This window comes from Cryptomeria japonica, chromosome 11 (assembly GCF_030272615.1).
Source record: "Cryptomeria japonica chromosome 11, Sugi_1.0, whole genome shotgun sequence".
Lineage (NCBI taxonomy): Eukaryota > Viridiplantae > Streptophyta > Pinopsida > Cupressales > Cupressaceae > Cryptomeria > Cryptomeria japonica.
In genome coordinates, this window is record NC_081415.1 from 109,737,069 (window position 1) to 109,809,157 (window position 72,089).

General features: G+C 37.4%; 1 protein-coding gene across 4 annotated transcripts; it reads right to left on the reverse strand.

The window, feature by feature from the left end:
* Window positions 1-3,176: 3,176 nt before the first annotated feature.
* LOC131037634 (F-box protein At2g26850) lies at window positions 3,177-59,479 on the reverse strand. 4 transcript variants are annotated; one of them, XM_057969824.2, is made up of 5 exons: window positions 59,027-59,479; window positions 46,481-46,554; window positions 4,077-4,249; window positions 3,683-3,757; window positions 3,177-3,501 (listed from the first exon to the last, which is right to left on the reverse strand). In XM_057969824.2, exons 1-5 carry the CDS (start codon window positions 59,372-59,374, stop codon window positions 3,305-3,307), a joined length of 867 nt encoding a protein of 288 aa, XP_057825807.1. In that variant the 5' UTR covers window positions 59,375-59,479; the 3' UTR covers window positions 3,177-3,304. The 4 variants fall into 4 exon arrangements, with proteins under 4 accessions (XP_057825807.1, XP_057825806.1, XP_057825805.2 ...); XM_057969823.2 differs by having other exon boundaries at window positions 46,481-46,557; XM_057969822.2 differs by lacking the exon at window positions 59,027-59,479 and adding an exon at window positions 56,381-56,789.
* Between the last annotated feature and the right edge of the window lie 12,610 nt (window positions 59,480-72,089).

The following is a 72,089-nucleotide window of genomic DNA, read 5'->3' on the forward strand; positions in this document are numbered from 1 at the left end:
ATTATGTAGAATTTAATAATACTATTAATATAGATTGCTATAAGATGACAAACATTTTTAATTTCATTACTGTGGCAGACTAGATCTGACATAGATCTGTCTACTTTACAGCCATAGTAGGTAGAAGTGGTGTTAATAATTTATATAGTAGGTAATTACCATATATATATATATATATATATATATATATATTCAAATTAGAATAGGGATAATAGATTTATATATGATAATGATGTTATCAAGATTTATATTGGCTTGACATATATATATATATATATGTCAAGCCAATATAAATCTTGATAACATCATTATCATATATATATATATATATATATTAGAATAGGGATAATAGATTTATATATGATAATGATGTTATCAAGATTTATATTGGCTTGACATATATATATATATATATATATATATATATACTTGATTATATTTTCTTAGATTATTTATATATGCTTGTCTTATCTCGTAATCAATCAAAGGAATGAATGGAGGAAGTATGTTAGGGAATTGTAGTTTATATATATATATATATATATATATATATATATACTTGATTATATTATCTTAGATTATTTATATATGCTTGTCTTATCTCGTAATCAACCAAAGGAATGAATGGAGGAAGTATGTTAGGGAATTGCAGTTTATATATATATACACTTGATTATATTTTCTTAGATTATTTATATATGCTTGTCTTATCTCATAATCAATCAAAGGAATGAATGGAGGAAGTATGTTAGGGAATTGCAGTTTACCTATTCTCCCAAGCTAAGTAGGCCACCCCAAGGGATGGAATTGTCATAGCGGGACGTTCCTACCTCTTGTGGGCCAAGAGGTGAGTTGTCATAGTGGGACGTTGCGTGCTCTTGGGCTTAGTTGGGTTGAGAAATTTATAGGCACCCTCTCAAGGCTTTCCTACCAAACTAAACTATGGTTGGTTGTAGGTAGAAAGACATGTTTATCATTCTTTGCAATATATGTGTTATTAATGCATGTATTTATTCGTCACTTCGTAAGTTTATTCAATGAATAGATTAAGTCACTCTCATAATTTGAAAAAATGATAAACTATATTATGGAATTACTAATTTAGGACAAAATTTAGGTAATCCCTATATCCTGCCATCCTACAAGGTAAAGATGATTCATTGAATCATTCTAGTCAATAAGAAGAAATCTGACAATACGTGTATTCACGCGTATGCTTCGTGTTTGCAATTATCCATGTGTATGCTTTGTGTTTTTCATGTGTATGCTCCGTATTTTTTATTCATATTGGTAGATGACTTAGTTTGAAAAAGTTAAAATTGACATTGCTTAAGGACAAGCAAATTTGGGAGGGGTGGACTGTAATGTCCCCACTTTGAAATAGAATTTAATAATAAAATTAAAACATTAAAAATTAAATTAAAATATAAAATAATATAATTAAATATGATAAATTAAAAATTAATTAAGTTAATGAAAAGTCAAAAGACATGAAAGGAAAAATTGTGACTCCCTCAACAATGAGATATAAAAGGGAGAAGAAAACCTCATTTGAGAGGGGGGTGTAATTTGAAAATGAGAAGTGCAAATCTAATTTAAATAATAAGTGCAAATCTGATTATGAAAGGTTGTGTCCCTTCCAAAGGGTAGAAATAATGAAGAGTTGCACTCTTTCAAAGGTTGCTAATGGTGAAAGGGTATGTCTCTTGCCAAAGGGCATACATGATGAAGAGGTGTGACCTCTCCCTCAAATTGAGAGATATAAAGGGAAGGAATCAAAAGCATATAGTGACATCACCATTGATCAGATCAAATCAAAATTGTTATCAAGTTACAGGCAGTAACATTTGTGTTCTTGGTGGTATGCATGGGGATGTGCTTAATACGTATGTTTAATATATGAAGCTTTGTAATGTTATTATGCAGAATTTAATAATACTATTAATATAGACTGCTATAAGATGACAGACATTTTAATTTCATTATTGTGGCAAACCAAATCTGTCTACTTTATAGCCACAATAGGTAGAAGTGGTGTTAATAATATATTAATATATATATATATATATATATATATATATATATATATATATATATATATATATATATATATATATATATATATATATATATATATATATATTAAAATTAGAATAAGGATAATAGATTTATATATGATAATGATGTTATCAAAATTTATATTGGCTTGATATATATATGTATACTTGATTATATTTTCTTAGATTATTTATATATGCTTGTCTTATCTCGTAATCAATCAAAGGAATGAATGGAAGAAGCATGTTAGGGAATTGCAGTTTACCTTTTCTCCCAAGCTAAGTAGGCCACCCCAAGGGATGGAATTGTCATAGCGGGACATTCCCGCCTCTTGTGGGCCAAGAGGTGAGTTGTCATAGTGGGACGCTACGTGCTCTTGGGCTTAGTTGGGTTGAGCAATTTATAGGCACCCAATCAAGGCTTTCCTACCAAACTAAACTATGATTGGTTATAGGTAGAAAGACGTGTTTATCATTCTTTGTGATATATGTGCTATTAATGCATGTATTTATTCATCACTTCATAAGTTTATTCAATGAATAGATAAAGTCACTCTCATAATTTGAAAAAATGATAAACTATATTATGGAATTACTAATTTAGGAAGAAATTCAGGTAATCCCTAGTTGGGGACATTACATGGCAACCCCACCTATCATATGAAAATTTTATGACATTTTGGTTATTTTAACGCATTTCATTTGACATTTTAAGAAAAATATCAATTGTCAAAAAAATTAAAAATTAACATTATATGCAAAAATATTAAATTTACTAAATTTCAAGATTCATAAATTAGAATTATAGTCTATTTTGAAAAGGTTCTCAATTAATATATATTTATAATAAACATTATAGAAATATATATTACATATTAATATTAATGATGATCAATTAATAATTATTAATAACAAAATTCTAAATCTTAAATGTATTATAACAAGTTTCTAAATTCATATTAAAAAATAAAAACTATTCTAAAAATTTATATTAAAATATTTTTAAAAATAGAAAAAAAAATTATATCTTCTCTTTTCAAAATATTCTAAATCAATTTGTATTTTTATAATAAACATTATAAAATAATATATTATTATAAATTTAAATATTATATTATATTTATTTATAATATTTTTTAATGATTTTTTAATAACATAAAGTATCATATATACAGTTTTATGAAAATTTAGCATGTCAGTCCATACGGTCTAATAAATTTTTAAGTTGTCATGTACGGTCAGAAGTGTCAAAACGACCATTGACCATCAGATTCCAGGCTTGGTTGCAACCAAGCATTGATATCCTCCATATTCGTCAATTTTCGGATGCCTCCATAGAATCCATCAGACGCACTGCCAACTTCAGTAGCCCTATTTCTTCTTATTTGAAATCGTCTCCACGTTGAACCCACTGGATACTGCCTGAATTCAATCCAAAACATTTCTGCATCATAGCCCAATAAGAAGTCAGATAACTGAACACAATAATCCTTTGAATGATTTTACTGGATAGAAATACAATGACTGACAGTAAGTACATGAGCATCTGGAAAGTACATAACCATCATGGTCAGATAAATCATGTAAAAAGGTAGTTTATGATGCCACACAATATAGAAGAATACCATCAAGATGGCAACTGCAGTTCTGATTTTCACTTATACAATTATCTGCATGGCCAACTATTGCATACCACCACTCTGCACATTACATAAATATTCTGGCTCAGAAAAATACATCAAGCATCTACTTCTAACAAGACACTAATGGGAATGTTATAACAAGACAGCAAACCAATTCAGATCAATCTTGTACAGATTATGAGAGCACTGAAAGGGTTTGCTTGTACCAGTTACTTAAATATCAGATGTCATTCTAAAGGTTTTGTTCTAAATTCAAATTTAATTCATGGACATTTGTACTGGTTACTAGTCCATTTCTAATAAATATTACCATCTATTTCCAGACAAAAGAAAACTTTGGTATGATCCTTAAATTGTTTAAGAGTGAGTAAAATACCGTAAGGCCAATTTTGATTCATTCTCCATTGGATTTCTATATGATCTCCAGGCCTCAGTTCGTTTAGAACATCTGGAATATATAACTCACTGGGAGATGTCATAACAGGTGGTTTCCTGATGCGCTCCCATGATATCCCATTCACAATGTTACTTGCAGAACGGGACAAGTACCTGTAGTCCATTAGAAAGAAATCAATGAAATGTCCATCTGAAAGTACAAATGCCAGACCTGCTACGGAAAGTACAATTAGTTTAGAAAAACTACAAATGTTGTGAGTTTAAAGATCCTGTTCATAGAAGTCCAAACACTACAACTATGTTTATAAAGCTTCCATTGTATTAAGAGAACAAAGTGACATGACACTAACTGTTTCCCAACCTTCACCCAAGTAGAAGCTTCAGAAATTCAAAGAAATCTATGCAAGAAAGTGAGATATAAAATGGTTAATGATCTATTTCATGTTCATAAAGGCAATGCTAAGAGCAAAATGCAAACATAATAGGGTCAAGCCATGCAAGATTGTTATATTTCGTGCATTTATCCTTTTGTTAAAAATTATAATTGCCACTCTGTGATATGCACTTGACAATCAGGTACCTATAGCCCCATCACTAGCCACTTAACTGAATTCTATTTTAATTGGTAAGAATACCAATAACATTTAACATAAGGAACCTAGATCTTTATCTGGGGTTTGAAATTGAAAAGACTAATTTCTCAAATAGATGACACTTTGACTGGAATTGGATCAGGCATTTTATTATACTTTCTTCTCTTAATATTAAGATTATTTACAGATTTCCCCCTAATCCAGCCAATGTATCTGAGATGAATCACTGATCTACAGGCTTACTCAACTGAGAATATACTATCAGCCACTAACTTACAGACACAGCACAATTGACTGTATTTAACCCCTACTGTAAATAATCTTAGATCAGAGATTAATGTAAATCCTTTATTGACAGATTTCTTTTGGCATTCATCTATCGGTAGAGTTAAAACACATTACATTTTTATACATAAAATGACTCTTCTGAAAGTAGATATGCTGCATCAGATCACAAATTCCAAAATTCATAATGGATCTCCGCAGTTAACATTCAATTATCAGACAATTCAATACTCAGTATTTTTGTTATCCCTGGTATGCAATCTATACAGATATATCCAATTTACAGATCAAAGGAAACGTATGTACTGACCAATGTACTTCGTACAACTGAACAGAGTACCCCAACTCATTATTCCTTGATGACATTTTGCCCGTATGTCATGCCCGCCTAAAATTAATACAAATCAAATTTGCTGGCAGACCCCCTTTTATATTGGCGGCCAAATCAGAATTTTAATAGCATTTAAATAAATTAAATTGCTGAACGACCCCCTTTTATAATGGCCAATTCATGTTGATAGCCGACCTGTTTTGTTTAAACTAAATTAAACTTTTATTGTTTAAGGCCGACATCTCCTTGCATTGCCACCCAATTTTTAAAAAGGGAATTTAAACAATAAAATATAATTTATTTGATGCTGGCCAATCTCATTGAGAAGGCATTACCGTTAAATGAGGAGGTGCATGTGAGTTGATAAATAGAGGTTTTTGAGGGAAATGTAAGCAATCATAAGAATATTTGTGTGTGGGAAGAGCAGAATTAAGAGACTAATACAGCAGATTTGTATGAAATATTTGAACAGATTTATGAGACTGGGTTGATTTCTTTTTCTGAAAATAACAAGGGACCAATCTCATTAATCAAGCAAGCAGCAGGGTAGAACATCGAACAGGATAAGATCTGATTCAAGACAGTTATACTCAGAAATACAGAAACTAGATACTTGTTGGTAAACAGATCCGTCACTTTGAAATGTTCTACTATGTGCCCCAATGGAGGAGTGACAAAAAGTTCCCAATAGTTGGATAGATCGTTCTTTGGACACGATCTTCCTCTGCTTTTGAGAGGGGCAGCTCCCTCATATGATAGGGGTATTTGTAATTTTCAAATTTAATTAACTTGAAAAGGGAAAGAGGAAAATAACTATAAATGAAATTTAAAGAAATCTACACAACAAGCCTATGATTGCCATTAAGATTTCATTGACTTCTAACACTATCACTATCAACTTTAGACTACACATAAGAAGGTAGTGAAATAAAACATTAAAGTTTGCATAACACCTATATACTCCAAAGATACCAAAGAAGTCTATAATGTTATATGACCATTGTCTTCATGAAACCAGGAAAGTAATTTGCAAGCTTGTTATTTCAATATCACACGATAGTTACATAACATTGAGCAAATGAATACTTAACAACCATGGAAACACTTCCAATCTGCCTTGTATTCAAAATGATGAAGTTATACAATCCAAAATTTTAGTTGTCCCAAACTCACAAAGTCCAAAAAGTCCTCCTACTATCTATCTTTCTAACATTTATAGCCTCTCAAAATAACCACCTCATAACCAACTTTGATTTTGAGTTAAAAACTAACTCGTTTCTGCGTAAATTACAATGAGTTAATAACTAGCATATTTATGCGTGGAAAAAGTCAACCTACTAACCTTGACTCTATGAGAAGAGAATCACAATTTATACAATGAAACCAAAAATAAACTTGAGACTAACTAAGAAAAACATGACAAAGGAGAATATACAAAGATATAAACATGGTGTTAATTCTCGATATCATGGAGGAGCATGCTAGTTGATTATTTGATTTTGCTGAATTGGTGTTTTAGCCTTGAATAACCTATATGCTTTGAGAGCATCTACCATGAACTTGTACCTGGGAATGATCACATTGTCCATTTTTTATTTGGTAGTAGCTTGGCCATCCTGAATGTTAAACAAATCATGATAGTATGAAGGCATGTCACAAGCATCTAATGCAACTAATATAACATTGAGTCTCTTCATTCTATTTGCATCTGAAACCTGTACATCTGCTAATTCGGTATTGACTCTGTTATGAAACTTGCTTAAGAGCACTTGACTGTCCATTTGCTGAAATTGCTCCTTTACTGATATATCACCAATGATATTCATTGTGTCCTCTATTACCTTCATTTTTGTTTGTTCACAAGTTATCAAGAGTTTTCGATATTCACCCAAGCATTGCTTGATATTCTCCAATTTCCAACTTACACTCTTGCACCATGTACTGGATTGATTTTCTTCTTTATGAGAGAAGACTTTTTCAGCAATGAGTACATCCATATCTGTTTTTGCTACCCTTTGAAATTCTTTCGAAGTATCCTGCCAAGATATTTCTTGTTCTTTGGCATTCTTCAATTCTGTTGCAATTTCCTATTCCTATGCATCAAGTTTCATATGAACATCCTTGGCCTTCTCAATGAAGTCTAATGATTCTGACTTCATTTGATTAATCCACTCCTCTAATATCCTACTCTGTTTCTTGCATTTATGTATATCTTCCATTGCCTTCTTTTTATTAATTCCTTCTGTATGTACCAATGCCAAAGTTGAGGCTAACTCCAATTGTGTATCTGAAGAATCCATAATAGATTTGATATAGGATGAAATAACCTATATTTGCTGCTTTAGTTGATCCTTTGTTTCCTTATCTTTATTTGCTTTGTCAACAAGAGTAGCTGCTGAAATTTGAAAATTATGGACAGTTCCCTCGTGTTGTAGGACCTAAATCTAGCTGTGTCATGTTAAAATATGCCTCATTAGCTTTGTTGTGACGTTTTCACACATCACCCCATTGCAAATGGGGACCCCCTTCTTTTTAGGCCCTCTCAGTTTTTTGGCTTGCGTTTTTGTGGTCTTTTCGCAACATTCTTGTCAATCTCTCTGCTTTGCAAGTGTTTGGGAGTCATATTGATTAAATATGCTTCTCTGTCAAGCAAATTCTGTGAGGTCTAGGGCCTGTTTTGTCCTCTTTCTAGGGTTTTGCCTTTTGTCCTAGATTTTAGGGGTTCCTGTTAGGGTTTCGGAAAAACTAAGCGTACGACTAGAATCAGGGCCCTTCAAGGGACCTCCCGGTGAAATTTGAGTCCAAACGGAGCAACTTTCTAGTTTTAGAAAGTCCCTATTTTTTAGGGATTTTTCCAAGTCCCAAAATGTCGCCATTTTGCCAAAAATCAAACTTACTATTTTTAGTAATTTCTATTTTTAGTAAATTTCTATTTTTAGTAAGTCATCCGGCGTCCTGTCTTAGGCTCTAACTCTAACATTTTGGAAAGTTTCTATTTTGGAAAAATCTATTTATGGCAGGATCAGGCTAGCATACAGCGGAAAATCAACATGCACAATCACTTCTAAATCTGGAAAGTTGAAAGCAGACAAGCAGGGGTCTAAAATGACTAAATGTGAGAATCATCTCTGAAGTGGAAGGTCAAAATATTCTAAGTCTGGAAGCCATTCACAAGTGCAATAATCCACTTCTCCATGGACAGAGCAAAAATGCGCTCAAGTCTAGTCTGGGGCGCTGAAACCAAGGAGGCATTCACAAGTGCAATTTTCGGCCTCTCCATGGATGGAGCAAAAATGCGCCCAGGTCTGGTCTGGGGCGCTGAATCCATGAAGACATTCACAAGTGGAAAATTCATGAATCCTTGGCGTGGTAAAATTTCACCCAAGCAGAGAATTTGAAATTTTGCCTAAGGCACGGAATCCAAGGAGTCAAGGAAGGTTAAAAACAAAAATTCCCCTCGAGCGAATTTTCAAATATGCTATTTATAGACATCAAACCCTGGCCAAATATAGAATTGTTTTATAGATTCCGAATCAGGATGAAATTCCCCATCCAGTGAACCTGGCTCCTAAATTTTAGGAGGATCCCTAAAAAATAGGGATGTTGAAAAAGAGGCATGGACAATTCACAAAGTAATGGAAATTCCTTCCTTCAGGATATAATTCCAGGAAAGGTGAAAAATTGACTAAGTGTTGGAAATTCCTTCCTTCATGACAGAGTTCCTGAAAAACGTGAAAATTTGGCTAAGTGTTGGAAATTCCTTCCTTCAAGACAGAATTCCAGGAAAGATGAAAATTTGGCTAAGTATTGGAAATTCCTTCCTTCGGGACAAAATTCCAAGCATGGAAGAAATACACCCAAGGATGAATTGAACATAAAATTTCTAAGGCAAGGAAGGAATCAGGGATGAACTGAACATGAAATTTCCCCTCCAGGAAAAAATTTGAAAAATCCATGCTCAGGCATCAAATCACATCCAAATTTCAAAAGTTTTACAAATTTGGATTCGTAGGAGAATTTTCTCTCTCCTGGACCGTGGAACCCTAATTTGGAAATTTTCCTAAAAAATAGGAAATGTGCAAAATTGATGAAAAACCTTCTCTGAGCAAGGAAAGTTGAAGAGACTTCAAGAAAATTCTTCCTGAATCGAATTTTCCTTCTCCAACAATTCCAGATGTGCAGGAGCGGATATACAACGACGGGGTCCACTTGCATGGCAAGGATCTATTGAACACATGGCAGTAGAGTGGCGCATTCATTACCAGAATATTTGACCAAATGGCAACCTGGTCATTGCATGATGAATTTATGGCAGATTCCTTTTGCATGCAGCCGCCGCATGTGGAAATGATGGACCATTTATGACATAATGGGGTGATTTTTGCATGGATGAATATTCAACGCATGTTGGGCGAATTTGAAGGAGGTGGTGCATTTAATGCGCAGTGGATGCTATTTTGGGTACTTTTGAATTAATTGTACATGGACATGATGGGTTATTAATTGGAGATTCCCACCTTGTTGCATCTTGAGTGGAGAATCTTTTAGGGAAAACCCTAATTAGGGTTTTGCATGTAGCCAGGGCTTGAAGCCTATATAAGGGATGACCCCCCTCATTTGTAGAGGAGGGAGCTTTGTATGAAATTGTTGCGATAAGTTTTTGAGAAAATAATAGTGAAGCATTGTTCTCTGATGGTGTCCACTTGAGTTATTTTTTCAAAACTTGCATGGTTTCACCTTCCTCACTTAGATTAGAAGTAGTAAAGTGCTTTGATTTCAATGGAGAATGTAATGGTGTGTGATGAATTTCCATGGTTCATACTTTTTGTATCTTGCTGATTGTAAGTTGCAGTGTAAAGTTAGCTTGAGCCACTAAACTTGTGCTAAGTTCAGTTGTGGATAGTCGTTTGGATTGCGCCGTTTTGGGTATTCAAATGCACTTTCTCAATTTGAAAATCCTTCAATATCCTCAGAAGATTGCACCGGTTCTTGCGGAGTTGTAGTTGAACTTGGCGAAGCAGAGCTTGGTTTATTTGAAATTTGTCCACCAGAGCACTATTCATGTTATCACTGCCCTTAGGAGTAGATTTAGATCCTTCTGAACCCTTTCCCTTTTCTTTCAATTCATTTTAGTCCGTTTCAAGTAGCAGCATCGCAAAATTGTCATATCCAATGATGGAGTTCCAGCCACAACAAAGAAGTGAAAGAATGATGCAAACGTAAGGCCCCTTGGATTACCAGCAAACACATCAGCCAACTGAGTCACATCCACGCATTGAACGAACCTTGGAGTCGATTGTTTGAACTTCTTGCAATCTTAGCATACAATCGCACTTTGATCAAGAGAGAGTGAAGTGACCGTTAGGCAACTTTATTCTGTGTTCGACGCTGTCATAAAAAACACATCAACAAGCTTCACTTACATCTTTTTCAACAATAGGTTGGGCTACCTCAACACATAAATTTCCTGATGAAGGATTAATTCCCAATCTAGATGCAACTTTTGTTTTCTTGGGTTTGGCTATCCTATGAAGTACATTTGCAACTACGTCAAAACTAGGAGCTATTAGCTCAATAGTTCTCTTCTTATTCTGCAAACTCTGTTGTGACCAGAATGATGAAGATGATGGTAATGATTCTTGATTATTCACAAATGTCGAGGTTAAAGATGTTAGGTTATTTGGGAAGAGTGGAGATTGAACTTCAGTATGGACATCGTTCATTTCAGCTTCCTCATGAATGGCAAAATCATCATGTTGGGACGATGAAATAATGATAGAAGGTGATACAGAAGGAATTTGCTAATTATCAACATTGGGAGGATGTTGAGGTGAAATACTTTCTAACTCAGCTTCAAGCTCTTGGGCAAGATTCATTGTCTTTCCTTTTGTTTTTGATCTCTTTTTCTTAATGACAGAGCTAACTTCACATGCCTTTGCAAGATCCTTCCCTTTTTTTGGATCTTCTCCATCATCACCTCACTTGGATATATTTTGGTGTAGACTCGTCACTGGGTTTGATCTTTGCAAATTAGCTGGAATAGAGGAACTTCCTTGTGCTCCACTTCTATCTTTTGAGGAATTAGCTTTATATGAAGGCCTAGTTGCCGTAGCCTCAATCCTCTTACCTTTAACCCATTCAAGCGTCCTTCGAACCACATAGAATGATCTTTCCTGAATACTTCTTATTTCTGAAATTGACCAATTGATGGGTGGAAGTGGAAGAAGTTGAATCCTCTCAAAGTAAAAACCATCGATCAAATCAGATTCATCATCCTCAATGCCATTCACATTTATTTCAATTCTATAGTCAATTATCTGCTTGATAGAAAACCTCATCCAATCCCTCTTCCGTACCTCAAAATCATCTTCACAATCTTGCCAAAAATCTTCTATATCAGGAAAGTGCTCAAATCCGGCACCAAGTTCCAACTCTCCTATAGCATACCCTTTGCTATCGAAAGGAAACCTCATATCATAAGGATACATGTGAATCTTTGCTATAGACCTCTCGATATTTGAGCATCTGTGTAGCTCTCACAGCTGTAATAACCGAGTCCAATGGGAAAAGAGATAATACTTTTTCTTTTATTCCGGCAAATTTTGTTGACTTGTGCAATCTGCCTGCATACCTCAATGAGGATCAACTTATCTTCAACAAACCTTGGCAACATGAGAGGGCAGCCATCATAACCTCCTATCCAAATGTATGTGAATTTCAGAAACTGTATGAAGTAACTACCATACTTCTGAACCAATGTTGTTGCTTCTGGAGATATTCTGAGTCCAATATTACCCTGTAGTTCTCATACTATCAACATAGTAAAGGCATCATTAACTCGACTAGAGTGATGATAGCTTTCCTCCAACTGCAGCTGCGGATGATAATTGTAAATCTGAGTTGCATCATCATAAATACCTTCAGCATTCAATCCTGGTCGTTTCTTCATCCCAACAATGGCATAGAAGAGGTATGATGTCATAAGAAATTATAGTTTTTCTTCAATTTGAGTAGCTGATCACAAAGATTATTACTAATAATCTCAGCCCAATTAATAAATTGTATGCCTTCACAGATGATATTGATAAACAAAAACATCCACCCCTCCAAGCCATTCGAGTCCTCATTTCCTGTGACCCAGTTCAAGAAAATAACCATATTAGCTATATCCTCCATCAACAGACCTGTGAATTATTTTAGGAAGATGTGTTTTTCCTTTCCTTGGTTTTGCCAACCATTTTCTAGCTATGTTATTCAAACACTGGGCTTCATTATTGATAAAATAATTATCTGCATACTCTCTATCTCCCTTTGTGAATTGGTCTCTAAAAGGCAATCTGAATATTATGGCAATAGAGACTGGATCAAGTTTAGCGACCACATTACCTTCTGCTGTCCTAATTTCTTTTGTATCCGGATTAAATGCTTTCATGCATTCCAAAACTAATTTTGGGCATTGGACTGATGTGGGGTACCCTACTGCGTGTGCCAATCCACTGTCTAGTAACCTCTAAGTTGTCAAAGTCTTGTCTTTCCTTTCCATCGATTTCCAAAAATCAGAAAGACTCGCATTTCCCAATTTAGTATCCCCAATATCTGGAAGCATGCATTTGAGAATGGGTGCGTAATCAGGGCTATGAAATTTATACTTCATTATGACAATAAAACTATCACTCACTTAGCCCTATTTTTAATGTGTGCTTGCAACTACTTTAAATCACCAAAATGACACATGTCATATCATTGCCACAACAGTTGCTCACACTCTATGCTTGATAGATGTTTATAACTTGCACCAAATCTTCTGATGTTGACGCAGATCTGCGAACTTGACAATGCACACCTTACTATTATGCGTTGGTGGGTATCCATTCGCTGCCCCAAAACTCATATTTCAACACAATGAGAAGGATATGAGCAAAGGTTGCGGAACTTAACTTTGCATCTGCCATTTGTTTCAAGACACTTTGTTAAACAGTTCACATGCTTTGTTTATGCATTCACAATTTGGTTTGGACTATACGCACAGGCTGCCATATTAAACATTCCATGAGATGATACCCCCCTTGAAACGTCATTGTCTTTGGTTTCTCCTCTGACAGCTCACGGCTTCTACATTTAACATGTCTTGTGCTTTTGCTAAACTTCACGATTTGCAGTCATATCTGCCAGAGCAATTGCACCTTTGTTATGCTTCCACTGTTTGCAGCTATTCAAACACATGATTCCAAGCAAATCACAGCTTGGGCTAGGATTCGACGGTTTGCATTCATATTTTCCCACGTTATTTTATCAAACAATTTGCAGCTTTTTCTATGCATTTACGGTTTTACCATACTTCCACGGTTTGCAGTCATGTCTTACAAAGTCGTTGCACCTTTACAAAAGCAATTAACAACTTTATCATGCGTGTACGGTTTGCAATCATGTCTTCCAGAGCAGTTGCAACGACAACCTCTGACGAAATCCCTCTATCTTTTATGCTTTGATAAATGTCCATACCCTGATCAAAAGCTCCCATTTAAAGGTTGTAGAATTCGGCCTTACATCTGCCAATTGCACTTGCATTCTGTCAAACAATTATCGTGCACGTATTATATCAAACAGTTCGCGTGCATTGTCTGTGCTTCCACGACGTGTATTGTCTATACTTCCATATTCTGCCTGAGCATTTTGTCAAATGTCACGTGCAATGTTGATTCGCCATGCTTCACGATTTGTAGTCATGTCTTCCAGAGCAGTTGCAGCTACAACATCCGATGATTTTCCTCTATCCCTTTTAAGCTTTGATGAATGTCAATAACCTGTTCATGAGCTCTCATTTTTGTATGGATGGGAAGGATGGCAAAATAACTTGTAGGATCAGATTTGCATCATTAACTATATTGTCTTCGCTTCCAATTTTACATACTGTGTAACGCCATGAGACTGCATTTCATTTGAGCATTTTTTTATATATCTTGTGAAAAAGGTTGAGAATGCTCCAAACGGAGCATTTCTAACCTTTTTATGTAAAGCGGGCCCACACAAAGTTAGGAAATAAGGTTAGAGATGCTCTGGTTTGGAGCATTCTTAACCTTTTCTTTTTGAGGTTATAAATTTGGGTTAAGAATGCTCGAAAACGGAGCATTCTTAACCATTTTCTTTCAAAGACTATGATTTTGACCTCCCAAAACCATTGACTACAAAGGGGAACAAAGGGGAAATGAAAATAATGATGTTTTAGATAATTTCTCCCTCAAATGAGAACAATATTAAAACCAATTTAAAATATTAAATTATTTTTGAAAAATAATTTAAATATTTTCAATTTAATGCCCAAACTTAGGAAAGACGGCCATATCTTTCAAACGGTAAGGAGTTAGGCTCTGAAATTTGAAACACATATTGATGGTAGAGAAATGAGAAAACGTCATCATTTATTCCTCATAACGATACCTAGGATGAGAGATTTTAATCATTTTTGGGTGAGGGACATCAAAATTTGAAAGTTTAAAATATGATAAACTATGAACTAGGTTCAAGCAAAAATTAGTCACATGACACAAAACGATGCTTAGGACATGTCTATCAAATGATTTCCCTCAATTCTTTATAATTTTCAAAACTCATTCATTTTTCATATTCTGACTGACAACAACCTTGGGTCACATGCTCACTCATTACGCATAAACACCTATTGGACCTTCATTCAACATTGAGACCAATTTGAAGTTCAAATTTTAGGTATGCCAAATATGGGGAAACAATACTATAACTGCAATTTGGTTTGAAGTATTGATTCTTATGATAGACAGCCTCTAGGATCATATTAGAAATTACTTGCTTATGAATAATATGTATGCAATCTGAAAATATAATATCATTATGTGATCTTAATATATGAAATATAGGCAGCAATATGCAATTCTTTATGTGTTTGCTGAAATCAATAATGGTAGGGATAATGAGGGAATCCAAGGAGGGGAAACAGCAATGAGGTCCTCTTCTAAACATGCCACCTCATGGTGGTGATCGGTGGTCCCATGAGGCCAAGGGGGCGCAAGGAGTGTTTGTTACATCCCACTTGTGTCCTAGTTGATTTTGTGCAGTATTTATGCCCTAATACATGTTAACCCTAGTGCATTTTGATATACTCGTATGATGTATAATGTGCCTAGTTTTAAGATTTAAATGATGGATTTGTTCAGATGATTATGCATATGTGAACAAAGATAATTATGCTTTCTATGCTGATTTGATGTACTTTGATTTATTAAATTGATGAAATTGCAGTTAACAATATGATATCATGTTTCACTTTTGTCATGATTTATTATTTGTCAGAACTAGAAAAGATTGGATCTAACCGATTTCCGTGGGCCAAGTGTGTGCAGGAGACCGTCGTTCTCCACAAAAGGAGGGAAAGTATCATCAAGTCGAGAAGTGAAAGGAAGGAGAGAACTCAATGCGGTTTAAAAACCCTAACCTAAGCCAGGTAAACCTATGTTGATCTTGTCAGACCATGTTAGCCAGTGTGCTAGGTAACCTGGTAGGTCAGTGCAGAGAATCTAGGGTTTGTCGACTTCTCGAAATAATTATTAATTATTAAAATTTAATTAACTATTTCGTTAATTATTAATCAAGTTGGTTGGACTAATGTTACTTATATTATATAAATATATATATTTATGTAAATGTATATATATGTTACATATATATCCTATACGAGTACCTGGGTATGGTAATACGTATACATGGTCGTATACGTACTACTGCAGTCAAGTATTCGTAGGGAGTATAGGTCGCATATATATAAATATAAATAAATAAGTATATTTAATTAAATTGTAATTTGTATGGCAATATTTATTTTTAATTAAATAAATTATCTTTTGCCAACTTTAAATTAGCATCTCTATAATCAAGTGAGGGTTATGTGAAAGGGAGATATGATGTTGTCCCTCCTAAAGTTGCTATGTGATTGGCTAAAAATATATTATGGCAATAGTGAGGAATATAAGTTTTAATTAGACCATTAATTTATCACTCCACTTTGCATATGATTTTATCGAGCATAAAGGGTTTTAAAAAAAAGAGATAAAGGAAAGCAATGCAATTTTTTTTTTTTTAAAGAAAAAAGAAAACATGTAATATCGCCATCCTATATACTTGAGATATCGGGCAAGTGAAGAAAAGAAGTTTTCATATTTCAAACACTTCATAGAATAGGGGAGAAAAGAAGATATTTTATTTTTGGGGGCAATTTGACGTGAGGAGTCGAAGTTTCTCCTGGAAGCCAAAAGGAAGATCACGTGAAACGTGAAGCATGCCCTGCGTGACTCCTAGGGCGGTTTGGGGAAAATTTGCCTAGTATTAGGGTGATTTGGCATCTAGGGAAATGTTTTTGGCATATTTAAGCAAAAAAAATGGAAAAGAGTGAGTATATTTTTACGTCTGGCTTCTGGAAAATGAGAGGAACGGGGGTTTTGTTGTGTGCTTTCTTTCATTCTCAACTCTGCTATTTGGTATTCTTGAGGGTTCTCAGACGAGATACTTCATATCACAGGTCATGTTATCTCTCAGACCTGCGATTTCCTCTTCTTCTTACCGTTATTTTCTCTTATGAAAAATTAAAAGAAAGAATTGCATTAATGCATTTGTGGTTTGTTAAATGCTGAAAGTCTGGAAATTTTTTATGACAAATCATGTGGGTTTGAAACCCTTCTGCACTCTTATGATTTATATTAGCTGCAGTTTCAGTTTTATCAGGTGATAACCAGCATGAAGAAATGTAATGTATTATGTTAGGGGTTTAGTCGTAATCTGAAATTGAAAAGTGCATACATGCTTTTCTCCTGTTATTACTTTGTTATTATTTCAGTAATAATTCTGTTTTTGGAAATTAAGGAGAGGGTTAACCCTATGCTATCAAATGTAATATGTAATGTATCTTCAGCTTTTGTGAGGAAACATAATTGGTACTGTTGAATCTAGGAAGGGTTTGGGCAGTTTAAAAATGGGAGAGAGACATACGTACCACAGCTGCATTACTTTATAGTTAACCAGATTTCCTGGCTGTCATTTTGTAAATTAGGAAGTAATTATTCTTCCAATCTGCTTTTATTTCATATATAGAGTAAGGGAGCTTACGTAGCTGTGACTGCATTTGTTTATATTTGTTCCTATTAATGTGAGGAGTTGTACTAGATTTTTATACATATATATTTGTATATACAGTAAGTATATATATAAATATGTGTGTATAAGAACCTAGACAACGTTTTCTTCAAGTCTGATGTAAAATGTGAAGGTATAAAAGAACCTATACTTCCGATGTTAGACAAGGGTTTGAATAGTTCGCAAATTCTAAGGAAATATAGACATTATCTTCTGCTGTAACTATGCTGTTAGCTTCTTGAACAACAAAACCCTGCTTCCCTCATAAAAGATTTTGGGCAAACTATAGATATCTAAGTTTGCTTATGCAGAACTACTGGCTCATTTTTATATCAGTGTTGGGTTAATGTATCGGCCTCTTGTAGGAACAGTCCATTCTATTTCCGTTATGGAAAGAAAGGGACTGATTCACTTGTATCTTTGTTTTTTTTACAAACTAAGCGAATAAGAATGTATGTAGTGTTATATACATATTTACATACATATACAACATGTATAAGTACTTGCATATACTAGGTTGTGTGTGTATGTAACCATGGAGGTATAATACTACATACTGGTATATGTATGATATATAGCCTGAATTCTTAAACTGCAAATTAACTGAAGGCAATTATAACCGCAAGGTCCCTCAATTTAGAATTGGAAACTTGCATAGTCTCATGTTTAGAAGACTGCTGAAACCTTAATCGAGTTTCCTCAATTTTACTTAAACCCGAACAACCGATCAGCAATATCAAATACACTATCTAATTGAGATTACTGGGCCTTAGTTCCCCTTTTGAGTTCAATTGAACTCCTAAAACCTAGACTTATTGCCGAGAAGCGTGAGATCATTGACAGTGCATAAATTCATGCTTACAGTGTAAAACCTTGGCCAAGGTGGTGTTGCGTAATGCATGCACTCGTCTGATCTTTAGCACCAGATACACCCCTAGTCAGAGCATCATACTAGTAGGGAGTTATCCTTAGTGTATGACCGACTAAGAGTGTAGGTCCTAACACCAAGTCTCAAATGGCATTGAGTTCTCTTTTTCCTTTACCTCCATGAGAAGGGTCGGGCCAGTCCAGAAGCATATGGCACGGGGGACTAGATAGTCCGTGGTTGGGCGGAAAAGCGCCCTAATAATACTTTCCCTCCTCACCAGTATCATGACAAAGTTGGAAGTTCAGAATTTAGCATCAGTGGAAAAGTAATCTCTAAACCCTACCTCTCTTTAATTTCATGCAAGTTATTTATTTCTTAAATCTTACATGTATGCTTAATTTTTAGTTCAATGTACTTAACATTTCAATTATCGTTATTCGTGTTCCTGCTTTGAATATAAAAAAAAAAAAAAAAAAAAAAATCCTTCTTGCCATGTTTATGTTAATGGCTATATTGCAACAATTAGATTATTGATTTGATATCTCTTTTTTAAAATTTTCAGTATGTTACAATGTTGCCATTGGGCTTAGGAGGAAACGACTTTCTGGACACCCTATTGTAGTTGCCTCAAACCCCTACCATGGTTGACCATGGGATTAAGGAATCCAAATCATAGGGAGGAAGATAATGGGAGGATGGAGAGGGTAATGGCTACGGGATTCCTCACTAGGTATGCCCCTTCATATGGATGGCAAAGGGCCACATGAGGCCAAGAGGGATGGTATATCCGCTCTTGGGCCTAGGGTAGAGGAACATTCAAGCACCCTAACATGCCTCCTTATCCTAGCTCTCCTATGGGTGAATTCCATCAACAAATTAGGTATATCATATGATTAAGTTAATGTTTCTCTATTCCATTCCTTGTTTTACTTGGAGTCATGATTTTAGGGCAAAAGCTAGGGCGTTTATAAAAAGGGACATTACATGGTATGTCAATGACAATTCAAACACCCTACTCCTCCAACGATTGATGTAGCTATGTCCCTCTTAACCTTGATCTCAGACAAGGATTGTGGCCTGTTGTGCATATCTTCCTCTATGACTGCGAATGATTTGGATTGGGTGAGTCCCAATTGCTATTTGAACAATATTAGTTTTGCTTGCCGAATGCTATGACGATCGATATGCATCCAGATTTGGGACTAAGTTTGCCTCTATTAATGTGTATTGCTAGCAATGATATCTCTTAGAATTGCTCCTAGAATGATCTCATAGGCCTGATCTAGACCATGGACACTCTCTCTATCAAATGGGTTTAGTTTCTCACCAATCTTCCCAGTGTATAGCCAATGATGAAATTGTAATGTCCTCTTCCTAACTAGTTCAGTATGGTGCACCATTAGCCTATTCAATGGGTTCCCGTAGGCTAATGAGTTAGGGTTAGGGAACATTTGGAAATATTTATTAAACAGGTTGGCAATATCAGATGTTTATTTGAGCTCTGGTGGTTATGATGTGTGAACTACTCTTTTCTAGAGTGATTTTGGTTGAGTTCTCCAATACTTACTATTTTTAGTAAGTCAGTTTTGGGCACCGACTGAGCCAATTAGCAGTGTTACTATTTTTAGATGTGTGAGTGAAAGTAGTGAATATCAATATCTCGATATTTGATATAGTCTAGTGATTTTATAAGATCATTTTATAGAGTTAAATTAAAGATGTAACTTTATTATTATTTAAATATTTTTGATAAAAGACCTCAGATACCGGTTCTTGGGGAAAAAGGTTGGGTCCGGGTCCTGGTTCTTGCCCGGGCTTGGTCCGAGCCTGGTTCTCCCTAGGTTCCACCTGGGCAAGACTCGAGTGGAACCCAGGGAGAACCCAAGTGGACCCGAGATAACCAAGGCCCATGGGTTCCCTCAAACGGGTCCCATGGGTCATACAAGTCAAAAAAGTATAACCAAACATGAAAATTATAGGTCAAAAAAGTCAAAAATGTATAAACAAACTTAAATCAGTTCGAAACTTGAATATTATCTTTTTTGCAAATTATGAATGTGATATTACATTTACAATATATGAATATCAGATTATTTATTGGCATTGGCAATTATGGATTTATGATTTATGATTTATCTGTTATCATTGTATGGGAAAGTTACATTGTATGTTTCATATTTGTAAGTTTGAAGTTTGAACTGTGAACATATATATTTATAATTTTGATGTTTAAACATATATATAATACATGACATGTATATATATATATATATATACGGACGAACCCGTACCTGTACCCAAGAAAAAAAATTTTGCCGAATCCACGAATTCGTACCCGAATCTGAACCTGAATCCGAACCCGAACCGGTTACTTAGTAAAAGACTATATGGAAGACAATATTAAAGTTAAGTGATTATAATAAATGGACCCTTTTAAGACTTGGATGCCACATTGGGGAAATAAAGTTAGTTTTAAATTTATTAAAAAGGCAAAGGCAAGAGAATGTAGCTTTTTGGGGAGGCTATTTAAGCATGCTTTTGGGAGTGCAGATTACATGTTGGAATTGATAATTTAATAAACTTCTTTCCTAGAGGAACTTGTTCTTCTTGAAGGTTTGTGAGGATGAAATGCCTTATAGGCAACATCTTCCACATTGGAGCTTTATTGGTGTTTCATATCTATCTTATTCTTTAGTTTTAGAGCTTCAGATTGACAGAGTTCATTCATTGCGTCTAATTAAGGAGGATTTATGAGATTATTGCACATTTGTTTGACCGTTTGTTGATTGTACCTTTTTAGTTGGTTGTACAACACTTCTTGGCTGGCCGTACTTTCCAGGATATCGCATGAGGGCTTGCAGAAGGGTTTGCTTAGTGTTTGGGGGTTGTTTGCTGGAGTTGAGAGACATTTTGGGCCTAGACCTTTAGTTCTAGCCATTCCATGGCCTTGGGAGGAGTTATTGAGGAGTGGCATGATAAACCTAGAGGATCCAGTTAGTACTGAGAGGGGGGTGAATCAATATTAACAAAAACTGAAACTTTCAACACCAAAATAGACTTATCTCAGATCTGAAAATATTCAAAACTTAAACCAAATCTTCATAACAGATTTCCTTATCAAATCTAGATAATCATTTCCTCTTATGCAAGCTTATTGATCAGATTAGTCATCAATACAATATCAGATCAACAAACACAATTACCAACTTATTAACTGATCATAATGCTTCATCAATCATATAATCATCAATACCGGTAATCACTTTAAGATCTCTGATAAACAAACATAAACTATCTTTACCGGTTAACAGAAATAAAACATGAACATCACAAGAAAAGCATACCACACATGAACACCATATTTTTCACGTGGAAACCCAAATAGGGAATAACCATGGTGGGAATTGGTACCCACAAATATTTTGCACTCTTTCGGAATGCGCCATGTTAGGAGCCAAGCCCAGTTAGAAGTTTAAAATGATGCCTTGTTAGGAGCAAACCCTATTGGGAGTCACCTAGTTAAGGGATTTACCTCATCCCTACTAGAAGCTTTGATCTGTTAGGATCAACCTCGCAAGAGGATTTAGAACTCAGATATTGAGTCAACCTGTTAGGGGATTTTACAATGTGAAGCTTGTTAGGACCTACCCGGTCAAGGGATTTTAGCTGTTGTAATTGTTAGAGAACAACAGTGAATGATCTGTGTATAACACTATACTGCTTGCTTGATCAGATCCAATTAAGTTCTAAGTCTGCATCTCTCTGGCAGATCTTCTCACAAACAGGTTCGGCTTCTCACACTTCTCAAAATCACCGACACTCTTAAACATTAACCTTGCCGACATAAATACTTTTTACAACTAGGTCGGCATCAAAACCCTAAGACTTACTACATAGATCATCACAGATCTTTACAACTCATTACAGATCATCATAGGGATCATTACAATCAATTACAAATCAATATCAGCTGTTGAATGATAATAAATCGTCACAACAAGTCGATCTGGTACAAAGTCAAACCCTTAGCACATTCTGCTAAGCACTTCGCACATTCCCAAGAAATTCGTTCTCCAAACGTGCCAAAACATCTTTCAAACTCATCACGCGGTTTGTGTTGCGTTATCATCAGCACGTGAACTTGATGTAGATCACCGCCAAACCAAAAATCATTACTGGTTAAGAGAATTCTTTACCGGTCCTTAAACCCTTCTTCAATCCTGGCAGAACTTCATCAGAAATTCAAAACATGCCTTCCAATAAACAGCATAGGATGCGGTTTCAGTTACATCCTCAAATCCATCATACAAGCTTATGTATCAAACCACAAGTCACCAAACATCGCCAATCACCCGATTCTATGAAGACTTATCTGCTTTACCGGTTAAGGTCCTAATTCACAGTCTTGTCGGTAAACTCTGTCAAACTCTTACTCTGGTAGACTAAATCACTTAGCCAACAAGTCAATCACCAAAAAAATCAACTGTAAACATCAATAAACATCAGTTGAACCTGGTTGACATCAATGAGAATATAAATAACTGATCATGTCATCTTCCTCTATCAGTACAGTCATCCACCATCATCTCATCTTCATTAGTTATGCCAAACATGCCAACAATCTCCCCCTTTGGCATTGATGGAAACACTAAATATCAACATACTCAACTCATGTTGTTCTGCTCTGTTCTGGACCTTCTCTACAACTCTTCACTTCTTTGTTGCATCTCATCTGCCGGTTACACTATATCTACTCCAACTAATCATATGTCTTCTCTTAATCATATTTATTCTCCCTATCATATTTCTTCTTCCCCTTTGACAACAATGCCAAAGGTGCATCAGCATCACAAATCATCAAGTCTGCTACAGTTGTTGTCTTCAACATGTCTGCATACACATCTAAGTTGCTCCCCCTGCGGAGTAGCCTGCATCTCATCAATCCAAAGTGAAAAATAGTCATGAAGCCCACTGGATTGATGCATACTGCATTCTACTTATGTCTGAGTAGGGGTCTGATCCCTAATTTACCTCTGAGATACTCAAAGGTTGTCTTCGGCAATGGTTTTGTGAAAATATCTGCTAATTGCTCTTTGCTTGTCACATACTCCATGCGGACTTGTTTTTCCTGTACTATTTCCCTTAGAAAATGATATTTCAATTCTATGTGCTTTGTTGTTGCATGTAACACGAGATTTTTCGAAATATTGATTGCACTAGTATTATCACAGTAAATAGTTACCGGTTCAGACATATCAAATCTGAAACCTTCAAGCACATGTCTCATCCAGATTGCCTGTGTGCAATTCATTGATGCTGCAACATACTCTGCTTCTGCTGTTGACTGAGAAACACAAGTTTGCTTCTTACTTGTCCAAGCAACCAATCTACCTCCAAGAAGAAAAGCTCCATCGGTAGTGCTTTTCCGGTCATCTACATTGCCTGCCCAATCTGCATCAGTAAACACATCCAAAGAGAAATTTCCTTTATAAGGATACCACAAACCATAAACTATTGTGCCTTTCAGGGACCGAAATATCCTTTTCACCACTACCAAGTGAGTCTCCTTGGGATCCTTTTGAAATCTAGCAACCAATCCAACAGCATGTGCAATATCCGGTCTTCTATGAACGGCATAATGCAATTTACCAATCATAGACCTGTATTCTTTCTCATTCATAGAAGGTGATTCATCTTGCTTAGACAACTTGCAACCAGTCACTATCGGAGTACCAACCGGTTTACAATCTTCCATGCCAGATGATTTCAACACCTCTCTGACAGATAAAAATTCCACCATCCAACTGCTGAACCTGCAACCCAATAAAAAAATTAATCTCTCCAATAAGAGACATCTCAAATTCCTTTTTCATCTCCTCAGCAAAATCCATGCATAAGTCATCATTACCACCAAAGATAATGTCATCCACAAATACTTCAGCTATCAATACTTTCTCTCCATCAGTCTTTAGATATATGTTATTGTCCTCACTGATACGCTGGAATCCTATCTTGATCAGGTGTGCATGCAACCTTTCAAACCATGCTCTCGGTGCTTGCTTCAATCCATACAGTACCTTATGTAGTTTGCAAACCATATCTTTGTCTTCAGACAAAACAAATCCATCCGGTTGCTCAATGTATACTTCTTCTTCAAGGATGCCATTGAGAAAAGCTGATTTAACATCCATCTAATAGACTTTAAATCCTTTAAATGCAGCATAAGCAAGTAGCATTCTTACTCCTTCCAATCTCGCCACAGGTGCAAAGGTTTCACCATAATCTTCTCCTTCTTCTTGTGCATAGCCTTTGCAAACCAATCTTGCTTTATTTCTCACAACCTTTCCTTCTTCATTTAGCTTGTTTCTAAAATCCCATTTGGTTCCAATCACATTCTAGTCTTCCGGTCTGGGAACAAGTGACCATGTCTTGTTCTTATCTATCTGATCTAACTCCTCATTCATTGCACTAATCTAGTCATCATCCTTTAATGCCTTTCTTACTATTTTCAGCTCAATAGTAGAAATCAGACAAGAATTTTCTCTGATTTTCCTCCTTGTTTGTACTCCAGCATGTTTATCTCCAATTATTTGTTCTTCTCAATGATTTAACCTAACATACCTTGGAATAACTGGTTTTGGTGTTGTGCTTCCTGCTTCATGTCCTTCATCTTCTTCATCGCTCTCTGCATTTACCGGTTGAGCACCTATTTCTGCAACATTTTGCTCATCAGTCTTCTACACTTCCGATTCTATGAACACAAGTCTTTCTTCATCTTTCTCAAGCTTGGATTTGTTGGACTCACCAGATTTCTCATGGAGTTCATCTATCTTCACATTAGCACTCTCAATGATCTTCTTAGTTCTCTTATTATAACATTTAAATGCCTTACTCTTTGTAGAGTAACCAAGAAAAATGTCGTACTCTTTGTAGAGTAACCAAGAAAAATGTCTTCATCACACTTAGCATCAAATTTTTCAGTGTAATCATCTCTCTTAATATAACATTTACTCCCAAAGATTTTGAAATAGCTTACACTAGGAGTCTTTCCATGCTATAATTCATAAGGTGTTTTGTTATTACCTTTTTTGACAAGTACCTGGTTCAAAGTATAGGCAACAATATTGACTGCTTCTCTCCAAAACATCTTCGACACTTCACCTTGAATCAACATGGTTTTAGCAACTTCAACAACTACTCTATTCATTCTCTCTGCTATCCTATTTTGTTGTGGAGTTCTAGGAGCTGACATCTGCCTCTTAATTCTCTGTTCATCACAAAACTTCACAAACTCATCAGAAGTAAATTCACCTCCTCGATCAAATCTCAAACATTTTAGATTCTTCCCGCTATCTTTCTCAACAAGGGCTTTGAATGCTTTAAACTTACTAAAAGCCTCAGACTTTTATCTTAGAAAAGTTACCCACATCATTTTGGAGTAATCATCAGTAAAGATCATAAAGTACTTATCACCAAAATAGCTCTTAGTCCTCATAGGACCACAAAGATCAGTATGAACCAAATCAAGAATATTCTCTAAAGAAAAAGACTCTCTTGAAGGATACAGAAGTCATCTTACCCATCTAGCAATCCTTGCATAACACATTGTCCAGTTTCACAAGATGTGGCAAACCTCTAACAATACTTGACTTACTAACTTTAATCAAATTGTCAAAATTGACATGACAAAATCTCTTGTGCCACAACCAGTTGTCTTCAATCTTCGCCACCAAACAATCATTTACATTAGTATTCTGATGAAATAAATTACCTCTAGTTTGCTTCCCGGGAGCAATCAATTCTCCATTATTTCCAAGAATCCTGCACACTCCACTTTTGAATTCAAGTAGATATCCCTTATCATTAAGTTGTCCAACACTCAAGAGGTTATGTTTTAGTCCTTCAACCCAAAAGACATCATCTGCATTACTCTTCCCATTTAATGTTTACCTTTAACCATGAAGAGAGAGTTATTACCAAATCTTACAACACCTCCATCAAACTCTTCAAGGGATAGGAACTTACTTTTGTCACTGGTCATGTGGTGTGAGCAACCACTATCTATTATCCATTCATCGCTATTATCCATATGAGACACCAAAGCCTTCTCATCAGTCAGATCCTCCTTCACAGCAACAAATACTATCTCCTCATTGTCATCTTCTTCCGATTCATCATCGGTCACACCTTCATCCACTGCAACATAACAATGTTTCTTGCTTTTGCCTTTGAATCTCCTAAACTTATCTTTCTTATCAGCATTAGGGCAGTTAGCAGCTATGTGTCCAATCTTACTACAAGAGAAACACTTCAAGGGTAATTTACCTTTATATTTACCTGTTCCTCTAGGGAATCTTCTAGCTAGTAATGCCTCAACTTCCATCAGACGATCTTTATCATCACCATCACCTCTGTTACCGCCATGACTAGACCTGCAGTCATCATCATGACAAACATCTTTTCCTTTCCTTGCTAATGTACCAGTTATTGAAGCCTTAAAGGCAGATTCAGAAGGTTTGGAAACACTATTATCAAAACTGTTAAGTTCAAATGCAATTAACTTTCCAATTAAAGAATCAACAATAACTTTATCTTTTGAAATGGATCTCAGTTCTTGAATAGCAGACACTCTGATAGAATACAGCGGTAAAAGAGTTCTAAGCATTTTGCTAACAATAGTATCATCTTCAATCTTACCTCTAGCACTCTTTATCCCACCATCAACTTCCTTAATCCTTTGTCCATATTGAGTTATGTTCTCACTATCAACCATTTTCGTATCATCAAATTTTCCTCTCAGACTCTCTTCCTTTGCCCTTTGTACATGTTCATCTCCTCCATAGATTAATTTTAATTTCTCTCATACTTCATTTGCAATTTCTAATCCAAGAACATCAATATATTCAGAGTCAAACAGAGTACTTACAATTGCTTCAAGAGCCTAAATGTTTTCCTGTTGTTCTTTGAGTTCATCCGGTGTCAAGGGACTGGTAGTAGGAGGAACATACATGGTTATCACATGATTCCAGTACTATGAACCCATTCCTTTAATGTAGATCTTCATCCAATCACTCCATATCCAGTAGTTGTCCTTAGTAAACTTGGGACCCTCCTTTTTCATCATCTTTCACACAATCTTTCCCTCAAGCTGTTAGGCTTTCAGCACACAGAGGACCAATGCTCTGATACCAATTGATAAACCTAGAGGATCCAGTTAATACTAGGAGGGGGTGAATCAGTATTAACAAAAACTGAAACTTTCAACACCAAAACAAACTTATCTCAGATCTGAAAACATTCAATACTTAAACCAAATCTTCATAACAGATTTCCTTATCAGATCTAGATAATCATTTCCTCTTATGCAAGCTTATTGATCAGATCAGTCATCAATACAATATCAGATCAACAAACACAGTTACCAACTTATTAATTGATCAGAATGCTTCATCAATCATATAATCATCAATACCAGTAATCACTTTAAAATCTCTGATAAACAAACTTATCTGCTTTACCAGTTAAGGTCCTAATTCATAGTCTTGCCGGTAAACTCTATCAAACTGTCAAACTCTTACTCCTGTAGACCAAATTACTTAGCCAACAAGTCAATCACCAAAAAAACCAACTGTAAACATCCATAAACATCAGTTGAACCTGGTTGACATCAATGACAATATAAATAACTGATCATGTCATCTTCCTCTACCGGTACAGTCATCCACCATCATCTCATCTTCATCACTTATGCCAAACATGCCAACATGGCATCCAAAACACAAGTGTTGGTTTGCAAATTTTGATACCAATTCAGACTTCTCCTTTGCTACATTTTATGGGTATGTCTGAAATACATTTGTAATGTCATTTCATGAACTAGGTTGTGTTGTCACAAAAGTTTGCACCTTGTTGAGCTATCAACCCAACAACTTTGTAAAACATGGAAACAACCCCGAATTGTGGGACTTTGTGCAAGGGGGTTGAATCTTTGGAGAAGGCCGACTTCCTTCTCAATCTAGTTGTAGGTGTTGAACCAACTCAACACTCCAAATTCTACTTCTAAACCTATTCTAACAGCTTGTAGGAGAAAGAGGAAGAAGGAAATGCAAAAAATGAAAGGAGGTGATGCACCAAGATAAGAGATGTCTCTATCCCCGCCCCCAAAATAACACCAAGAATAAACCAAAAAACCTTGGAGATGCAAAAACTTCAATTGCATGGATGACACCAAATGCATGTATGGAGGTTAGTTTTTGTTGAATTTCAAAAGGGAAGAAGGTTTCCACAAGTCACACTTAGAAACAAGTTAACACAACATATATGTGAAAGGAAGCCACAAAACACACACTTATCATGAAGGTAAGAAAACATACACAACATGCATAAGTCAAAGAGAGGCAAGAATGATGATTTTCAATTCATTCTCAGGCCAATGGCCAAATTTACAGTTGCAGGATGCAAGAAAATATACAAATCTTCAAGAGAAGTGAAAGAGCAATATGTAGCTCAAGCTAGTAGGGAGAGAACCCCTTACAATGAGGCATAACAACCTATTTATAGCAAACTGATCATAGAGAAGAAACCAATGGTCAAAGAGGGGAAACCCTGACTTTGGCGTGTACAAGAGAATGTCGGTTTGGGAAGATGGGAAGTGGCCGAACTGACAAGAGTGTGTGTCCAAGAAAACAGGCCATAACCTGACAAGACAATCCCAAGAAGAAAAGTACTTCTAGAAGGTGGATTGCCTAACAATCCACAATTAGAGCATGTAGACCTGACATAAAGCCCATCAAGCAACTATAAATAGGCATGGGCTTGGACTCCACTAGATGTCAACCTACAAAATATATTAAATGAGCCCTTGTAGCTCCATGAATGTAAGTAGACCAATTGCATGAGTTGCTGAAGCATTATGATCCTTGAGTGTCGATCACACTATCTAGAAGTGTTGTTGGTCATCAGAGATTTGACGTTGAGCCTTCAAGAAAACAATGCTAAGGATGAGGAGTCGGGAAACTTGGAGACCGAAGGAATGACAAGGAGGTGAGAGAAGGATATCGGGTTTCGTGGTTCGAGACAAACTAACTCTTACCAAAAAGGTAAGGATTAGACTAGTTCCCCAAATCCCAAAATCCGACAAAGGACGGGTTAGACTGGTTGCTCGAATCCCAAAATCCAACAAAGGAAGGGTTTTCCTTTTTGGGAGTTCGGGGAAACAGTCTAATGATTACCACAAATTAAGGGTTAGACCAATTTCCAAAATCTCAAAATCCGACAAGGAAGGGAAATCCAGATTTCGGGGCTCAGGCAAACGGTCTAACGCTTGCCAAAAGAGTAAGGGCTAGACTTGTTCCCCAAATCTCAAAATCCGACAAGGGAAATCCAGATTTCGGGGTTCAGGGAAACGGTCTAATGCTTACAAAATGAGTAAGGGTTAGACTGGTTACCCAAATCCCAAAATCCGACAAGGAAGGGAATTTTGGATTTCAAGGTTTAGGAAAACAGTCTAATGCTTACCAAAAGAGTAAGGGTTAGACTTGTTCCCCGAATCCCAAAATCCGACAAAGGAAGGGTTTACGTATTTTGGGGAAACAGTCTAACGCTTACCAAAGAGTGAGGGTTAGACCAGTTCCCCAAATCCAGAATTCCAACAAGTAAGGGAATTTTGGATTTCAGAGTTTGGGGAAACGGTTTGACGCTTACCAAAAGAGTAAGGGTTAGACTAGTTCCCCAAATCCCGAAATCTGATGTCCTTTAAGGGAAGGAGAGTTGGTCGGTGGACCCCGAGGTACTGAAAGCAAGATGCAATGATGAAGGGAGAAGGCCAGAAGTCTGCCTCATGATGAAAGAACACTTGACCATTTTCTTGATTCCATGACTTGGCACTTGATCAGCTGGGGCAGAACCGGTCCATAGAACATATCTCTAATCGGTTCTCACTTATGGACCAAGGGTGTCAAAAAATGACAACAGGTTGTTCATATTTTTGAAAAAAAATTGTGTCTATAGTTCTGAAATTAAAACTGAATTATTTCAGCCTTGTGGGTTTCCTAAATATTGTCAATTTTTGAGTTATTTAATTGCTGCAAGTATTTCTATTATCTGCACTCTTCTTTATTATACAAACAATTGCAATATAAAAACAAAACACAAAAAGAAACAACGCAGAACAGGGCTGCAAATTACAGGAATATCCTATAAACAACAAATAATGTAGCGAATCCTTCTCATCGGTGACACACCAAGGTAGGTGGTCCTAAACAAGTAATAATGGCAAATTGCTTGAAATGATTTCAATGCCAAAATTCAATTATGAATCATAGATTTGAAAGTATATTTCTTTAAAAAAAATTAGAGAATGAATAAAATTTAAATATCAGTGATCTTTGAATGAAATCATTTCATGAAATTGTAGGTTTTCGTCTTTCAATTTCAGATCTACCGGGTTTTTGTCTTTAGGTGAATTGAATAGAAGATTCATACTCCAACAGAGTAAAAATCCAATAATAGAATAATTGCTTAAACTCTCCTTCTCCCTGTTTGGTGTCTCTTAAATTTGAGAATGAATCAAATTTGGATATTGGTGATCTTTGAATGAAATCACTTCAAGGAATTGTGGGTTTTCGTCTATAAATTTCAGACCTAGAGGGTTTCACCTTCAGATTAACTGAACCGAAGATTCATACTCCAACAAAGAGTAAAAATCAGATAATAGAATAAGTGTTCAATCTCTCCTTCTCCCTCTTTGACCTCTCTTAAATAGAACTTTCCTTCAAATGATGTACCTCTTCAGACGCCCCTTTACTAATACTATTAAACTTTAATTATAACTTCATTTTATAGTATTATATAACCCTTCTAAAACAATGCGAGACACGCAATGGATTTCAAAGAATTGATTAATTATCAGAATGAGCAAGACGTTCATAAATAATACAAGGATATTTACAAGAATAGCAAGTTTCTAATAAGAAACTGCTGAGAAGATCGAAGACGATCTGACTAAAATAGAATATACACTATTGAGCATTAATACTAAAATTAACATTATTTTAATATTCTATTACCCTCCCTTAATGCTCAATCTATTAACTACACCTATAGACCCCCTGAATTTTACAAATTTATCAGGACCAAGGGGCTTGGTGAAGATGTTTGCTGGCTGCTCCGAGGTAGGAACATACAGCAACTGGATGGATCCGTCTTCAACCAGCTGTCGAATATAGTGACAACGCGTTTCCACATGCTTGGTTCTTTCATGGAAGACTGGATTCTTGGCGAGTTTGAGCACTCCCTGATTATCACAGAACAAGGGAGTAGGACCTGCCTGGGAGACATGCATATCCGCAAGCATTCGTCGAAGCTAAACCACCTCACAAGATGCCTTAACTGCTCCCCGATACTCTGCTTCTGTCAAGGAGAGAGCCACTGCCTGCTGCTTCTTACTAGTCCATGTGACAGCACCAGATCCCAAACTAAACACATACCCTGCTGTAGACTTACGATCATCAACCAAACCTGCCCAGTCAGAATCTGTGTAACCACTAAGTATAGGATCAGAACTCCGAGTGTACAGAAGTCCATAATCAGGAGTGCCACTCACATAACGCAGCACACGCTTCGCTGCTATCCAATGATCAGCCTTGGGAGCTGTCATGAAGCGTGAAATGTAGCTCACTGCAAAACTGATGTCAGGTCTAGTGGCAGTAAGATAGATGAGGCTGCCCACTAGTTGCCTGAACAGAGATTCATCCACAACTGGTGAGGATGACTGAGATGAAAGTTTGAACTCGGGTTCCATAGGAGTAGAGGCAGGTTTGCAATCCTGCATTCTGAATCTGTCCACAAGACTTCTGGCATACTTGGACTGAGAGAGAAAGATACTGTTCTCAGTCTGCCAGACTTCAACTCCTAAGCAGTAATGTAGAAGTCCCAAATCTGTCATATCAAAGGTGCGGCACAAATCCTGTTTGGTCCCAGTGATCAAATGTGCTGAACTGCCAATAATGATTAAGTCATCCACATAGACAACCACAAACAGAATATCATTACTAGAATGCTTGATATACAAGTTTGCATCAAATGGACTCCGCTGAAAGCCATGATCTGTCAGGTACTTATCAATTTTCATGTACCAAGCCCGAGGAGATTGTTTCAGACCATAGAGTGCTTTGACTAGTCTACAGACCTTCTGTTCTTGACCAGCAACCTTGAATCTTGGGGGTTGCGTCATGTAGACTTTTTCATGTAAGTCACCATTCAAAAAAGCACTCTTGACGTCCATCTGATGGACTTTCCAACTGAACTGGGTTGCCAAGGCAAGAACGAGCCGTATGGTACTCATTTTGGCTGTAGGAGCAAAAGTCTCCTCGTAGTCAATGCCTTCTTTCTGTGAGAACCCACGAGCAACAAGACGAGCCTTATACTTGTCTAGGGTTCCATCAGCTTTGTATTTTACTTTGTACACCCATTTGTAGCTAATGGGCTTCTTCCCTGAAGGAAGATCAGAAAAGGCCCAAGTGTGATTCTTCTGAAGACTCTGGAACTCAGCTTCCATAGCCTGTTCCCACTCAAGTATACCTTTAGCCTCTGAGTATGTCTGAGGCTCAAAAACACTGTGTATGTTAGCCATGAGAGCAAAATTGACTGTATGCTGCTGTTTGCTCTTATTACGGGAGGTTCTACCCTCAATGAGCTCAGTATCCCTGAGATCACCAATGGTCTTGGCCCACCATTTAGGCCGGAGAGTAGAAGTGCGAACATCTGGAGGAGCTGGAAGAGGCTCAGGATCAAGAACAAGAGCAGCAAGAGGAGGATTATTCTCCGGAGGGAACTCAGGTAGTGCATCATCGAAAATAGATTCTGCATCATCCCTCCCATCAGGCGAACCTAATGGAATAAGAACACTGTGAGGCTGATCCTCAGAACTCTGCTCAGAAGAAGGGGACTGAAAGAATCCTCTGTCTTCATCAAATACAACATCACGACTGAAGATAAGACGTTCAGTGTCTATATCTATCAGTCTGTAGGCCTTATGGTGATCACTGTATCCTATCATCATGAGTTTCTGACTTTTGGAATCCAACTTGGAGCGCTTAGCATCTGGAATCCAAACATAGGCAACAGAACCAAAAACCTTCAGGTGGCTGATCTGAGGCTTCCGACCAGACCAAACCTCTTCTGGAGTCTTCCCCTTAATAGCCTGAGTAGGAGAACGGTTAAGGTAGACAACAGTAAACACTGCTTCAGCCCAATACTTATTCGGAACACTCCTGTGTTGTAACATAGAGCGAGCCATCTCAACAACCGTACGATTGCGACGCTCGACAACACTATTTTGCTGAGGAGTGTAGGGTGTAGTCAACTGGCGTTTGATGCCATGGGTATCACAGAAGTTGGAGAATGCAGAAGAACAAAATTCCCCCCGTTATCTGTCCTAAGAGTAATGATACTATGTCCAGACTCGTTTTCAACAAAGGACTTAAACTTCTGAAAGATACTAAATACATCTAATTTATGTTTAAGAAAGTACACCCACATCTTTCTACTAAAATCATCTACAATAAGCAAAAAGTATTTGCAACCAGTAACAGAAGATGTATTCATAGGACCACAAATATCAGCATGAAGTAATTGAAGTACCTTAGATGCGCGCCAAGACTTTCCATGTGTGAATGAAGTCCGATGCTGTTTGCCAGCTTGACAGGCGCCACATACTCCAAGATGCTGAGTCTGAATATCAGGTAACCCTGAAACAAGTCCCTCCCTAGATAGCTGAGAGAGATACTGAATGTTGAGATGTCCATATCTCTGATGCCACAAAGTGCTGAGAGGAGAGACACGAGCTGCCAGAGCCACTTCAGGAGAATCACCAGTGTCAAGAAGCCTATATAGGCCATGATCCTCTAGACCAACAGCAACAGTAAGACGAGTCTCCCAATCAATGATGGAACACTTGTGAGCACTGAACACCACATCTAGTTGAGGAGAATTCCTCATAATCTGGCTGACAGAGAGCAGATTAAGTTCCATTCCAGGAACATAGTACACATTTAGAAAAAGGAGAGTCCTGCCACCAAACTGTATCTGAACAGTGCCTCTGCCAACAACTATATAATCCTCACCTCCGCCAAATACAACGGAATCACTGAAAGGTGTGAAGTCTGTAAACCAGTCACGCCGATGAGAAAAGTGACGTGATGCACCAGAGTCGATGTACCAAGCAGAAGACCTGGCATGATCTGAAGACCTCTTAGCCATAAAGGCATAAAAGGCAGACTCCTTCTGCTCGGAATGTTCAGCAACATGCGCCTTCTGGTGTGACCCTCCCTGCTTCTTTTGTTCAGAAGCGAGCCTCTGACGGCAATCTTTCTTCATATGGCTGTACTTGTGACAATAATTGCACTGCACATTCTTCTTCTTAGCTCCATCCTGCGTCTGAGAAGAGCCTTTCTGCTGAGAAGACTGAGAGGACTGAAATTTGCCTTTATCCTTGTGAAAGGATTGGGCTGTGAAGGCATTTTCCGAGGAGGCTGGTGTAGTACCACTACCAAACTGTTGTTTCCAGCGATCCTGCTGTAGAAGTTTGGTGCACAATTCTGAAAACTTCAGATCAGAATTAGTGGAAGTAATATTGAGGGTCTCAATGAAGTGTTCATACGATTTCGGAAGACTTTTCAGAGTGATTACTACCATGTCTTCTTCCTCCATAGTCCGACCAATAGCTTCGAGCTGATCTCGAATGTCCTTAATCCTCGTGAGGTGTTCCTGTAAAGACATACATTCGTCCATCATAATGGAGAACATCTGATTCTTTAGAAAGAATGCTCGGCTCTTGTCGGATGTCTCATGCAATTCCTTCAAATGCTTCCAGATGTCAGAAGCTATCTTGCCAGAAGGAATCTGCGGTAACTGATCATCAGTCACTGAGAGTTTGAGAAGCATAACTGCCTCCCGATTGCGTTCATCAAACTTATCTTGATCTGCACCAGGTGTACCAGGACTGAGCTCTTTTCCCAAAACAAGCTGATCAAGACGCCTATATTCAAAAATGGTCAACATACGTTGTTTCCAGATGTTGTAATTGTGACCATTAAAACATTGATTGCCTTCTAACATGAAATTGGTGAGAGAAGCCATTTGCACGTTTCCCAAGAAAAAGTTTCCGGTTGACCCAGAAAAATCCAAAGACAACCCAGAAATGCATGCGAAAAACCCAGAAGGAATCTGCTGTCAAAATCTGGATCCGCGGGCTCGAAAATCGAGGCACCCAGAAAAACGGACAACTACTCAAATTAGGTTTCGAAAAACCCAGCAAGATTCTGTAAGAAAAATTTATTTTCGATGAAAAAATCATAAGGTAAACACCTTCATTGAAATAGAAGGTCGTGGGTTTTGCAGATTATGCAGAAAAACAACCGTCGCCGAAGGTGCAGGTCGCAGGTTGCAGGTCACGCATTTGCAGAGGGGGCGAGTTGCAGGTCGCGACGCCGGAGGTGGCGACGCCGAAGTCTGCAGACGCGCGCAATGCCGAAGTCTGTTGTAGGTCGCGACGCCGGAGTTTGTTTGAATTCTGTGACGCCGCACACAGGTTGCAGAAGCGCGACGACCCTGCAGGTCACGGAAAAAATAGGTCGCGAAAGAGAAACGCGACGACCCTGCAGCTCGCGCGGGAGTTATAGTGGGAGCACAAACGCACAGAAAAACCAGGCGATAGCCCCCACACAAAAACGTGAATTATAGGCCCTCACACGAAAATGTGTATTACAGGTCCTCACACGAAAATGTGAATTACAGGAAAAATTCGCTCCAGATCACTACCGCTCTGATACCATAAAACAATGCGAGACACGCAATGGATTTCAAAGAATTGATTAATTATCAGAATGAGCAAGACGCTCATAAATAATACAAGGATATTTACAAGAATAGCAAGTTTCTAATAAGAAACTGCTGAGAAGATCGAAGACGATCTGACTAAAATAGAATATACACTATTGAGCATTAATACTAAAATTAACATTATTTTAATATTCTATTACCTTCCTTATGTTGGAAATCGCTTTTTCCTTGTATTGAATGGAATCAAGTTTTGTTATTCTCTTAAAAAGAAATTAAAATACTTCAGCTGTGAAAGTCAGTCATGGGTAAGTGTTGACGTGTATTTTGTACACAATCATACACAGAATAAAATACCGACAGGCATCTTATCCTCTCTTGAGAAAATAGTCTCTAACTGCTGAAGATCTGCAAAAAGGATCAGTTAGATGGACTCCAAGGTTCTTTTAGTGGGGTCTCCACGTGTGGACAAGCTTTTTAGTGGTATGATGTGATTTGCTGTTTCCTTCAAGGCGTCTTACGGATTCAAAGGCTCGAAGATTTTACTAAACTAAAAAGGAACTTTCAAAAAATGGAAAAAGGACAGGGTTTAAGGAAGTCTAATCTAGCCTAACCCTATGAACGACTTAGCATGAATGAGATTTGGCAAGACTCAACCAACTTCAATTTTGCCATAAGATAACAACTCAATTGAAATTAGTGCGATCTTCTAAGGTAATAATGGTATTCAATGCATCAAAGACCAAGGACACTACTACGAAGGTACATATCCTAGATACGAAAATGCTTGAAGGTTAAGGACTCAAAATGTTTTCCAGTCGACCACGCAAGGCGTTCCTACAATCAGCAAGAAGCTAGTGGTTTGGATAGCGAATCCTACCAAATATCGAATCTCACACTTAGTCTTTCAAATTAACAAACTGCTTTGATTGAGCGTGATTCAAGTACATCCAACAACCATGAAGATAACTTAAGAAATTTGCAACAAAACACCATAACTTCAATATTTTATTGATTTCCAAGTCATCATATACAACAATTGCTTGAATTTCTCTCTTCAAGACTCAATCTTGCTACAAAATAAAATTTGCTTCTAACTCTAATCTCTCTATTACATCAACTATTATCTCTCACACTTATTCACTATTAACTATTATTACCCCAAATGAAATGAAAAATGGGGGTATAAATAGCATCCCCAATTACAATGAAAGGTCCAGATTGAAAGCAAATCAATGGACAAGATCATGACACCTAAACCCTAATTAGGGTTTGTTACAAATGACCTCCTTTTTACTGAACAATATTAAATACATAGCCAAATATTAAATTTGGCACAAAAATCTAGGAGGTATCAACCAATGAGAAATAAGATGTCATGTCATCTGTAACAACCTTTCATCTAGAATCTTATTCCCTTTCCAATTCTCTTTCTTAGCATATGCAATGAATTTTGTCATGATTCCTTCGATTTCTGTGCTTGGAATCTCGGGAAGATTCTTGATACTCTCTTCTAAGTGGATAACCTGATCAAATGCATCTAGAAGAGCTGTGTCCCAAGTAGGTTCAAGTTCCTTTGTTCTATCAATCAAGAGCATGGTGGCATACATCTGATCATATTGCTCATCTGTAACATCTACGTCCTTGCGAAAGATGATCTTGATTCTATCCTCAAATTCTTGTAGATCCACATCTGTCTCGACCTCGATCCTTCTGCCAAGAATGGTACGAAGTACCTCAAATACTCTGTCCTGGATCGGATTGATCACCTCCTCAACTTGACCACATCTAACACTGATGTCCTCGAAGAGAACACTCTTTATATGGAGTAAGGTTGACCACTGAAACAAACTGTGAGAATCACCTTCTAAGATCCTCTCTTGTGCTAAAATTCTTCTGGATGTGTGTCTTATTACCTTCAAGACAGGGATGACAACGTCCTTGGTATGGGCAAATGCAGCTACTGTTGCCATCAATCTGTGAATAATCTCAAGAACTTGGATAGCCTGATGGGTGATCTTCGACATCCTTGTAACAAACTCAATGGCCACCGTGTGAGATCTATCCATCCAACTACATGTACGCTGGACCAGGTTCCTGAATCTTTCTGCTTCATTGATTGATTGAAGGGGCAATGCCTGTAATGGTGATCTAACTGGATCCTGACGTCCCAAAGGTTCATTGATGTGACTGAAATATGTCCTCCATGCACCGACCTCTTTCTCAAGCTTTCTATTCTTTTCTACTTCTTCTCTAAACTTGTCCTTCAATGCCTCAAATGTGTCGGTGGCATCGTCTAAAGTCTGCTCTGCTGTGGATGGTCCTAACTCAATAGTCTGTATATGGTAGTCTTCTGCTAGGATCTCACCCTCATATTTGTCTGCTGCCGGTGTAGCTATCTGTAGTTTTCGAGATCCAGTCTCATCTCGAATCATCTTGGACATCTTTGTAGCCTTCTTCTTCTCTGTTGTCATATGTGAACGTCCCACGAGGCTCTCTAAATCAATTGCACTGTCCTCGTCCTCAATTACGATCACCTTAGTCAATCTTTCCTTCAACCAATCTGGGATATTTGATCTTGTCTCTTGAACTTGAATTTCTTTATGTACTATTTCTTCTTGTCTGGGAGGAGATGTTACTTCATTATCATCTTCTAAATCATAGTCTTGGAGGGATCCATCTGACGAAACATGCTGCACCTGTCCTTCCTCCTGTCTATCATTCTGTACCATCGATTCCATGGATTCTTCCACTCGAACTGTTCTATCTTCTGGTCTGGAAGAAGTACCTGGTGTTTGATCTTTGTTGGCACCTTGCTTTTTCTTGGAAGACTCTTTCTTTTCTGATCTTTCCTTTCTCTTCGAACCTCTTGAATGGAGATTGCCCTCACTGGCACATCGAAGGTTACCTTCACCTGAATTCCTAGGATTAGGATTGCCTTCACTAACACTGGCTCCACCTTCGGCTGGCTTTTCTTCCAAAGTAAAAGACATGGCTATGCCCTGTTCTCTCAACTTCTGATGCTGAACGTCTACCCATCTGCGAGTACAAGACAAGACTGGTGCCATCAAATCATCTAAATCCACGGCCTCGGGCTCATTCCAATTCAAACTTATTGTTTTGCTTTCTCTATCATATGAAGATTGGATGTGCCTGCCGTTGTCCTGAGCTTGGTCGGCTACTCTGTAAATCTTACATTTCCTGATGAAATCCAAAGGCAATCTAGAATGTATCTTTCGTTTCACTTCGAGATCATCTAGGAGATTCATCATAAAATCTTCAATTTGGTACTCATGTATAAATCTTCTACCGACCGTCTCCTCTAAATGTCCATGTGGATCAAAACTATTCCTCCAAGCAAAAGATGAAAAAGGATACAAGGCTAACTCCTTCTCTGCGTCATCCATGGCTAAGACATTAGGACATACCTCAACTGAATTACCCAAAATAATAGGTACCTGAACTCCATTCTGATGTCTGTGTCTGAATGCCTTCACATATGCTGCCAACTGCCTTGTTACTTCAAGTAACACAATTCTATCTGTCGGGTACCTCGGCAACATGTATGGAGGTAAAGGATATCCATACACTCTAATGTAAGTGAACTTGGGAAACTGAATGAACCAAGCACCGTACCTCTTGATGAATTCCTGGGCATCCTGAGATAATCTGTTGTGAATCCCTCCTTGCAACGTCCTTGTGATGTTCATCGTGAAAGTATCATTGATTAACTTGTAGTTCTTCCCTGGTGGATGATGCAAGTAGGTATAGGATTCACAAACTCTGACCTCGCCAGGTCCTCTTCCAATCACTCCTCTGTGAGGTAGTCCTGCGTACTCAACGCTCCTGATTAAGGCATAGATGACGTATGAACTCATGTGGAAGGACTTAGTAGCCCTGAGTCTTCTCAACTGTACGTCCAAGCAATGGCTAATTATCCTAGCCCAATGTATTGTACCCTTTCCTTGAACAATCACCTGGATGAAGTAAAACATCCATTTCTCAAAATAGAAGGCATGAGGTGCTCCTGTAACTCTGTTGAGCATGGTAATCAAATCTCTGTACTCCTCCTGGAAATCAATCCTGTGTGGTGTGTTCGGTACTTTGCTCAGACGGGGACGACTCTTAAGTAGCCAGTTCTTGTTGATTATGCTTAGGCAAGCATCTGGATCATCATCGTACACTGATCTGGCTCCTTCAATGCTCTTGTATATCATGTCCCTGTGCTCTGGAAGATGGAAGGCTTCACTTATGGCTTCCTCTGAAAGGTACGCCAAAGTGTTTCCCTCATTGGACACAATTGTCCTGGACTGCGGATTGTAATGACGGGCACACTCGATCATCAATTCGTGGCACTGAATAGCTGGAGGAAAACCGGCCGCCTTAATGATGCCACTCTCTATTATTCTCCGGGCGACAGGTGATGGCTTGCCGATGTAAGGGACCTCCCGGAACTTCTTTGTGCTAAAGTTCCCCAAGTTGGTATCTCCAATGTTGCTCCACTTCGACACGATCTTGGTCTCCACCTCTTCGGTCTTCTGATCTTCTTTCATGAGAGCTGAGCGACTAGTGGATGCTCCCGCCTTTGGGGTTGCCATACCTACACAACATTTCATTATAAGAAATAGATTTTGCAATAAATAACGTAAATAAGAGAGATAAATTTTAGGAAACCTCATGATAAGTCTCTAGAGTCATCATTTCCTAAAATACAACGATTGAGCCAAGAGAAATCCAAGAATCAAAACCTCAAAATTTGAAATATGACGATGAAGGAATAAAGCAATAACAATTAAATCGCCATACCTCGATAGAGAGCTAACTCTAGAATGCAAAAAACAAAATTTGCCTAGGCAAAATTTGAGGTATAAAGTAATCTTCAATATGATCTCCTCAAAATTGACTTCGCCACCTCCGGAGAGAACGTGATCTTCAATTATCGCCTTGGACGTGGTCTCAAATGGATCTTCAAATTCGCCTTGGTGTGGTCTTCAAATTTGCACCATCCTTGGTCTTCAACGTAATTCGCACTCTATACTTGATGATATTAGCGCCACCCTTGGTTTGAAATCGCACCACCTTTTGATAACTAAGCGCGCCACCCTTGGATGAATGAAACTCGCACTATATTCGCCTCTTTCAATTCGCATGAAGGAAGGTAAAATAATGATGTAGAAAATGATAATTCCACTCCCCTTATATAGCGCGTTCATCCTTCCCCCCTTAGGCCGACTTGATAAAAATAAAACCATTTTTTAAATGATTTGCAATGAAATGACAAGGCCGACTTGCCTAATTGAGCGCTCAAATCGATTTTTTTATTAATTAATTAATTAATTATTAATGCCTTGCGTTTTTTAATTTGCAAATTTCGATTCTAACAAAGGCAAAATAATTAATAAATGTTTAACGCCATATTAAATGCTAAATAAATAAGATTTTCAAATTTTAAATCGATTTAGCATTTAAGGAAATTTGAATTGTTTAATTTGGCGCCAAAAATATGAAAATAAAGGGACGTACCTCATCGCCCTGGTCCCTTGGAGAGGGACAGGAGCGATCCATGATTTTGGTCTTGATTCTTGCGTTTTCAACGTCCAACTCCTTCATTTCCACGTTCCAAATCGATCATCTGGTGGTCCTTCGAATTTGAATTTCTTTCTTGTGCGAGCAAGTGCATCTTATGACCATTATCGCCCTGGTCCCTTGGAGAGGGACAGGAGCGATCCTAAGGTTTTTGCTTGAAATTCTCCATTTTGATACGATCCTTTCCTTGTATCATCTTCCAAATGCCATTTAAAACCTTGTGCGTCCTTGTCTTAACGTGATTTTCAAAGAATATCATGTGTTTTGCCTAACATCGCCCTTGTCCCTTGGAGAGGGACAGGAGCGATCTCCATGTCTTCACGTTCATCTTGTATCTTTTGACCTTCGAATTTCCATTGTAAGGCGAATAACGTCTATGCTCATTCCTTTCGCGCTTATTCCATTTATCTTCATTATGTGTTTGGACGTATTAAAGGGACCATCGCCCTTGTCCCTTGGAGAGGGACAGGAGCGATCCACGTTTTCTCCTTGACCTTGGCAACTTTACACTTTGATCTCCTTTGCGATGTCCTTCAAACGTCGTCCTTCGCACTTCCTAACCTCGCTTCGCTTTGATCTTTGAAGGAACGTGAGTGTTTTTGATAGTATCGCCTTGGTCCTTGTCCAAAGGACAGGAGCGATATGGGGCTTTTACATTATTTGGCGATGTTTGGACGTTCAAACCCTTGCGAATTATCTTCAAACGATGTCTTGGAGCATATGTTATCTTAGGGCGTCTTGACTTAGCTTGATCTTGAAGCAAAACAAGGAATCCAAAGCAAATCGCCCTGGTCCCTTGGAGAGGGACAGGAGCGATATGGTTCCTAGGTCCATTTTGGTGATTATTTAACGTTTGAAATCTTCATGCATCACCTTTCTACCTTTCCGTGGACCCTCTAAGACCTTGCGAAATCTTGTCCTTACGTAAATCTTGCTCAAAATGATCAATACATCTAACATCGCCCTGGTCCCTTCCTGAGGGACAGGAGCGATCTATGTTATATGGTGTCAATTTCTTCATTTTAACGTCCCTTGAGTGTTTGCGCATGATGAAGATGCCTTGAAATGTCCCTCGCCACCTTGTCTTGACTTGTGTCGACCTTGAACTTGCGTGGGGAGTATTATCATCATTGTATCACCCTGGTCCCTTGGAGAGGGACAGGAGCGATCCTTCCCTTGTGGCCACTATCTCACTTTGCCAGGTTCCAAGTTTATATTCAACGGACTCGTCCTTCTTCACTCTATTCGTCCATGCCTTGACATCATTTGTAACTTTGCAAGAAAAGCAATTATATCAAAAATCGCTCTGGTCCCTTCCTGAGGGACAGGAGCGAACTAGGCATTTAACACTGTTATGGACGTCCCAAAAATCTTCAATTTATATTCAACGCATTCATCTCATGTTCTCCTTTGTTTTTGAACGTAAACTTGCCTTGACCCTTGTCTGGATTTTGCAAAATGAAGGAAATCGCTCTGGTCCCTGGGAGAGGGACGAGAGCTACAAGGTACTTCGCCCTGGTCCCTTGGAGAGGGACAGGAGCGATTTGGTCAATATAGGTCATTCTCCTTCGTTTTTGCATCTCAAATTATATTCATTTGGCAAAGTATCTTCCTTCGGACCCTTTCAAATTGTTAAGTTTTCAAAATCTTGCAAGGACAAGACGAAATTTAAATTGTAGCTCCGGTCCTTCACTGAGGGACAGGAGCGATTTTCCTCCTGGAGGCATTTCTGTGCTCATAAAAATCTTCAATTTATATTCAATAGAAAGATCTCGTCGTTCTCCATCACTTCAAACGTAAAATTTGTCTGGACTCTGCAAGGATGATGAGATATTTGAAAATGAGCTCCCGTCCTTCACTGAGGGACAGGAGCGATTTTGCTCCTACAAGCCAAAATAACAAGATTTTTCACATTTTAACACTTCATGAGGCGAAAATAAATCAATTCCAATGCCCAGGATCAAAATTCAAAAAAGTCAAAATTTGGTCAAAATATTCAATCGAACAGAAATTCATATTGGCGGTCAACACTTAGACAAATTTAAGCTCTGCATGAACATTCCAATTGAAAATTAGACCATTTTGGCTAAATCATTGCATTCAAAATTTGCATTCTAGAAAAGAAGCTCAAAAGCTCTCAAAAAACGACTGGATTTTGGCTTGAAAAGGCAAAATTTAAAACCCTAAGGCTTGGCCCTAAATCCAGACGACCAACTAACTAACAAAACCCTAAAAACGAAAGCGAAAACGAGCGAAAAACAAGCAAAAAGAGGGGGTCCCCATTTGCGATGGGGCGATGTGTGAAATGGTCACAACAGTAAGTCCCCATGCAGCTGCTTAGCTTATTTTGGCTGACACTCACTGCTCAACTTCTTAAGGAATTATTTGTGGAGCTAGTGGCTCAATGAATATTTAATATTTTTGCTTATTTTTAAACAAGAATCTTAAATTTATATTAATAGTGTTAATAACAATTTGTGTAGTTAAAATTTAGAAGAAAAAATTGGAGACAAGTGTTCAAAAAGAAGGAAAGAAATTTGTGGAGCCATGTGGCATTTTTGGCAATATGTAGTTGCTGCTTATCTACAGACCCTTGTTTTTTCCAAGCTCGTTTTCAATTCCTAGACAGTAGCTACTCCATCAAAATAGGGAAGAACTCCAGATTATCCTTTTTCCCATAATTAAATATTTGCATGAGAAATTTGCAGAGCCATGTCGCATTTTTGGCAATATGTAGTTGCTGCTTATTTCCAGCCCCTCCTTTTTTCCAAGCTCCTTTTCAATTCCTAGACAGTAGCTACTCCATCAAAATAGGGAAGAACTCCAGATTATCCTCTTCCCATAATTAAATATTTGCATGAGAACACTTGAGCTACTCAAATTTAAGTAAAAAACACACTTAAGCAGCAGCATAAGGGCATATGGTTATTCCAAAAGTTCAAACTGTGACTCCCAAAATAACCCCAATTAGATCCCTGCAAAAGCACCACCCCCACTTAAATAACAAGCAACAATTGCCTTTTAGGTTGCTCTAGCTCCAGTCTATCAAAACCCTCACAATCGCCTGCAAAGCTTTTGTTCTCTATGCTGTTACAGCTGGGGCTTTGAAGGGAAAGAAATTTTATATCATAAACATAGTCAACTCAGCAACTTTAAAAAAAGGGTAAAATTAAAAAAAACACTTGCAATTTAACATCATTGACACTGAATAGATAACTGACAAAAACTCGAGATGTCTTCATGCAAAATTTCGTACATGTGACATCATCTCCAGCCACAACTTCAACTTACAAAAGACTGATGAACCAGGTATTTCTACTGTCTGGTGTCAACCGTTTCCACCAATTTGGAAAGGCTGGAAATTATGAATGCATACAAAGAGGAAGACACACTTTGTACAAGAAATGGGCCTGCTTTACCTGGTCAATTAATTCCTCTATTGGATGAGTCTAAATTAATGTCCCGGTTTTCACCGGAAATGGCACTTTGCAAACCCATACAACAATAGAGATAAGCATCACAAACCACAAAGAACATGTTATTTGCATTGCATCAATATGCATAAGTTTGAATTATAATTTCATGGAACACAATTGTTGTAGGATATACACAAAATGACTTTTCTTAAGATCACATTGGATATTTAACCAAATGAAATTAATAGGTATAAAGCCAAACTATGCAATTCTTGAGAGTGCAAATAATTAATACACATAGAGATGGCAAGTTTATGTACTGTATCACCTTTCTCACCAAGCAACATATAATTTTTCAGAGCCCCGTAACTTTGTAGTAGTATTGCTATTTGCTAAGGAAAAAAATAAATAAGTATTGTGGGCTACAACTACCTTATTCCTGGTACTAATTTGTTTACTTCTTAATACAATAAATTTTCAACATCAAAATAGTAAAATACAAAATAAAAATTTGAATTTTTTAATCATTTATAATTTATGAATATAATAGACTCTGTTCAGTAGAATGATTCGTATTGTTTAATGCATTATCTGTGTGCCAAAAATAATATTATTAATATAATCAAGTTTAGATCAGGGATTTAGATTTTTTTTTAAATATTTCAATATTATATCATTAACAAAAGTTAAGATTGCCAATAACAGAGATGAACTATTTGTCAGTCTGAAGTTAGACTTGACAAGTAGGAACCTATCCTCACCATCATAAGCCACTTCACTGAACCCAATTTCAATTAGTAAGAAAATTAATAATATTTAATATAAGGAATCTAGACCTGTCTGGAGCTTCAAATTGAAAAGACTAATTTCTTGAATGGATAGACACTTTGACTTTGACTAAAATTGGATTAGAATTAGATCAGAGACAAATGAAAGGAAAAAAACTGATATTCTTGAAACACCATATCAATATCATAAATTGGATCAAAAGACAGTCAGGAGGAATTTGGAGCATTTGAGGTACAGATATGGGGCGCAGGCAGATATGCCATTCTAAATTGTGCTTGGGAGTACATGCATAATGGTAAATCTACACACACATATATATATACACAACCCCACACACATAATCGTGTGCATATGTGTGTGTGTGTGCATTCAACAGACAATGGGGATACATAAACAGGGATGGGATCTGTCACTGTATCTGAGTTTCCTGTTGATATTGGAACAGAAGAAACATTACCTAGAATAAAATCGAGACAATTTTAAAGCCACATATAAGAGCAAGAAGCTTGCATCTTTTACCTGGCACGGAAGGTGTCAGAATTCCGGTCATATTCCAGAATTGCATCGTAGCATGCCTCAAAACCAGCATGGCCCTGCTGGAAAACAAGAAAAAGTCATTAGTGCAAAGCAAGGTCACCTTTAAAGCATCTAGAAAATCAATAATCTGAAATGAGATAATCTGAAATGAGTTATCGATTTCATAAAAAGCTAAATATATCTGTAAAATCTGAAACACAGATTACCATGGCACACATGATTGTAAATCTGAAATGCATTTGATCAACAAAGGTTAAGAAAACATGTAAAAAAGAATCACAAAAAGAAAAGCATACAGTAAGTAATAGATATGAATGACTTAGATAAACAGTATGAAATTAAGAAATTAAAACACTTGATAACTTTAGAAAACAGAAAAACTAATGTACAAAATCAAATTGCTGCAAGAAGTCCATCTGACTGTGATCTAGAAATCGGATGAAGCACTAATCAGGAATCATCTAGATTCAAAATCCTGTGAATGATGGTTATGGCAGAGGAATTTGCATCCATGTGGAAGGCTAGCTTCTCACTGGGGAGCAGAAGGCAATTATTACAGGGATTGCATGTTCTAAGCATATCAGATAGTATCTCTCACCAAAGCACATTTCAATATGCTTTAGACAACCTTCAGACAGAGCAAAATGGAGCCTGTGAATGGTTTGATACAAGATTAAAGCATAATGAAACAGGTCCATGAGCTATTTCTATGAAGACAAATCATGAAAAATAGAAGATAAATCTGATCTTCAGGTAAGTTGTTCATTGGTGAGTTCAATAGGTTTTCCTACAGTCCAACAAGATTCCAATCAAAGTGGGATCTGCTTGCCACACTAACATGTGCCTCAATGGGAGGAGCGGGATGGAGCGGAATGGATCGGAGCGAAAAGGAGCGGGAATCCCAAATTTCAAACTGGGAAATGGCGGAATTTCTGGGAACGGTGGATTTCCTGGAAACTGTTGTTCCCCTGGGATCGAATCTGGCACGCAGGCAAAAGGTCAGACTTCTCAAGGGTCAGAAGAGGACAAGGAAACAGCAAAACCAGGAGAAGAAAAAGATTCGATCCTCGGGGACCCACACGACAGAGGAAAATGGAAAAAATGGTCCTCGCTCTTTGGAGTGAAGCCACTGGTTAAATCTGGGCTGCCGGAAGTTACGAACATCTCAGACCCCGTCTCTGGTCTGGTTGCTATTTCCGTTCCGAACAAAGTGGTCGATATGACTGTAGCTAGCCTATCGATGACCTTAGTGGGACGATTCTCTGGCTTTAGGCCCAACATTGATGATGTTAGGAATTTCATAAGGAGAAAATGGATGGTAAAAGGACAAGTGGAAGTGGCGGCGCTGCCTAGAGGGTTTTTTACCTTCGCCTTCAACTCTGAAGAAGACATGAACAAAGCTCTCTGCGAAGGCCCCTGGATGTTTGGCAAGTCTTCCCTGGCTCTCCAGAAATGGGCCCCGAATCTCATCCTGGATGAATCCTTCTTCGTTTCTGCGTCAGTATGGACACGCCTCCCGGGTCTCCCGCTCGAATACTAGAACGAGGAAGTTTTCAAGGGCATTGCGAAATCCTTTGGAGAACTCTTATCGATTGACCCGATGACGGCGGCTAAATCAAGGTTAGTCTTTGCTCGCATTTGCGTAAATGTTAACCAAATGACAGATATGCCTCAATCCATAGATATCATCTCCAAACTAGGAAAATGGTCCCAAGCTATTGAATATGAATCTCTACCATTTGCCTGTTTCCACTGCAAAAAATCGGGGCATTGGGCAAAATCTTGTCTGCTCAAGAAAGGCAAGGAACCTAAGACAGATAGTATCTCTAAGAACAAAAAGATCTGGCAAACGACAAACAAAAAAGTAAATTCATCAATATCCGAGAGTAATCAAAAAAAGGATGCAACGGAACATATGAATGAAGTCAAGAGGACTGGGAGTAGCAGCAATGATAAACAGGATTGTGTTTGCTCCAACGACCTACCAGAGAGATCCAAAGAAGCAGAGCTAGGAACTGAGTTGATCAACAAAGAAAGCCCAGTAGCCCAGGAGAATGAAACTGTAAACCAGGAGAAGGATGAATCTATTCCGGACCTGAAGGACGGATCAGCTAGCCAGGAGAAGGAAGAACCATTTCCAGCCTCTTCACTCCCTAAATCAGCTGACTCAAACTTTAATGACTTTAATGAAGCCCAAGAACCTTCCGATTCTGAGCCCTTATTGCTCTTAACTAATGGAAGCCCAAAGCCTCTCCAATGTAAAACCCCTTCCCAAAGTGTGATTATGTTGGATGAAACCTTCCGGATTCCCGGGTCGAGAGAAGGAAAATTGAACAAGGAGGATCTCAAGGAAGGAATCTCAACTAGAAGCAAGATTAAGAAAAAGGCAGATGTTGGAAGCCAAAATAAAAAGCAGGGAAGGCCATCCCTAAAACATCAAAGGGAACAGGAAAGCTGGAAGAACCGTGCTGATGGAACACAGTGTTCCATCGAGTCAGCCCTATCCCCAGTTAAAATATGAAGATTATATCCTGGAATATCAGAGGGCTAAACGCCCCCCATAAGCAGGATGTGTTACGAAACGTCATCAGAGATCATAAACCAGATGTGGTCCTTGTTCAGGAAACCAAGATGTCTAAAGAAAAAGTTGAAAGGATCAGAATTTTCAAAGAAAACGGAGTTATAGGAACTAACTCGGAGGGTGCCTCTGGAGGAACTGCGATCTTTTGGAACAAAAATACCATAATAGGAAAGGAAATCATTTCTGCCTTTAATAGGAACTCAATTTTGCTCGAGCATACTAAGGACAACTTTGTTTGGGTGTTATCTAATGTCTACGCTCCTAACTCTAAATCCGGGAGAGCTAAATTCTGGAAAAGCCTTGCGGCTGACAGACTCCAGTTTGCTGATCAAAGCTGGATTATCATGGGAGACTTCAATACCCTGCTCAGAGACGAAGATAAGATGGGAAGAATCCCCTTACATCTCGATGGAAAACAAGACCTTATGGATTTCATTAATGACCAAGCTCTCATTGATGTTGATCTCCAGGGCATCAATTACACCTAGACCAATAGAAGAACCGGAGCTGATTTGATTCAAGTCAGGCTTGACAGATCCTTAATTTCTCCTGACTGGCTTTCTAAGTATAGCTGTTCCCTTGGTTCTGTTATCAAAATCGGTTCAAATCAGTTCCCTATCTCTTTTTCTGCCAACTCTTTTTCGGCTAAGAGAAATTTCCCTTTCAGATTTGAAAAAGCTTGGCTCTCCCACCCTTCTCTGGAAGCTTGCATTACTGAATGGTGGAACTCTGATGTGGAGGGTAAGGCTCTTTTCAGAATTGCTAAAAAGCTCAACATCATAAAAGCCAAAATTAAAATCTGGAACAAGGAGATCTTTGAGGACATATTCAAGAACAAAACTCAAGTTAAAGTCGATCTAAAGCTTGTTCAGGATAGAATCCAAGAGATGGGGTTGTCCGAAGAACTTAGGACGGCTGAAAATGATCCGTTATCTAAATACCACTCCATCATTTCTAACGAAGAGACTTTCTGGAGACAAAGATCTAGAGCTCTATTCCTGAAGGAAGGCGATAAAAACACTCCCTTCTTTCACTTAACCGCCCTTAAGCACAGGGCAGCCAATAGAATATCCAGACTTACTTGCAATAAAGGTGTCCTAACAGAGGATTGCGAAATCAGAAAGGAAGCTCTCGAACATTTTAGCACCTTGCTGGGTGAAGTGGACAACCTAGACCACAGTAAGCAAAACACTCTTTTACAAGCCATTCCTTCTATCCTTTCGGAAGCTAACAATCGCCTCTTATCCCGTATTCCTTCTAATCCTAAAATCAGAAAGGCGGTGTTTTCCTTTCAGGGTGATAAATCCCCTGGCCCAGACGGTTTTCCCATGTTTTTCTTCCAAAAATTCTGGCACATTGTGGAGGCGGACATATGCAATGGTGTTAAGGAATTCTTTGGCTCCAGAAGACTTCTTAAGGAACTGAATGCCACTTTCATTGTTCTTATCCCGAAGATACCCGGAGCTGATTCTCTCAACAAGTTTAGACCTATCAGCTTATGCAACTCTGTCTACAAGACCCTTTCCAAGGTTTTGACTTCCAGGTTGCTTGATGTGCTCCCAAGGATTATCTCTATCCAACAGAATGGCTTTGTCCCCGGAAGACAGATTTTGGACTCCATTATCTCTGTTCACGAAAATATCCACTCCCTGAAAGTGGCGAGTAAACAGGGATTCTTCCTTAAGTTAGACATGGCAAAAGCTTTTGATAGAATAAACTGGCAGTTTCTCCTCAGGATTATGGAATCGTTTGATTTTGGTGACAAAGTTATCCAGCTCTGTTCTCAACTCATGGGAACTTCCTCCTCTGCTGTTATTGTCAAAGGTTCCCCGTCTAATTTCTTCAAAAGCTCCAGAGGTCTCAGACAGGGAGACCCCATCTCCCCCATCCTGTTTACTATTCTTGCCGAATGCCTGGGCAGATTCATCCTTAAAAATGTGGAAGAAGGCAATCTTAAGGGTTTGAAACCCTCTTCTTCCAACGTTGTTTGCTCTCATGAACAATTTGTTGATGACTCTATTACCATGGGGGAAGCCACCATCTTGGAAGCCAAAAACATGAAAATAATTCTGAATACCTATGAATCGGCCTCTGGTCAAAAAATCAATTGGGATAAAAGCTCTTTGTTTTTCATTAACACCCCGGCCCAAAGGCAAATTAGGATTGGCAGGATTCTTGGTTATAACATTTCTGAGTTTCCTTCTACCTATTTGGGGCTTCCTCTCTGTCTCAAGCCTGAGGATTCCTTCTGGAATAAGTTAATTGACAGACTCAACCTGAAACTTGCTGGCTGGAAAGGGGTTGTTCTCAGTCAAGCTAGTAAAGTCACTCTGCTCAAAGCCACTCTCCAAAATCTTCCTGTGTATGCTCTTAGCTTGTTCAAAATCCCCTCTAAGTTTGTAGAAGCTATTGAAAGAATCCAAAAAAAGTTCCTTTGGTCGAGAGTGGAAGCTAAAAACAGAATCCCCCTTATAGCCTGGAATGACATTTGTACCCCTAAGGCCTTAGGTGGGCTAGGCTTAAGGAGTATTAGCTCCATGAATAAAGCTTTATTAGCCAAACAAATCTAGAGACTCAAAGGGGAGGAAAGAGAATGGAACTCTATTTGGAAAAACAAATACCTCTATATGCAACCTTCTAAGGAAGAATTCTTTGACAATTCTTTCTCTATTGATAGATCTGCCATTTGGAATGCAGTGCAATCTGCTAAAGGCTGGGCAACTGCTGGCAGAACCTGGAACCTTGGGGATGGGAGGAAAATTAGATTTTGGGAAGATAGATGGATCCTGGATAAACCTCTGGAGGATATCCTTATAATCAAATATTGGAAAGACAGCTTCAAATGCAGGTATGGTGAAATGGTTAGAGATTACTCGAATAACAGGGACTGGATTGACTTTAGCCAGCAGAGCCCGGATCTCAAGTTCCTTCAGATTGCTCTTTCTACTAAAATCCCTAGAGACAACAAAGATCACATTCTAATATGGGGGAAAACTATGGATGGGAAATACTCTGTTTCCTCTGCTGTAGCTATTCATAATGTCCCGGAGGAAGCCACCCCAATCTGGGCTAAAGTCTGGAATAAGAATTTAGTTCCCAAAATCAACATCTTCTTTTGGATTTTCATCCAAAATAAATTATTAACCTTGGATAATCTTCATAAAAGAGGCATCATTTTTCCTAACATGTGTTCTCTTTGTTGCAGGGAAGAAGAGACAGCTTGCCATATTCTCAATCAATGCTCTTTAGCCATAACATATGGAAAATCGTCCTGACCAGGTGGAACCTGAGCTGGTTCTTCCCGAATTCTCTCAGTAACACTTGGCTTCAATGGCATTGTCCTAACTCTAATCCTAAAATTGTGGAGATTTGGAGACTTACTCTACCAATTGTCATCTGGAATATCTGGAAAGAGCGAAACAACAAGATTTTCAGAGATAAAAGGGCTACTCCTGAAGTGGTTGCTGACAAAATCTATAGGAGTATTTTTGAATGCCTATATGGCACTGATCAGGGAATTGCTACTAAAGAGGATTTCAAAGACAGATGGAACCTTTCCACCACCACTATTAGTAAGGAGAAAGGCAGAGAAGGTCTTGTCTAGTGTTTCCCCCCACAGGGATGGATTAAGGCCAACTTCGATGGGGCTTCTAAAGGAAATCCGGGTAAAGCTGGATATGGGGGCATAATCAGGAATTTTGCTGGAAGTTGCCTTAAGGCGGTGGCTGGTCCTCTGGGAAATCAAACTAGCCATTTTGCTGAAGCCTCCGCTGCCCTGCATACTTTAATTATAGCCAAAAATCTCAATTATGATAAAATTTGGCTTGAGGGGGATTCTCTTAACATTATTAAGTGCTTAAAGGGGGAATCGAAGCCTTCTTGGTCCATTGAAAATATCATCATGAAAGCTAGAAAGATTATCGCCAGTTTCAAAGAAATTATTATACGACATGCCTATAGAGAGCAAAACAATGTTGCTGACTGTTTAGCGAATGCAGGGGTTAATTCTGACGTTCAAATGATTTGGCACGAGGATGATCTCAATTTAAACATTAAAGAGATCCTCAGAAAGGACCGTTATACGGGGAGAGAAGGACAAGTAAATCATGACAAGTAAAAAGCACCACTCGCGCCTCGCTGGAAAGGCCATCATTGCCTGGCACCGCGGCAGATCTCCCACTATTTCCAAAAAATTGCCGCACGCTTTGTGGGTTACTCAGGGCGATAATTTGAGTTGCAAAGGGAAAGAAATTCTAAATTTGCAGAGAAACAGAGTCGACATCCTGCATCCGAAAATGGGAGGAGATCTAAGACGCGAAGAACCTGACAACACGTCGACCTGGAAAGAAATGCCTAAAGTCTGGGCAAAGCTGGAGAAGGGCAATCTCACCAGCTTCATGGAAAAGCTTGAGGACTACGACAAAGGTAGGGTCAACCTCGTTGTTTCCAAGATTTCTGAAAACTGGTCTAATGGCTCTTTTAAACTTTACGGAGTTAAATTTAAGTTGGATGCTGGGCTTATTTCTACTGTAACTGGTATGCCCCACTCCAGACTCAACTTCTTTCGAGACCTCAAGGTCTCCAACAATGTTGTTACCCTGTTCCCGCGTAAAGAGAAAGAGTGGGCCAAAATCGGCAAGGCTACTGGGGGCTACTATGATGCTGCAAACATCAAGAAGTTGTGGGGCTGGGTCCTGAATGCCATCATGGAGTATATTACGGTTGAAGGCCGCTACTCCAGGGCCCACACTTACCACTTCATGCTCTTGAACCATTTCAGACATGACAAAAAAGTGTCTTTGCCCTACTACCTTTTTCGATCCCTCTCCAGGTCCCTGAACAAGCACATGACGAACCCTTCCAGCCCGATTCTCCACTGCAGGCTCCTGCTGCTCATCTATGAGCATTGCAAAACCCTCGCTCTGCAAGAAAATAAGCGGATTTCCGCCTCCCCTGGTAAAAGGAGGATGGAAGAGGGAGACACTAGCAAGGAGAAGGCGTCATCCAGCAAGAAAAGGAAAAGCTCCCCCGAGCTGGAAACTGAGGACATTGTCAAGGAAAGCAGTGGTATGGAGACAGACGACTCTAACAGAGAAGACAGTTGGAAGGAAGAGGAACTGGGCGACGAGGAAGAAAGTGGAGATTTCGTGCCTGGTCAAGATAGCCCTATTCCAAGTGATCACCCTGGTAAGGACATTAGCCATCTGATGGAAGAGACAGCACCCAAGGATAATGAGGAAACCGAAATTAATTCTGAGAAGGAAACAAACAAATGCTCCGAGAAGAACCTGGCTAAAGAAGGGGATAGCAAGGCTAAGGATAGTGCTGGCGAGGGGCTTATCCTGGATAATCTCAAGAAGCTCTCAGAGGCCAGAATGAATTTCGACAGACGGACTTACGAAACCCTAAAAAACCTGGAGAAGCATGGGATAAATTCCGATAAAAAGAGGGAGGATGAAAACAGAGAGCATGCTAACTGAAAGCAGGAAATGGAGAATAAGGTAAAATCGCTAGAAGAGGGAAAAGAAGCGATGAAAAATCTGATGGGAATTATCCCAAGTATCCTCTCCGCTGTCACCAAAAACCTGGAAGACATTGCCAAGGTCTTTGACCATACTCCTAAACCGGTTGTGGACCTTGACCTGGAGGAGGAGACCATCCAGACTGGTAGTGTTGGTGATGCTACCCCAACGGGCGGAACTGCTAAGAGAACCAGGGCCAGTATCAAGAAAGTTGTGGCTGCTGCGGCCAAGGACCCTCCCAACCTCAAAGACAACATCAAAGAGCTGCAAGAAATTAGCAGCACCCTGGCTAAAGCCCTAGATAAAATCTGATCCCTGGACGACCTGCTGGCTTTTAGGGGCTTTTGTAGGCTTTTCTCGGTTTTCTGCTGGTTTTTTCCTTTTGTTCTATTTCTCTCTGTTTCTCGTGGCTTTGCTGTTTTAATCTTGTTTGTATAGGGTTTCGGGGTCCCTTCAAAACCTGCTTTTTCATTAATCAAAAACATGTGCCTCAATGGCAGGTGAATATATGAGATGAGGCCAGGTGCAAGTCCTAGGCAAGTGTGGCAATAGAAAGACCTTTATAACTGCCATCTAAGTTGATGTTAGGATCAGTACAAATAACAATTCTTTAGTGCATCTAAGCCAGTCTCATTCCTTTTCAAAATCTAGAAGAATGTATTATGTAATATATATCTTTAACAAATATGCAGTCGCATGAAATTTCCTTTTATTCCAAAGGGCCTACTGTACACCAAGACGAAACTCTAGCAAGTTGTACAGCAGCCAAGGGTCTTGTTTAAAGAACCCAAGCAGATCTAATTTACTCAATTAATGAGTCAAAGCATGCATTGAATGGGATCAAGCAGCAAGCTTTTTAAATGATGAAGAGCATCTTCATTAGACACTTCTCCCATGCTCCATTAGTTTGAATCTGCTCAGTATTTTTAGGATTTTGTTTTACTTAAAAGAGAAGTTTGTTCAACCATTCTGTTTTCGGTGGGAAATGTGAGAACTGCAAGCAACTATTTTCTATTTTTTATTTGAAGATCCCCCCTATGAGCTTGAACCAGCAGGTTCAGAATTTCTTAGAGAAGGGGGGGGATGATGAAGAACATCTTCATTAAAGGCTTCTTCCATGCTCCATTGGTTTTATTTTTTGCTCAGTAATTTTAAGATTTTGTTTTACTAAAAATAGCAGTTTGTTCAACTACTCTGTTAATGGTGGGAAACAAAGGAAAAGCATGTAATTATTTTCTATTTTTGGTTCCAAAAGTTTGTTTAGGCTTAAGACTCTGTGTTGTTGTAGGTGATAGGGGAATTGATGTCATTTGGTGGTTGGTTAGAGATAGCTTTTAGGTAAAAATGAAGATCCATGTTCGAGGCAGATGCTAAATGGAAGAAGGAAAAAGCTGTAAGTTTTTTCTAACCATGTTAATGATGTTTTATCACTGTGTTTAAGTTGTCTTACCCGACTACTCAGAAAGTAAAAAAAGGTCTTTCTGCAACTTCGTTGGACATTTTGAATGTGAATGTCCCTCTTTGTTTTTCATTCTAGTTTGAAACTGTTTATTTTGTCAGGCTAAAATGTAGAAACAGGGTATTATCTAGATTTCTAACCTACAGGTTCAGAGGAACTAATCTGGAGTGTTGAAACCGTCTGCGTCATTAAAAAACATATATTCCAAATCGGACAATTTAGAGAAATAAATGGTGAGTAAGACTAAAGTAAGTTTCACAAATCTATAAATTGAGATTTTCTGAAAACAATTACAGTATATTCAGGAACATTACTCTCACCTGGCGGAAAACCTGTCCAGGAAACCAGAACTCACCACATTCCAATTGCCAATACAAATTTACAAAGACTTCATTGGGTCTAATCACTGGCACAGCTTTAATCAACTTGCTTTCCAAAATCCATGAATCTCTCTGAAAAAGCAGGCGTCTCCAAAGATCAAATGCATTCATACCAGCAATTTTCCCCCAACGTTCTTTATACAGAGGCTCCCATATTTCATCTCTTCGGCACCTTTTTCTGAGATCTTTGGATGTTTGTGCTAATTGGCATAGATGATATGGAGAAAGCCGCCTTAGAATGCTTTCAAGCACAAACTCAGGGAGGTCAAGCAATGGGCAAGCTGAATTCGCTGAGTTATCCTTTGCACTCTTTGCCTGCTTTGATTTATTTCTCAGCAACATTTTTTCCACTAACCTGATCCAAATTTTCCACAAATGCATTCAGAATATCTTATAGAGGCACATATATAGAAAATTAAAGCCAATAAGGCCACCAATTAAAAAAAGAAACAGAGACAATCTCCCTCTTTTTCATCAACGCATATTAATAAGACAAAATACTCACAGTGCTACAAATTTTGGCAGCATCGACAAATCTAATCATGCAAACAGTCATCTCACATCTGTACTAATACAAAGTAGCCTATAAAAAATTTCACACCCTCATAAAAGCTTCATACTTAAATATCTCTGAAATTTACAGTTTTTCCTTAGCTTTCTCCCATTTCTTTTAAATTTTTAATCTATGTGCGGGTTTTGTGAAGTAAATGAACTGTTTAGACTGTTTCTTTCTTCAATTGTTGAGATATGATTTAATATTAAACAACTTGGACTAACAGGAGATCAGGCTTCCTTCATTCTTAGATTGAGGGATATCGTACCCATTGAAGGAGGGTGTAAAGTCTGTTGTACTCCAATTCCTTGCTAAAGAAGCATCATTGATAGGAGATCGTGTTGTTGAAGGGATCATAGTACTAAAGGGGGAAATATATCCCACTTCATCATGAGTGAAATTATAAGGATCAATATCAGCCTTTATTGTGTGAAGTTCATTGTTATATATGAATTTGATTGTGTGATAAAGGGTAGGAGGGATTGCTTTCATATATTATCTTAAGTTCTTTGCAATCTGAAGGGGTACGATATCCCTCAATCTAAGAATGAAGGAAGCATGATCTCCTATTAGTCCAAGTGAAGAGACCATTATTGGGGATCACATCCAATAAGTTGTTTTCTATGGTAAAACTTAGAAAAACCTGCATAGATCGTGGGGGTGGGCAAATTCCTCCCTGTTTCTCCTTATGAGATAAGATTGCATTAAAGTCTCCTCCAATGATGAAATTTCGTGCTTCTTCTTGTTGGAGTAACAGAGTCAGTTTGTCCCATAGGTCTTTCTTTTCCTGAGTGGGGATGGGGCCATAAACATTGAATACCGTAAAGGTCATGTCATAGCATGCTGCTTTCAACATTTTCCTTTAGCTCTTGAACATGTAAAGGACACAACTTCAGAAACGTGTAAACTTTAAAAGCAATTTAATGCATATTTATTGATATCATTTGGAGAGATAATTTCCAGTTAGTGCATTTTTTTGGCTTAGAATTCCTGATATATTTGATCAAACACTTCAAAAAATCCTCTTCAGACCACATCTGTTAGGTATGATTACACAAAAAAATTTACAAATAATGCCAAATTAATTGAAATTTTGACCATTCTTGGCAATTTCAAAAACTACTTGAAAGACCATCATACACTTTGGGTAGAACACCTAATATATTATTAATGGATTATTATTTTCAATCGTCAAAGCAAATAATAAAATTCCTTTGAATACTTCCGCTCTAATAAATTTTACTGAAACTTTTAGAATTTCGTGTACAAGGTTTCTAATAAATTATTGACCTTCAGTATATATTCAGCTAAAAGGTTTGACAAAGCGTAAATAAAAATAAATCACAATTTTTTTCTAAACTCATTCCAAACACGCAGATATTTTGACTAAGAATTCTATCCGACTAATTGCCATGAAGTTTCAGAAGACTTTTCTTCATTATTAGTGAGAATCCTTGCATGTGTGCTTAAAATATCGAAAAATTGTGTTCATGAAAGGGCCTAAAATATATGGCAGTCGGTTTTATTTCCAATTTCTTCCAAAGACAAAATAACCTTTCAGGCGATTAAACGTTTCTAAAGACAAAATTCGAGACATTTCAGGCAATTAACTGTCGCACGCATTGTAAAGGAAAAACAAATTATGTTTATAAAAACTAAAATCTAAAACACCAAATACTTCAAAAAAAATTCCGAACGACCTAAGAAAAAATATAGTTTTTGTTAAAAATTTAAATGGTTCAGCCTTGAACCTGCTAAATTAATCTCCGAATGTTCGGAAAGAAAGGAGTTAGCCTTTAGACAGAACCAGTAAGATTAACTCATACACACTCTCAAAAATAGATGGGAAGAATAAATTGAATCAGGAGAAGATCCTAAGATACATTTACATACACATGCAAACCTCGATGGGGAAAATTCATTGATTATCAACAGCCTAAGAAGCTTGTTGGATTGCATTACAATATCCAAGCTCATTACATTATAAAATTTCCTAGAAGGTTTCACCAAAAAAATCACAAATTTAGACTTACAAGGGCAAAAGACTGTGCAGAAGGCTCTAGATGGACTGATGCCAGAACACAACCGTCATGCCGAACATCCTTTGCCGCCTGATGAACCTCGTCCATCCATAATACATAATTGTCTTTGATATGAGCCGTCGCTAGTGTACAAACCATATCGATATCCCTGATAAAAAATTGGAGCCGGAAGACAAAATGTGTGGCAATATCTATATTCACATTGTGAAAACCCTCTCCTACCGTAAAATCATCGCCCATCATAGTGGCAAAAGTTTTTAAAATATCCCTAGCATTGAATGTGAAAATCTTACCCATCCATGAATTAGTGTTGTGGTCCGAGAAGGGCATCTCGCGCATGGCAGAATACACAACTTAACTCGAACCATCGTTAACATGGAAAAACTAGAAGGTAGAAAAAGAAGCTTGGTTGTGTCAATCTAATGACACGATTCTCGACTTGACTTACTCCTCCATCAGTACAAAGCAGTGATATGGTCACTATTCTGACTCTAAAACCTTCTAAAACCTTCAATTCATACTGTGGGTTGTTGATAATTTAAAAAATCATAGCCCTTTTTTTTTTCAAAATCAATGGTATATAATGATCAATAACTTGCGTGTTATTGACTCCGATTCTGTATTGCAGTTTTGGAGTCAGAATAGCTACAACCATTTACTAAATCCAGGTCTCGTGTGCTTTATGTCAAATCTTGTTTGTATGTTGATATGGACATACATTGCAAAGTGGATCACACTTTTGCAACTTGAAGTTCTAAAATTGGTTCACAAAAGATTTAAAGAAAGAAAATGTTTTGTCTATTTAAAGAAATTATAGTTGCAATTAGGAGAATGTTTATTGAGATCAACTAATCTAATGACAATGATAGAGTGATAAATTGCAATGTTACAGTTTAGGAACTATCCCTTCATTGATCTTTCATTTGAAAATGTATTGAGAAATTAAGAGTCATATTACTCCTAATGATTATAGATCGACACTCCCTATTGCTTACATTAATTACACTAGAGCTCGTGATAGTGCTTCTATAGATTCTATGATTGTAGATGTTATTAGTTTAATAGTGTTGTCAACAAAAAGGGATAAGAAGGGCTCTAGATATGGTCTTATGGATAGATCTATGGATGGAAGTAATTTTGATTGGAGTCATTTGGCTTTAAGCCGCTATGTTTGTTGTTTCTTTACTTCTTCCTCAACTACATGCTTTTGCATGAAATTTTTTTCAAATAACTCAACCTCCTCCCTTGCACTCAATTGTATCATTTTCTTCAACAACTTTGTGTCCTTCCAAGGACTAATCATTGCCCCAACTTCACAACAACTTACTTTAACATTTTTCTTTATCTTTCTACTTGCAAATGAACCTTATTCTCATCTTTACAAAATTCATTTTATTTTTATAAATATACGTCTTTTATTGATGTTGTAACTTCTTATTCATCTTTTCCCATTTTCTTCTCTTATTTCCACTATCTTATTGCTCTCCTCATTCTCCAGCATACCCTTCAATTAATTTTTCATAGCCATCAACATTCATACTCTTCTCTCAAGAACAAAAATTCCTAAAGCCCTTCCTAAGGAAAACCTCATACTCTTCTTCTTTCCCATCTTCAATTACACTTTCAACTCACACAATCTACAACTATCCTCTACCCCACAAAGATTTTGGAAGAAGTATCTCTCAAAACCCCCTCTACCCACTTTTTCATAATGGGGGAAATATACACCTTCTATCCAACTTTGATTTGTGTCGAAGGACGACCAACAATTTGCATACCACAAACTTAGGTCACAGTGCAAACTACCTCACATTCAATTATTTGTCTACACACTCGAGAACTCCTGATCTAATATGGTGTAATGCAAGGGTACTTGCCTGAACTCAACACACCATTGGGAATCAAAAAAATAAATACACAAGAAATTCAACAAAGGATACTCTCCCCCTTATATGCTAAATCAAATCAATTTCTCAATTTCCATGCGTAGGCTAACAAGTTGAATATCATTTTCATTTAACAAACCAATTCAAATATGTTAGTATAGAAGAGTATTTGGGTTCAAAGACCACTCATATAGTAGAAAAGGATATTAAAAAAGTCAGTCAAATCATCAAACAATAACACTCAACTTCCTTTAAAAACTTATTACTTAATAATTGCATTAACTACACAAAATAGATGCGACAACATTGTTTCAAATTTATTAACCAAAAGAAAATTAATTTTAGAGTACAATAAAACAAAGGTTTCAATACCTCATCTATAACAACATAGAATTTCATACATCACTCTTACAATCACATAAATATGGATTAGGAAAACATTCATTTAAGTATGCAACAACATTATAATGTAGGGTCATAAATCTTCAATTTTTTTCCCTGTATAACCTAATTTAATTCACCATGGGCCATAATCTACTTGCAAATATTTCTATTTAAATGCCTTCATGATTGATTGATCCTCACTTGAGTTTTTTTTGTAAATTTGATGTGTATTCTACTTGCAACTTCCTAACTTGCCTTAAAATTAGCTTTTTTCAACAAAATGGCCAAACATATAAAAAAATTGGCACATTAAAGGATGAATAAACTTCCTTTGGCATCAATCATGATTATATGGCACATCCTTCTACATTTCTAATACCCAAGTCATGAAAAACATTAAAATATATATTTATAATGCATTTCCAATACACATGTTGGTGCATAGAGGGTTTTGGAAGCTTCCAAAGAATTAAAACAACTAAACTAGCCTCAATACAAATTAAATAATATTTTTATAGGCCACTACATGTGCTTCATTACCAAAGTCAATAACTCTTGGTTGAAATGTCATAACAATAAATTATGCACAAGTTATGCTTTGAATGCTCTTACATAAACCCCATGCAAGATTCCTCATATTAATCTAAAATGTTCCACTAATTCCAATTTCATCATTTTAGTGGAAAAATAAAATAACAAAAATTAAATTATTCACCCAAATGATAACTTCAACAACAACCCTTGATTCCTTGTTTTAATTGAAAAATTTATTCATTGGGCTGCAAACACCAAATATAAACAAAACTAACAAAAACATTAAAATATTATTAGGTGATGGAAGATTTCCCCTACACCCCAAGATGCTCCTACATCATCTTTCCTTGAAGTGGGTTCCACCACTAACTTATATCTATAATTTTGACAAATAGTGCAACCTTATCAATCTACCATACTAACAATTTTGAAACATTGTGCACATAATTGATCTTGGAGATGATCAACAATTTAACTACATCAAAACTCCATTTTGTATTTCTCAACCCTTATTAAAATGGAAGATCCACTTTGTCCATTGACTAGCCAATAATGTAGTTAGAACAACTTTCTAGACTAACAATATTGTTAGCAAGTATCAAGGTGACATGTATCATAGAGTATAGTTTTCTTTGATTTATTTTTTTATCTACAAAAGGTATTGATAAAATTGGTCCCACCAATATCACCAACTTGTTGAGTTTTATCTAATAGTGTAATACATCTAAGTTATCTAACTTGCAACTTTGAAATATTGCACCAACTATTTAATCTTTTAGGTGAGATAATGATTTCCTTGCATTAAAAAAAAGTCATTGTAAAAAAATTCACAGTAGTGTCAATCCATTTTGTCAATGACTAGTGTAACAGTAAAAAGGTGTTAGACTAACAATATTTAACTATTGCATATCTCGTTGATTAATAGTGTGGGTCTGCTATTAAAAAAGAAACCTTGTGAATCCATTTTAAAATTTTACAATTTATACAAAATTTAAAATGTAACATAAAAAAAAAAATCTTGTAATGAATACTCACCCCAACCCAAAAAAGAAATAAAAATGGTTGGGTGGAGAAAATGGGAAAGAAGACAAAATATTGGTGTAAATAAATATTATCCCAAATGACAAATGGAGAGCGGAGATCTATAGTAAACAATATAATCAAATATTTATCATAAGAGAATTAAGTGTTCGTAGAGTTCCAAATAAATGTCCCATCCTTACTTATACATAAAACTCCTTATAACCAACTAAAATTCAACTCACTACAAATACATTATATCACAAAAAAAAATTAAAAAAATGGATTCACATGTAAACATTAAGACACTTTCATCCTTATTAATCTAGTAAAAGAAATCACCACACAAACAAAATCTCTTAACTTTTGACCACATTGTAGCATCAAAAATTGCACACCCCTACAACTTCATGCCACATGACACCTCTCCTTTAGTTTGATAAACAAAATACTTTAATTTTAATATGATCATATAATAATATGCTCAAATTAGCATAATTACCCAATTTTTGGCTTTTTAAGTGTGATTTTCTTAGACAAAAGCACTACACACTAACATATGTGTGGTGTGCTAGTGTCCCACAAAAATCCATGATTCAAATGACTATTGGAATATTATGTTCCCATGAATCTCATGGAGTAACATTCCATGTTGGAAAATTGTAACTTGCAAATATTTTTGGGACCTTCTATTTTAGAAAAAAGAATGGTTTTCCTTGGTAAGAAATAGGAATTCATTCATTCATTAATGCATACACTCTCCCTAATGCTCTACAACCTTTGAAGTTTTGATCACAATACAACATCCTTTTAGTTCTTGAATGTCATTTTCTTTATTGTGGGATTATTAGGTGTAATCTTATTGTAGCTTTGTAATTCTTCTGAGAATCTATTGTAACTTTGAGGTAGACTTCTCTCAGATTGCTTGCTTCTTTATCACTGTGGATTATTTCGCAAAGCTAGTACTTTGCTTATTATTGGTACCATTATACTATTGCTAATCCATTTTCTTTATCTGCCATTCCATGTGCTTAGATAAGTCTTTTATCACTTTTGTTATCACATCTTTTTATCAAAATCCAATCTAGTTGTTCGTGGAGGTGCAAATGTTAAAATAGGGGTTTGAATGAGTCAAGCCCCTAAATAGCCATCTAAACATTTTTTATCTTCTTTCTTGTGTGCAAATCACTTGAAATTCAAACAACAATAATCTAGTGATATTTAACCTTCACATCATTAATTCATTTTAATATAAATTATTTTGATATATACTTTTTCCCTTTCATTAAAAATTGTGTTTTCTAGTACCGTGATAGCTTTTAAGTTATGCATGCATAGACTTTTACTTCATTTTGTGACTTCCTATTTTCTATCTATACAAGATGATAGTGCTACACATTATAGTTCGTATGTAGCATAGGTTTCGGAGGCAAAGAGCTTGTTCAAGTCCTAGAAGCATCTTTAAAACATGTACATTATATTTTTGATATTATTAAGTGTTAATTCTATATACAAAAAAAGATATTATTATTAGTCTATTTAATTTTTTTTATTAAAAGCTATTGTAATTAATTTCATTTTCAATGTAAATTTGTATAAAAAAGATAGATCAATTATGTGTAAAACATCTAATTCATCTGAATATAATAAGTGACTTTGACTCTCAAGGAAAACACTTTCTTTTGTAAGAGTCATTTTTTTATTCATTACACACACATATAGTCAAAACACAATATATAACACATTTTACACATACATCTTAGATATGGGATTTAAAATTATAGATGATGAGGACACTGAGTTCTAAAACACTATCTTAATTATTCATTAATTGTCTTCAATTATATTGAACTTGTTAAAAATCACTAATAAAAATAATTTTAATAATTTCGTAACAAATAAAAAATCACTAAATTAATCATATTTGATAATATATTTGTAATGTTGGAAAAAGGTGAATGAATGAGATCTAGAGGAAAGCTTTTCTTCCCTCCAAAGAGAGATGAAAGTTTCACTTCGGATTCCCCTTCAAACACTTTTCATGCATTACATTAGAAGAGGGAGTAAAATACACTAGATTCAACCTCTAGAGAAAGAGATTGAATTTTGAGTGATAGTAAGTGAATCCCCTCTTCTGAGATTGAGATTACAATTGATTGAATTGTGTATTTATGACCAAGTGAAAAAGCATCAAAGATCTAATTATAACTCAAGATAGAAGTGTGGGATGAATCTGTGCACCTAGATCTAGCAATAATATGTTGAGACAAAGCCGCCCTACGAATTTGGGACAAAGTTGCCTGGACCATGGCGGGAGTGTACATGATCCTCTGAAAAGTTCGCGAAATGAAAATAGTTTTTTCGCCTCTGCAAATGGAGTCTGAATCCGAAAGTACAACTGCGCACCTACAACCTACACACAGAAAAGAGAGGGAAAGGTGTTGGGATTGGGGGTTTGCCTTCAGGTCAAACCCCAGTTTTGGAATTAACCAAATGATGAAAGAAAGTACTTGCAAGTAAATGTAAGTCACCTCAAGGGAGGTTGTAGATGGAATGTAGGTAAAATTGCTTGTGTAGAATTGAATGTTGGAATGAATCGCCTCTTCAATGGTTGAATCCTTGACTTGAATGCAACACCTAGCCTTGAAAGGAGACTTGAGAATGCTCAATGCTAGAAAGGAATGTTTGAATGCTCTTGAATGCTTGATCTCATGTAAACTTCCCACTCATCCAACCTATGCAAATGAGAGGACAAATGCAACTTATATACTTATCAATTAGGTTTAATTGACTGATTTTTCATCACAGACTAACACTAGGGGAGTTTTCCCGCTTAATGTGCAACCTCCAAGGCATAATTTGAAGGTTCCCGCCCCAAAATAGGGCAGGGGACAAGGGTGCCATGCCCCTATCTTGCCCTTTTTTCCAGGATAGGATGCAGTTTAGGCAGTGCACAGGGCAAGAAAGATGCAGTTCTCAGGTGTCAAGCAAGTCTTCGGTCTCCGATTAGGCCTAGGGATTTAGTTCACATGCATGAGGACCCTAATATGGTCAACAATTGCAAGGGTCGCAATTTCATGACACTACATTTAGCCCCCACTTTAGCAGGAGTATAAGCGTACACCAATAGTATCAATGAAGTACAAAGAAACAAGATTGAAAGACTTCTACCATGTTAAGGAGGCAAGATGCACCAAGCCCCCAGTGGACTTAGGATCTTACAACATCGATTGACAAAGTAAAAGGGCAGATCAAGAAGGGAAAACTGTGACTGCAAGTAGCAAGGTTCCCCTCACTATGAGTCACGAAAAAGAAACCAAGATTATGAAGCAAAGCCAAGTTCACTAAATAATTCTAAGTATCGAAAAGGAAAATATGGGCAGAGTGTATGCCCCCACGTTAAAGCGATCGTGTGCACCTTATCAGGAGCATTTGCTTTAAGGTAAGATACAACCAAGAGAGAGACAAGAGAGGGAGCACGTTATCATAAGGATTTAGCCCCCAAGTGAGAAATAAACCCAAGGATAATGAACACAAAACATAAAGCACAAGGTAGTTTTTCTTTCCTCAGGGTCAGTATGTTGTATGATAACTCATGTATATCATATATGTATATATATATAATAATCGTCATTCCCCAAAGAAAGGACACTACCTTAGAAGGGAAGAGATGATGTCTTTCAAGTCAACATGAAAGAGACCAAGAAAAGATCTCAATGCTTTGCATCATCCTCAAGTAGAAATTGAGGGAAAAATAGAAGAATCGGGATACATATAGAAGAATGGTCACAAAAGAGCAAGAAAGGAGAGAGAGAGAGAGAGAGAGAGAGAGAGAGAGAGAGAGAGAGAGAGAGAGAGAGAGAGAGAGAGAGAAGAGAGAGAGAGAGAGAATCTATCATGCTAATATTGCTAATCTAGCACGACATCTGTCTCCCGATCTTGTTGAGCACTATTTCAAGAAGAAGAGCAACATGCTAGAGGAGCGACATCGAGCATAGCAGATGGAGCTATCACAAGATCTAAACAAGGACTATGCTCATGTGGTAAGTCACTTTGTTCAATTCTAGGAGTTAGGATTAGGGTTTGTGAAAATTCAGATGATAAATGCATGTCCACATCAACATATTCATAATCACTATCAGAAGCATTAGGAGCTATATTGCCATCATGAATAACATTTTCACTCATTTCTTCATCAAAATTTAGAGAAAGCGGAGCACAAACACGAATAGGAGTAAAGCCATCACATGTTTTGTGCAACTTATGATTTGGAGATGTAGGTTGAACATCTTGCTTAGGAGAAAAGTGAATCATGTCAACTGTTGGAGTTTTACGAGATGGAATAGTGAGCAATCATCGATGAGGAGGGACCTCGAAGAGATCAGTCCAAACCGATCCACAAGAGTTAACACAATGGAAACACATAGATATGATGGAGGCAAATGTAGAACAAATTATTTTATTGCATGAAAAGTCAATTACATCCAACCAGTAACAATCGGGTTACAACATACTGGCACACAGGCCTAGTAGAATAGGTCTCATAGGGACCGCGAGTTGAAAGATCTATCTTCTGAGCATTATCTATCTAATACTCCTTTATCTCTGAATTGATCCCCCTTTATATTTCAAAGCAAGATTACAAATATATATATTGATCCAAAGGATCAGGTCGGCCCAAAAGGATCAAAACCCTGATGTGCAAAAATGAATGAAGTCGGCCTCTAGAAAAATCCCAAAGGATGAAACGTAGAAGGTCAGCCACACGTTAAGAAACATAGAGATCAACATCCAAGGCTCCACAAGCATCGGAATCAGTTTTGGTAGATCACTAGAAAAGGTCTCAGGCAACCGGTAACAACGGAACAATTCGGTAATAAGAAACTATCGAGGAAACTGGTATCGATATCTTGTTAGAAAGTGATGCAAATGAGATGCAGTTAGAGAGAAGGCAGGGTGATCAAGTCTTCAAGAAGAATCCAACTCCACAGGAAACCGGTGTGCCAAAATCGGGACACACGGAAAGGAAAACTGAAACTACAAACAAAAAAGGAAAATGTTTTTGGTTGATGCAAGATTGCTATGAACCGGGGATGCTCCTGCATCAGACATCCGGGGTTAATAGAAAGTGAGCATCTCACTTTGCTGGGGTCAGAGGAAAACCAAGGCGGTCTACCTCTGCTAGAGAAATCCAAGATGAGTCTTCCATTGGTCTGTTCTTCCACTTCACAAGGTATTCTTTGTACTGACTACTTCGGGTACTACGCTTGATTCTACTATCTAAAATCTCTTCAATCTGATCCAGTTCCTTCCGAGGAAATTATTTCTCCAAGTATGCAATACTGTCCTCATTGAGTTCTGGTTCATGGTACTCATGAAGATCTGCAATGTTGAAAATAGGTGAAATACTTAAACTATCTGATGCTCTACTTTCTATGCATTTCCAGAACCAAACTTTCTCAAGATCTTATAGGGTCCAAACTTCTTCATTTGCAACTTATTATAAGTTTCAACCGGGAATATCTCTTTTCTCAAATAGACCATTACTTCATTGCCAACTTCAAATTCCTTATGTCTCCTCTTCTCATCTGTCTTCTCCTTGTATTTTCTATTCATGTCTTCCAAATGTTGTTTAACCTAAATGTGCAATGTTGCCATGTGATCTGCAAATTCTTCTGCTTCTGAATTCTTCCGGTCTTCATTTCTAATGTCTCTCAATTCTACTATTCCTTTAGGATGCACTCCAGTAACAATCTCAAAAGGTGTTTTTCCAGTACTTCTATTCACTAAATTGTTATAGGCAAACTCTGCTTGTGCAAGTATCAAATCCCAACTTCCAGTTTTATCTCCTACTAAACATCTCAACAAGTTTCCCAAACTCCGGTTAACTAATTTTGTCTTTCCATTAGTCTGTGGGTGAAAAGTAGAATTGAACTTCAAATTTGTCTTCATCTTCTTCCAAAGTGTTCTCCAAAAATAGCCAACAAACTTAGTGTCTCTATTTGAAACTATGCTCTCAGGTAATCCATGCAATCTTACCACTTCCTTGAAAAATAGGTCTGCTATATGCAATGCATCTCATGTCTTCTTACAAGGTATGAAATGAGCCATCTTTGAAAATCTATCCACTACCACAAATATAGAATCATTCCCCCTTGGTGTCTTAGGTAAGCCAAGTACAAAATCCATACTTATATCCTCCCAAGGTCTTACTGGTGTTGTCAAAGGTTTATACAATCCCACATTTTGACTACTACTTTTTGCAATTTGACAAAGCCTACAACTCTGCACATATCTCTTAACATCTTTATGAATCTAGGGCCAAAAGTACTGCTCACTTACCAATGCAACTATTTTAGCAATGCCAAAGTGTCCAGCTAAACCTCCACTATGCTTCTCTTTTATCAGGTTCTCTCTCATGGAACTTTTAGGTATGCACAATTGAACTCCCTTAAATAACATTCCATCCTGAATGAGGTAATCCAACCATTTTCTCCTATCAACCATAACCGGTTCTCTACAGGCTTTCCAAGGTTCTCCAAAATCCAGGTCTTCATCATATAAGGTCTTCAAATCTTCAAAGCCTAATACTGTCACTCTCATCTCTGTTAGTAAATTCTTTCTCCTACTTAATGCATCAACAACTTTGTTAGATTTCCCACTTCTATGTTTCAACACAAAGGTGTAACTCTACAATAACTACCCATCTCATATGTATCTGATTCAACTTACTCTGACTGCTCAAATATTGCAAAGCTTGATGGTCTGTATACAACACAAACTCCTTAGGCAGCAAGTAATGTCTCCATTTCTTCAAGGCTTGAATTATGGCATAAAATTCATGATCATATACTGAATATCTCTTCTGGGCATCATTCAATTTCTCACTAAAATATGTTATTGCTCTCCCTTCTTGACTCAAAACTGCTCCTATTGTTGTTCCACTTGCATCACAATCTACTTGAAATACCTTATTGAAATCTGGTAAAGCCAACACAGGTTGCTCAGTCACTTTTTGTTTCAACAAATCAAAACTTTTTTTTGCTCTGATGGTCCACTTGAATTCCTTCCTATATCCCCTCATGGTCTCGGCCATAGGATTACAAACTGAACTGAAATTTTTTATGAACTTCCAGTAAAAACTAGCCAATCCATGAAATGATCTTACCTCTCCAATGCTTTCTGGTGTAGGCTACTCAACAATGGCTTTCACTTTCTTCGGGTCCATCTTCAAACCATCCTCAGATATCACAAAGCCCAAATAGACTAACTCATCCTTCATGAAAGTGCACTTCTTGATGTTGACTAGTAACTTTTCTTCTCTCAACCTTTGCAAAACTTGTCTTAACTGCAACAAATGTTCCTCTTTTATTTTACTGAAAATCAGAATGTCATCCAAGTATACAATAACAAACTTACCCAAGAATTTCTTCAAAACCTCATTCATCAGCCTTATGAAAGTACTCGGTGCATTAGTCAGTCCAAAAGGCATCACCAACCTTTCATATAATCCTTCATTGGTCTTGAATGCAGTCTTCCATTTGTCACCTTCTTTGATCCTGATCTGATGATATCCACTCTTCAAATCTATCTTTGTAAATTATTTTTCTCCACTCAAACAGTCCATTATGTCATCCATCCTAGGCAAGGGAAACTGGTATTTCACTGTGATCTTGTTTATTTCTCTTGAATCAGTACACATCTTGCATTTTCCATTCGTCTTAGGTGCTAAGATTGTTGGTACTACACAAGGGCTCGGAATTTCCCTGATCAAACCTTTCTTCAATAGCTCCTGCACTTGTCTATTCAATTCTTCATTCTCTGTCGGTGTTAACCGGTGTGCAGCTTTGTTAGGCAAACTAGCTCCAGGAACTAAGTCCATGCAATGACTAATACTTCTAACAGGTGGAAATCCATCAGATACATTATCTGAAATGATGTCTTCATATTCTGTCAGCAAATCTCTTATCTTTGTCGAGTGTTCTCCTTCCTATTATGGTCTCTCAGTCCTCTTAGGAATTAAGGCAAAGCATACATTCTCATGTCTCATTCCATCTATGAACTTCCTTCCATCTACAAGACAGATTCTAATATTTGTACAAACTTCATTCTTCAAAGGTTCCTCCAAAGGCAACAAGGTTTGCTTCATCCCATTGGCCACAGTAGTGTATGTATCCTTCAATCATGTATTGCCTATCTATCAAACTACCAAGGTCTTCCCAACAACAGATGACAAATGTCCATAGGTATAATATCACACAAAACTTCATCATGATAATTCCCAATTTTCAATTTTACTAAGCACTGTTCACTTACTAATAACTTATGTTCATCTCGAATCCACGCTATCTGGTAAGGCTTAGGGTGTTTCAATCTCTCCAATTTCAACTTATTCACCATTTCTTTTGAAACAAGATTATCTGAACTACCACTATCAATAAAAACTTTACAACACTTACGAGATACCTTACATCTGGTCTTGAATAGGTTCTTCCTCTGTAAGGGTTCTTTATCTTCTCCGGTATGACACAAAGCTCTCCTCATCATCAACAGTTCTCCATCTTCCAGTTTATTGTTTGATCCGGTGGGGTTCTCTTCTACCACTACCGCTCTTATGGTAGTCTCTGACTTCTTACATTCTAATGCATGGTGTCCTTCTCCTCCACATTTAAAACAGGTTCCTTTGAATGTCCTTTTGTCTTGTCTTCCAAAGTTCTCATTTCGGTAACCATCTGGTTCTCTCCTCCAGTAGAAATTTCTATCATCCTTCTGGTATGAATTACCTTCTTTGCTTACTTCCTTGTCCTTGTTCTGATCCGTACTGGTTCCTCTTCCTCCAGTGTATCCTCTTCCTCCTTGAAATCTTCCTCCAGTAAACCTTCTACCTCTACCTCTCTGTCTTTGCTCATGCCTTTTATTCAATTTCTCTTCAGCCTTTATTGCATACTGATAAGCCTCTTCAACACTCTCTAATTTGATCATACTGAGTTCATCTTGTATAGACATCCACAATCCATTCAAATATCTTGGAATTTGTTCAATCTCATCATCAACATGTCTGGATCTGATGTTCAACTTGTAAAATGTTTCGGTGTACTCCTTCACACTAGATTCCTTTTGTCTCAGGTTCTGCAACTTCCAGAACATATCTACTTGATAATTTTCTAATACAAACTTTGATTTTAACTTAGCAATCATCCTATCCCATGTCTTAATCTTTTCTTTACCTC

Excerpts from the sequence above, each read along its gene's own strand:
- LOC131037634 (XM_057969821.2), bottom strand. The coding sequence starts at position 56,782 with ATGTTGCTGAGAAATAAATCAAAGCAGGCAAAGAGTGCAAAGGATAAC. Across the intron at positions 46,558-56,380 it reads CTGGACAGGTTTTCCGCCAG|CAGGGCCATGCTGGTTTTGA; the intron begins GTGAGAGTAATG and ends CTTGTTTTCCAG. Across the intron at positions 4,250-46,480 it reads TCTGACACCTTCCGTGCCAG|GTACTTGTCCCGTTCTGCAA; the intron begins GTAAAAGATGCA and ends AATGGACTACAG.